General features: G+C 40.2%; 1 protein-coding gene across 8 annotated transcripts; it reads left to right on the forward strand.

Annotated features, from left to right (window-relative positions):
• Window positions 1-3,769: 3,769 nt before the first annotated feature.
• RDX (radixin) lies at window positions 3,770-56,039 on the forward strand. Of its 8 annotated transcripts, none has more exons than XR_012831792.1 (18): window positions 3,770-3,906; window positions 13,224-13,296; window positions 24,563-24,646; window positions 29,710-29,805; window positions 32,002-32,276; window positions 36,147-36,230; window positions 36,929-37,075; window positions 38,557-38,653; window positions 39,329-39,492; window positions 40,144-40,274; window positions 42,426-42,586; window positions 43,557-43,649; window positions 44,456-44,695; window positions 45,680-45,840; window positions 48,791-48,873; window positions 50,796-50,955; window positions 51,615-51,696; window positions 55,335-55,374. XR_012831792.1 is itself a non-coding variant. In XM_075724176.1 (16 exons), the coding sequence occupies exons 2-15, from the start codon at window positions 13,285-13,287 to the stop codon at window positions 48,825-48,827; spliced, it is 1,782 nt and encodes a 593-aa protein (XP_075580291.1). In that variant the 5' UTR covers window positions 3,770-3,906; window positions 13,224-13,284; the 3' UTR covers window positions 48,828-48,873; window positions 55,335-55,348. The 8 variants fall into 8 exon arrangements, 5 of the variants coding, with proteins under 5 accessions (XP_075580291.1, XP_075580283.1, XP_075580298.1 ...); XR_012831793.1 differs by lacking the exon at window positions 3,770-3,906 and adding an exon at window positions 4,704-4,742; XR_012831794.1 differs by lacking the exon at window positions 3,770-3,906 and adding an exon at window positions 9,164-9,249.
• The last annotated feature ends 11,525 nt before the right edge of the window (window positions 56,040-67,564 follow it).

The following is a 67,564-nucleotide window of genomic DNA, read 5'->3' on the forward strand; positions in this document are numbered from 1 at the left end:
TTTGTGCGCAAAAATTAAATTAGCAAATTATTACCACAGAGACGCAAATACTGATTCACTTAGAATGAGTTGTTAAGATCCATATTTGACACTGCTAAATAAACACACTGCTCTACAAGTGATTTTACTACTTCCAGCCTTGAGCAGAAAAGGTATTAAAATTTGGCCCTGAGACAGGCTGACACCACCGTGGTATCTTTGCCGTAGTACCAGAGACTAAATACCTAAGAGAAAAACAAAGACACGTCATCGGAAGAGGTCATCATGCGTGAGAGACAGTCAGCAGTAAAGCCTTTGGGGCTTCTCACTCACCCAGGCCCTAGCCAGTGTAACGTGTCTGCTTCCAGTGAAAACAGTCATCAAGAGAAGCAATGTTCTCCTTGAGCCTCTCACCAGCAAGAGTTCACTGGGCTGCAGGACAGAACTTTTGCAAACAACCTTATGGATTTTCAACAGTAAAGGTGAGTGCTGGCCAGGCAAGTGTCAATGGTAGAGGCTTAGCCTCTTCAGCTAGGTTATTAAAACAAAAGGTAGAACGGCCTGACACCAAGCCAGCTGCCAACACAGCAGTTCCTTCATAGATTATCCTGACTGTTGTTTTTCAGGTGTTTTGATCAGGCTTTCGGGTGCTGGTTTATCCTTTCTGTTTCCTGCGTGTCCCTGAAGAGGAGGGGGTGTCCCCCTTCCATATAGCTTTTTGCACGTTGGGGCTGTCCTCCCTCATCTCAACACTGGTGCAGGGGAATATCCAGCTGAAGAGTCCTGGACCTGGACTCCCTGACGTCTTCCCCGAGCTGAGGTTTGTGGAGGCGCTGCCAATTGCAGGATCATGGCCTTGAAGGACACCTACGTGAGCTCCACACAGCTGTGGTATTTCAGAAAGGAAAAGGACAAACCCTTCCAGAGTCATACCACATTTTGCCTTTTGAACTTGATCAAAGCTCAGACTATATATATATGCACGCAATAAAGGCAACTTGGAATGCTCAGTGTTGCTACTGGAACCCTTATATTTTTATTGAAATCTGGTATTTTAATAATGCATGAAAAATACTTCTTGGAACTAGATCCATTTAATTCTAAATGACAGACAAATTTAACAACAGACATAAAAACTATTACTTCGGACATTTACTGTAATTTCACCAAATATTTAAAATATCTGTGAATTGGATTCATCTAATGACCACAAAATTCTTTCAATTCCGCTTGTTTCTAGCAAAGACTTTAAAAGGCAATCTAACATACTTGTTGGAAAAAGAAATACAATTAATGTCCACTAAGGTAACATATCCTATTATTGTTATTCAAATACTAACAAAAGCATAAACAATTTTGTTTCAGACCATACAATTAGTAATAGTAAAATTACCCTGCAATAGACTATGTAAGGTCTGCTTCTGTAAACATATTAATAGATGAGTACATTCGTGTGTGTTGAGTCATATGCATAAATATTCCCAGACAGAGTGGCTACCTTCCAGGCTTGTACACTAAGCCCATGTATAACTCTTCATGTTAGGGGCACAGTATGGGCAGAACTACACTTCTATCCTAGCTGATGGCATATATCTTAACTGAATTAGAGGATAAAGCAAAGGTGTGTTGCATACCATTTAACATGTGAAAAAATTCAGAAATCCCTCAATGTGGGGTTTTTTTTTTTTTTTAGTTCTCCTTTCCAAAATGCCTTGTCCAGTAAATGCCCCTTGGATTGTACATTTAGCTTTAATACAAGTAGATTCTAACACACAACTGGGTCTTCACCGACTAATGCTTTATGCCTCTGCAGGTGCATTGAAAAAGAAGAGAAGCATTGGCCCAGAAATCTTTACTTATCATTAACTTTATCTTTATAACCTACCTCTTAAAGAACTGTGCAATTTAAGTTGATGTGGGTATCTGAAAGCTCTTTATTGACTGCAGTTCTTTCTGTAGTTTCAGTTTCACGGCTAAAAAGAATACGATCTCTAACTACACTTTTGTTTTTACTGCCCTGTTTTATCAGACAAACTGCAATTTTACACCTTGTTAAGGAAGCAAGGTGAGAAGAAAACCACATTATACTGTTGACAAGGAAGATAAGACTATTATTTACCTTGACATTTTTGAGCAATAATATTCTTCGTGTAACAGGATAAGAGATAAAGCATATCCTACGGTGATAACGCGCATATTGAAAGGAACTTTCTACCACATGCTATCGACACTAGTAAAGATGCCCTAGTGCAATAACCCTATACTTGAGCCAGTTCACAATGGACTATTTTGGAAGAAGAACACGCTTCTAATTCAGTGAACCGAAGTAAACACGTTTTATCTGTGCACTGCACTGAATCACAGACAATTTCTTTAGGTGACTGAATGAAATAGGGTTTGGTTTTCCACATTTTTTTTCCCCTTGGATCTTACTCCTGCAGGAGAAGGCCATCTGAACAGGGAAGAGAATGCTGCGTACTAATAGCGGCTGGTCAGTGGAACTGTGTATCTGCAGAGGCTGCAAGACACTTCAGAAGTTTCATGTACTGCAAAATATTCTGTTTCAAGCCAGGATGTTCTTCACGATGAGCAACAAACAGCGAGGAGGAGGAATTAGCCACTGTCACTTCTTCCTTGGAGCAAAATGGCATGAACAAAGCTGGAATTGACATTTTAGCCCATGGGAGGAAATTGGACGTACCTTTAATAGACCGAGATGTTCAGGTTCTGTGGTGATGACTCTGAGAGAAATGCCTGTTTCAAATATACAATAAAATGCATAAAATCACCACAGATTAAACTAATTAAATGCCTCTAGAAGAAGCAATTAAACTCAAGCTTCTATAATTCAATTTAATTTCATCATAGTTTGTATTATGTAGTCATCTAGTTTATCAGAATGTTCTTTAAATTTTGTCCAAACAAATTAAAAAAAATTTAGTCAGTGAGGTTCCCACAGATTCTCTGGGAGATTATTCCATGTTGTTTGCCAGGCTGCTCTCCTCTTCTTCCCTTTCTCCCCACCTCCGATTCATCCTAAAATGTTATTATTCTTTTTGAAGCAGCTTTAATTGAAAATTCCTCTTAGTTCTTCCCCCAACCTTTCTTTATCAGACAGCCAGAGGGCGAGGTGTATTAATAGCAGCTGCGTGACTCAGAGTTGGTAGCTCAAGTGGATCCCTTTGCACTGAGCTTTGCTGTTTGGCCTCCCTGGCTATGTTGCCACTGAGAGAGCACCTTCACTTTCTTGCAGACAAAAATAAACAGCAAAAGCACAGAGGAGGCTGGCACTGCCTCAACCTCTCTGTCCTTCAGGAGGATTCTTCTTACTGATGTTTTCTTCTCCATCCCCACTGGGATTGTATGTGAAAAAAAGAAAATATGTATATGAAAAACAAAAAAAAAGCGTGATTCCATCCCCCAGTGGGGGATTTTTCCCCCATCTGAGTGATGAAAAAGGAGCCATGGTCCCACTGCTACGATGAGATGGAAGAGGGGAACAGGGGCAGCGCTCTCCACTCAAACTGCATTCTGCGCTCTTGCTCCGAGGGCTTCCCTTTTCTCAAGGGCCACCACGGCTTGAGCCTTCCCAGCCCGCCACACCCCGAGCCCCGCTCCTGCCCGCTGCTCCCCGCCGGCTGGTGCCGCCGCCAGCCCCGTGCCACCCTATCTGCCCGAGCAGCCGGGCTCCCGCCGCGCCCCAGCCGCGCCTATCGCACCCACGCCCGCAGGGCCCCCGAAACACGCCTGCCGCTTTCTCCCCAGCCAAAACGGCGGGCACGGTATTTCCTCGCAGGGCTTTGAATGGAAAACATCCACGCTACCAGCTCCCCCCTCCCTGGCTCAGGCTTTACTGACATTTTCTTTCCCCGGCTGCCCAGCTGTGCTGACGGAAGAGCTCTTTCTCCTCATCTTCTCCTCACTTCTGTGAGTTTTTCGAGGACAGCTTTACCGCTGAGCGGCTACTGCAAGCAAACACGCGCGGCCAGAGCTGGGCTGGGGTGATTTCCGCGGGGCACTCGCGTCTCCCAGCACCGGCTCAGCCCCAGCGGGCAGGCCGCTGCCAAGCTCCCAGCAGCGGGGCCGCAGCGCGGTGCGGGCTCCGGCGGGGCTCGGGGTCGTCGTGCCCCGGCCGCCGCCTCACAGGGTGGGCGCTCGCCGCCGTCCCCTCACGGGAGCTCCGTCTCTCACCCTCGCTGTCCCCCCAGGCGAGCCGGTCCCTCCCCGGCCGCGTCCCCCGAGGGGAGCCCCGGCCGCCACCCCCTCAGGGCCGCGACATTGGTGCCGCCTCACCGCGGCCGCGCACGGCTCCTTCCGCGCGCCGCCAGCCCCCGCGCGCACCCAGCCCCCGCGCCCCTCCACCAGCGCCGGCACTACGGGCAGCGGCTTCGCGCCGCCCGACGCGCATGCCCGGCGGCGCCGCGCATGCCCAGTGCGGGCGCAGGAGCAACATCTGATAGGGGGGGAAAATCTGAACGGCGGCGGCCGCCGCCATATTGCGGAGCTGTCAGCGGCCGCCGCGCTTGGCGCCTCGTCCCCGGCGGCGCCGCGAGCAGCGCGGGGCGGCCCCACAGCGGCCGCCAGCCCCGCTGCCAGGGGGGAGCTGCGCGGCGGGGGCGGGGGGCACCGCCCTGCCCTGCCCCGCCCCGCCCCAGCAGCAGCGGAGAGCGCCGCGCCCAGCACCCTGCCCCGCGGTCTCGTCCCCCCCGCTCCGCCCGGCGCCGCGGAGCGCCCGCCCCGCTCGCGGGGGAGCGGAGCCCCAGGTGAGGTGGGGGCGCCGGCAGCGGCCGCGCCGCCGCGCTGGCCCCGCGGGGCGCTGAGGCGAGGGGAGCGCGGGCGGCTGTCAGCGGCCGCGGGGGCGGGGTCTCGGCTGCCGCGGCGGCCCGGAGCGCAGCGCGGGGGCGGAGGGCCGGGGCCGCGGGGGCCCGCTCCCCCGCCGCGCTGGCGGCGGCCGGGGGCGGGAGGCCGCCCGCGGCCCTCGGGGGGCGGGGGAGGGCAGCGGCCCGCAGCGGGGCGACTTGCTGCGGCGGCGGCGCGGCGTGGCGGCGCCCCGCTCGTGTCCGGGGCGCGGCGGGGAGGGGGGCCCGGGGCGGCGACCCCGGCGGCGGGCAGGGGGCCCGGGGCGGCGGGCGGGCGGGCGCTTTGTTGGGGAAGGGCCGGGAGCGCGCCCGCGGCGTGCCCGCGCCGCGCAGCCCCCTCTGCATTATTCATGTCCCCGAGCGTGGCGGCTCTTGAGGTTACGGCAGACATGTGGCAGTCGGGTCGGCCAGCTGACTGTGGCGGCGTGGAAGAATAATAAGGAATTACTTCATAAACAAGTTCTGCGAAGCATCTGTTGCTGTCTATTGTTTTCAACAAATGCACGTTTTTAGAGTCCTTAAATACTGACCGACGTAACGGGCACCGGGGCCCTGAATGAGCCTTTGTGCATTGTTTTTTTTTTTGAATGGATGAGTGCTTTGTACAAGTCGTGGGCATTTGTAATTAACCTTGCCGCTTAAAGTCGAGGGCAGATAAGGGGTTTTAGATTTAACTTTGTGGAATTCGTTTCTCTTTTGTCCGTTTCCTTAATTCGAACGTGAAAAAAATAACTCTTTGGACTCCGTGCCAACACAACTAATCACATCAGTTGTAAGGTGCTGTTAAGCTGTCTTTTCCAGTCTATGTAACACCCTAGACGAGTATTTCATGTTCCTCTTTCTGGTGCCGGCTTTTAAAAAGATTCCACTTTTTTTACCTGAGTTACGGGCGTTGCATTTCTGAGTTTTAATTAATTCTGTCTTTGTGACTGGTTTGTGTCAGGCCTCAGACGTGTCCCTGCATCTTACTCTGTTTTGTTTTCATCAGAGATGCTTGTGATCGTGTTTATGTCACAGAAGCGTTTTGAGGATGCATCTGCTTGCACAGCACTTCGCATATTCAGGAGACCGTAGAAATACCATTGTTGCTGTCAGCTCTTATATAGTGCATTGGCACAGTGCTGCTGGGCAACGTGTGTTGCGAGGGAAGGCGTGGAATTGGTATACAGTAACGTTATGGCTACTGTGATGAGGTAGTTTTGTGATCGTTAAAGATAGAGACAAGCAGTAACCTTTTATTGAATTATAAGGCTTGCCTCTATTGATCTATTGATTTAGCATAAGAGGGGCTGTCAGAAAAATAAACTGCAAGTCAGTGCAATGTTCCCAGATAAGCAACCTCCCAGCAAATGGCAATTGCAAGGCAGTGGTGTATTTCCAAGCTTTGTGCCGAAGTGACACAGCTCTTCTATCAGGTTGGGAGACTAGAGAGCAAAAGTACAACAAACAGCTTTAGAAAACACACAGAAAATGATACGGTGTGACATGTCAGGAGCTGTCCAGAGACTTTTCATTGCATGCTGACTGAAAGAAATGGTGTAAAAGTGTTTGCAGAGATGACAAAAGGAGTTCTGGTCTGACTGTTTCTGCCGTTGCAGTAGAGAGCATTGCAGGGCTTGATGATAATAGAGCTGCCAGAAAAAAAAAGGGTGGTTCACAGAAAATTAGGTAAAGCCATAAAGAGAGTGAGAATGTGGATCCATCTACAAGATGCAAAATTAGGGGGGTAAGAAGTGTAGAAGTTATGGTATTAGAAGGCAGTTCCTGGTAAAGAAGGTTACTTTAGCCGCTGCCAGGATAGGTATATGGCCTTCTTCAACAGTCTTGCTCAGGTTTTTGAGAAGGGATACCTCTGTTGGCAGAGGTGAAGAGGGAAGTTGTTCAAGGAATTACTTCTTTCTGTTGGATGTGTTAAATAGATCTAAAGCTGTCCTGTCACTTTGTGTTGCATTAGGAGTCTGTGGGAGTAGAGGAAAGGGAGGATTTTCAAGTCTGTAAATGTAAACAAAGCTTTATACAAACTTCTGAAGAAAGTCCTGATTGTTGAAAGATACTGCTCCATTAAAGCAGCACTCAGTGTATCTTGCATGCTCAGCAAGTTTACTCCAGAGCTGAAGGGGCCTGGGTAAACTCTTTCCTTTCAACATTGAAGGGCTGCATCTGTGGGCTAACTTTACCAGTAGGCTAATTTTTAGCTGTGCTTTGAATTTAAAACCTTTTTTTCCTTTCTGCTTTAGATGTTTATTAATCACTCTGTGAAACGAAACCTTCAAGTCATTGTAGTACAAGGAAAAACAAATATTACATTGGCCCCAGAAGAGAGTTAATAATCTTTACACTAGAACATCTCGATTTAAGAACTCTAGCTAGTGTATATGGAGACTGATGTGAGTGGCCAGTTCATGTTCCTAAGTATTCTTTATTTTATGGAACTAGTTCTAAGAGACTTAACAGCATTATTCAGAAGATACAATACCTGGTTTTGAGATGGGATATACCCAGGATTTCAGTTGTGTCATAATTCTTTGCTGACTGTGTTTTTAGATAAAGGTTTATTTCACCTTGAAATAACAGAGTACCTGCATCAGTCACGCTTCTTAGTTTCCATTTTTGCTTGTATATCAGATGTACATGGAAAGATTTGCCATCCTGTCACTGTAGGACTCTTCAAAATCTTAGAGTTACTTCAAATAGTGCAGTTGTGGGTACTCTGAAGCTAAAATTTGAAGTAAGGTTACTAAAATTAATAAATGTAAACTGTATGTAAATGGTATAGCACATCTATAGCATACCAGTTTATTAACTAGTAAAACTGCAAGTATTGCACGAATATTCTTTGGTTGGTCTGTGTTGCTTTTTGTTTAACTACTGTGTTGGCAACTGCCAAGTTTTTGTTTGTACTTCTGAAGTTCTCAGGAACTCCAGTTTGGAAGAAACACTTCACTCTTCAAAATACATTTAACTAAAAATACATTGAATGTATAACAATTGTACGGGTTATATTGCAATTATTTTTCAGAGAGACAGCAAGCATATCTCGAGTATTTCAGGGAAGGGAGGATTGGGGGAAATGGTGGTTTAAAGAAGGTAAAGATACAACACTAAAAAAAAGTTGGTGTGTAATACTCTGCATGTGATATCTAGCACTGGTCAAATCTCAATTATTATGTGTTAGTTATTGAATTCAGCTCTTTATTTTTCTTTTGTTCCTTTTTTTGTGAGATAGATTGCTTGTTTTGGTTCCCCCTTTGGCTTGCTTACATCGCAGACAATTATGTAGACGACCTTTCTGTCTGTCTGAAAAAGATGTATGCAGAAGTCTGTGGCAAATGAACTTCTTTATTGGACGGCAGCAAGTGTGCCATTAGGGAGCTGTTAGTGTAAAAGATGATTGCCCTGCAGGCATTCACAGGCTGCTTTGGAGTAGAGAGGCGGGTTTTTTTGTAGAAAGCTGAGACCAGTTAGTCGGGTACAGTGGCCCTAAGTTGCCTATTGCTGCCTCCCCAAAGATGTAAAACTTCTAGGTATCTCAGAGAATGGAATGGTATAAGACTTTGAAACGAAAAAGTATGTTAATTTTAAATAAGTTCCTGTAAATGAATGAGTTAGTTGTATTGCTGTGGCTAAAGCTCTGTGGTCCCTGCCGTCTCTATGTAGGAAAATAGATGATGAACCTGTTGTGAGAGCTTAGGAGGCAGGCACGCTGCTGAAGAGACTGCTTCTGAGAGAAGGTCCTAAGCTGTCAGGTAGGGATGCCACTTTTGAGGGTTGGGTCTCTGCCAGCCAGGCGTCCTGCTCAAGCCTTCTGCCTCCTACCCTTAGACCCGTGGCTGTGTGTATGAATGTTTCTTTTGAAAACAGCTGTTGCATAAATTATTTGACGGAATTTGGGCATCAAGCATTTTATGCACCATCATTTCCCGAAGAAAGCTTTCTTTGTCATCTTTCAACAATTGATTTATTTGTTGGCTTCTGTGGCATAACTGGAAACATGGATGGTACTGATTTAAAAATCCTAACTGGCTTGTAGTGAAATGAATGGAAATCACAGTTCTTCATTTCAAGAGAATTCTTGAAGTTCTGGATGATTTTTTTGGTTTGTTTGTGATGTGGAGCCTGCTGATATTTTGGTGGTTTGGTCTGGGGTCCAGATAGCTGCATGTGCTGTGAAGCTCTCGAGGGCTGGAGTGTTGTAGCAGTAGGAACTCTGCAAAATTACAACCCTGCTCATCATGACTTGGAAGAGGCACCTGTGGGAATTGAAATGCCAAAGCGATGAGCCTTTATGTCTAGTAGGTCACAAGCTGGTTTCAGAATGCAGGAAGCGACGGGGATATGATTCCTGATCCCAGCTGGCTGTTTTTTTTCCTCTCTATTTGCAATGCCATTTCACATGAGTGTTAAGATAAAAGTAAGTATAAGTAATAAAAATAATTATAATTAATAAAAGTAAGTATAAGTAATTAATTGTTTCAAAGATAAAAATTTAGTAAAGCTGATATGGTTGCATCCGCTAAATATCAATTTATTGGAAATAATACTCCCACTCCAGTAATAATAGTGGAGATGCACAGTATTTTGCCTGGCAGTGATTTTCTTGTTTCTTCTGGCCAAATATCTTTCTTATGTTTGTTTTGGTTTTACTGTTAGCTGGTGCCAATAATTGGGAAAGATAGAGTGTTATTTTTCTATTCAGTGCTTAATTGATTTCAAATTTTGCACAATTTTAAGATCTGTGAACTTCTTGAACTTTATATACCTATGGTACTTAGTTGCAATGCTTTTGTGTGAATCTGCTGTTTTGAAATTGCATAACATTGTGAGTATGAAAGCATACAGACACAGGCTGTTTTTTGCATTATATATAAAATGGAAACAATGGTCCATGAGCTTAAGTTGTAGACCCTATCAGCTGAGTTTTGTGGTGGTTTTTTTTTTTATTCCTTATAATTTTGCACAAGGTCTTATGATCTGAAATAGAAACAAGTTCAGCATAGTTGGGTCTAAATTTATTAAATTTCTTTCTTTTTTAAAGAAATGGTACTTTTTTGCTTAATTCTAATAAAAGGTATTAAAAGGTATTACAGCAAACACTTCAACAAAAAATACCTGGGCTATTATTTGTTTTGCATAGATTTTTTTCTGCTGCTTGTGTACTGTGATAATTTATCAGGCCCATGAGATCTGTGGGGCTGACAGCAAGACTTCATTTTTATTGAGTTTTGCACAAGAGAATTCTTACTTTTTAGCTGATAGCTTTGTTTTATTGCGTGTGAAATAATAAATGTTAATTCTGTAAACTTATTTAAATTACATGTCTACTAGTTGTGATTTGATGACAGAGAATTAGCCAATAAAACTTTGTAGTCACGTTTCTGATTTTTAAAATTACCTTAAGGTTTTAAAATATGTTTTCAAATAAGTAATTTAGGGTTGGTGGCAGCAGTTTAACAAAATGTTGGGGTAAAACCCAAAGCAAAAAGTTGGGTCATATTTATGAAAGAAGTTGCAATGATAAAATGTATGAGGGTATGACAGTCATTTTAGAAAGTGATAGACATGGTCTCTCTTAGAAAGACGGCAGAAAGTAATCAGTTGATAACACAAATCTTGGCCTTGTGCCGCATGCTCTCATTTGTCTCCTGGAGACTGGACTTACTTACTGGTCATCCTACCATACCCCTTCTTTTCCATGCTAATATAACTATAAGCACATAAAAATGGTTTCGTTACTTTCTATTCCTTTTAGTACTGTTGAGTTGGCATGCTTATGAAATGGTGGATGAGAATCTAATTTAGCTTTTGCATTGTTAATTAACTGAGTTTAACTCTAGGGCTTCAATCTGCCTTCAGTTTTGCAAGCAATGAGCCTTTACTGGCAAAAAGGTGAACGCAGGGATTACAACAGCTCGGAATCCTGCTTACTGTTAGCAGATGTTAGAGCCAAGCGTGTTTTGCTTTTTACTACTCTTTTGAATTTTCTGAGGAGTACATTAGGGAAAGGAGGGGAGAAGAGGGGGCAATCTCTTCTGTGAACTGGAAATGTGCTATTGAATTTTATCAAAAGCCAGTGTTGCAAGGACTCAAACCTTGGGGGGTTTTTTTGGTGGTGGTTTTTTTTTTTTTTTCCTATTTTTTTCTTTTTCTCTTCCCCCTGAAAGCTTTTTTGGTTTAAAAGAAAAGGAGGAGGGGGATTGTGGAAAAGTGTATTCATATTCTTCAAGAATATATCGAATGACACCTGACAATAGTAAAGTAGTCTTACTGATACTGTCCAATACTTTAGAATATGTTCTGTAATTAAAAAATAATCTACTGGAATGTAATTGTCTTTATGCTAGGCAAACGTTGTATTATACCTTTATAGTTGTGCTACCTTAATTATGTCATAATGAATATAAGTTAAAGATACTGTTTTAATTTTTTCAGGCTGATTTTTCATTAAATTTGCTCCTGTCGTGGTTTAACCCCAGTCAGCAAGTAAGCACCCCACAGCCGCTCGCTTACCCTCCCTGCTCCCCGGTGGGATCGGGAGAGAATCAGGGGAAGGAAAAAAAAAAAAAAAAAAAAAAGTAAAGTGCTTGGGTTGAGATAAAGGCAGTTTAATAGGACAGCAGAGGAAGAGAAAGTAATAATAATAATAATGATAAAAGAATATACAAAACAAGTGATGCACAATGCAATTGCTCACCACACACTGACCCAGTCAGTCCCTGAGCAGCGATCGCTCTGCCCCCCAACCAACCCCCCCCAGTTTATATACTGAGCATGATGCCATATGGTATGGAATAGCCCTTTGGGCAGTTTGGATCAACTGTTCTGGCTGTGCCCCCTCCCAGTTTCTTGTGCGCCTGGCAGAGCATGGGAAGCTGAAAAGTCCTTGACTAGCATAAGCAGTACTCAGCAACAACTAAAAACATCAGCGTGTTATCAACATTCTTCTCCTACTAAATTCAGAACACAGCTACTATGCCAGGAGGAAAATTAACTTTATCCCAGTAAAAACCAGGACAGCTCCTTATCTGCATTATACCATTAGATCTCTCTTTCTGTAATCTTTGGTCTTAACATTCATTTTTCTTTACCAGCCAGCAACATTGATGCTTCTTAAAGTCTGTTTTCATCCTTTATCTCTTTTTTCCATTCCTTCTTTTCAAACATATCTCTGCAGATAAGAAGAAGAAATAAAACCAAAATGCTAATGCACCCTAGGTTGCTGTGCAAATGTTTCTGATACTTACTGTATTTTTTTTATTGCCAAGCAACAAGGAAAAATAACTTATTTTATAAATATATATAATGGTACTTTATATTTGCATTTTTCATTATGAATGAGAAATCATTTATACAAAAGTTTGCTTTTGATTCTCTAAACATTTTGGTTTTCTCCTTATATATATTTTTTATATATATATTTAAACACTTCTGAAAATTTTACCCATCTGATGCAGTCATGGAGTTATAATACTGGAATCTTGGATTATTCAGAATAGTATGTCGCTTTCAGTTTTCTTAGTATAACTGTAATTCCAGTTAATACTATTTTTGAAGGTAATGCCGCCTTTGGTACTCTTTGGAGACCAGCAGCAGGACTGATTCATGGAAGTCATTACTTTAGAAGTGTGCTTATTCTTTCTGAGTTAGAATGAATGGAAGAGGAGGCAGGATGCTAACTACCAATAACATTTTCAAGGCATAAAAACTTTTCTGGAACAGAACAAAATAGTGAATACTTTCATTACCATGTAGACATAACTTACAGCCTTTCTGCTTTTTTTTTAAAAAAAAGAAAAGCTCTATTTCAAGCAAAGCAGATTTTCTGCTTTTTTTTTTATTGTGATGGTGTACTTGCATTTTTCTTCATTTGGGAAAAAAGACCTTATCATTCTTTCACTGAGACAAATGGATGCTTTTATAGACACAAAATACAATTTTGATGCTTTAAAATCATGTTAGTTTTTTTCTTTGTTTTCATGATGTTTCAAGTTTGACTAGAGTTGACAGATTAAATTGCAGCTTTGGAGTTCCTTGTACAAATTTTACTTCCTCGCAAATAATGTTAAAGTTTTTTTAATACTAAAAGATGTCTGATATCAAAAGTTTTTAAAAGAATTTGTAGCACTTCGGGAACTGTTGTCTCTTTATTCTAACATAAATGGATTATTATTCTACAAAAGCTAGAAGGGATATTACTACTTAGAGACCTGTAGATTCTGGTACTGGCTAACTTAGTTGCTTTTTATTTGTTATCTAGTGAAAAGTGTATTTTGTATATATAGAGCACTTGTTTACCTGCTTTGGAATTCATACTATTTGCTGTGATGTACATGAACTCTGTTATGATTAATTTAAAAACAACAACCCTTTAAATTTTGTTTTTGACAGAAAGGGACAAAGAGTTTGTAGAAGACTTAAGTGGACAAGAGACTAAAGAAAACAAGAAAAAATGCCGAAACCAGTAAGTAGCTGTTCTCATCTTACTTTAGATGAGCTTACTCATCTAAAATCTGGCAGGGTTTTCACGTTTTAGAGTGGTGATCTTATAACAGCTCTAGTGGTTTTGACTCTGCCCTTCCTAGATTTTGTAAGGTCTAATAATGTACTACAACTGGAGTTGACATAGTTTAATACCAACATGTGAAAAAAGATTAAGCAAGCTCAGTACTGCAAGCTGCATGGAGCACACTTGGAGATGGGGGCAGTGCTTGTAAACCACAATGAACTTAGAGCCCATTTGGCTGGCAGGACGAATGACTTTTCAGGAATTGTTGACTTTGAGATGAGATGACATACAGTGGTTAATGGAGGCATAATTTGAGCCTGACTCCATGTCTCTGAGAATCAGTGGAAGGATTTGCTGCAGGGTTTGGCAGGGGAAGACAGAACATGTGTAAAATGTCTGTGATAGCAACAGGCGCTAAGTTGGGTGGTAGTTTTACCGCGGTAGTTTTACCATGGTAGAGGGTATAACCTAGAAGGTTAGTGTTGAAGGGAGGAAATAAGCAATGTTTGTGGTCCCCTATTCATCTGACTTCAGCTGAAATAAGGGTTTATCCACTTTCTATCCAGGGGAAAAATAAAATATCCAACTTTTGTTTTGATAATAGTTCTAGAATTCTCTGAAGAGATACTTATTCAGCAGCTTGATTCTTTTGCTGTTGGTGTAATATTGGTTGCTTAGGATTTCATCTGCCATGTGTTAAATTACTTTTGATTGTTTCTTCCTCTTGTATCTAGTGAGCAAAGCATTCGGAAAGGGAACCAAGTTGTCAGGGGAGATTATTTCTATTCAACTCAATTGGTTTATGTAGTAGCCTTCAGGCTTTCTTTGTTTACTGATGTTTCATTGAGGTAGTAGATTAGGAGCAGGGCAGATCTATTACTAAGAATAAATATGTCTGTGTGCATGTGTGTACACATATACATACCTATACATAGATGTCGAAAAGGTTTTTTCTGTTAATCAGAAGTTACCAGCATAAACAGTCTGTATGGCACACCAGTATTTGGAACTGGTACAGCTTAGTGAATAATGTGATCATGGGACTGTTCAAGGGCTAGAAGTTCTGTTCTGAGCTTTGCTGTTGGTCTAATGACCAACTGGCCATATCAGATTGCTTCTGTAATTTCTTCTTCCCCCGCCCCCCCCCCCGCCCCGGTGGATCAGGGGCAATATCTTAGCACTTTCTGAAGCTGGAACTCGTTATTTGTATCCTGCCCCCTTCTTACAGAAAGCTGCACTGTTAAGGGCAGGAAAAGGAATTAGCAGCATACCGTTTTCTGACCTTTTTGAGTCCTGGCTGATAATTGAGTAGTGCCTTTGATAGAGCTTCTCAACTGGAAAACTGTATTTTATGAATAAGGCAAAAGGTCACTGTGAGCCCATGTGGTTCCTGAGGCCCTCGATTTCATGCAGCTACAGAGCAATGAAGTCACAGAAGTGATGACTAGAAAAAAAGACAGCCTGAGTGAGGTTACTTCTTTTTAAAATCTGGGATTGGAACCATGAAATTTAGGCAGGCAGGGTTCCCCCTGTTTTAAGGACCTGAGAAAATCATAGGAAATACAGTTTTAGGGTTGTTCACAAGAAGAGCAATATCCTTAGAACTGAGATTGCAGAGGTGTTGGAAAAGCTCACATCCACCCTAGGAATGGAAATTAGCTACCAGATCTTAGGAAAGAAGCTGGACTCATGCCAAAGATGAGATAATTTTTTTTTTTTTTCCTTTTATGAGGGGCTTTATATAAAAAGTTCTCATATGTTGGGATGTTCTCGTATGTCTCCTGACCATGTAGGCGTGTGTGAGATCTTAGAAAGAAGCCAAGTGAAAGGAGCCATTAAAAAATGAAATTAAATTGATTACATTTCCCAAAAAATGTCATATGGATTTCTTCCTGTGAACTACAGGTTGCTGTAATTATAATTGGTAATCAGTGAATGAAGAAGTAACACACATGCCAAAGATAAAGTAATTTTCCCTATAAAAATCAAACCTCAGATTTTGCTCTGGCTGCTTCTTAAATGGTAGATCACTTTGGAACTTCTCCCTGCCCCCTCCGCCCCCCTGCCCCGCTCCTTTTTTTCTCCCCCCCTCTTTGGAGACTAAACAGCCTAGTCGTTGGTTATGTTTAATGAATCCCACATTGTTCTTTGAAGAGTCTTGCTGTTCTGCTAGGGTTTGATAGTACTGGACTTTAGAAGGTCTTTTGCTCTGGACATACACTGTAGCTCTTACCAGTTGTCTTTAAAGACAATCCACAATAACCAAATGTACTTGTAGTCCAGAAACTATTTGTGCTTCGACTCCTTGTTCTTTATTTTTGACAGCTGTTGCAATAAGACTGTCAGTGTTCTGTAGTTTTATTACTGGAGGTCTTTTAACCTGAAAACTAATGAAATAATCATGGATAAGAACTAAAGAAACCCAGTTAATCTAAGTGGTGAGAATTATGACTGTTATTTTATAGCTCCCTTCTTTGTATTACTGTGACCTATTTAGGTATATATTTTTTTTCCAGATTCTGCTGTAATGATCCAATTGCCAGTTTTCAGAAAATCTGGTCATCTTGTAAATATGTGAACCTGTGCAGTACAACTATAAGTAAATTCTCTCCACGTTTTTGGAATGATTTTTTTTTTTCTTATGTGTAACAAATAATTAAACTGTAGGTTGGTTTAAATGAAATCAGTAAACACTAAATCACAGAAAAAACAGTGGTATAGATTTCGGTTTCACTTTCTTGCTTTCATTTTGAAAAGTTATGTGGTATTCCAGACAAAATTACGTAAATTAAGACCAGTAAAGGGTCTTGGCATAGCTGAATTTCAAAGCAAAGATCTTTCGTTTTTCCTGGAAGTCTGAGTCTGAAGTAAGGTTCATGCCACTGTGAATGATCTTATACATGGTAGTAAAAGGTCATTGTTCTTCTGTGTTTGGAATTTTTCTCTCTTAGAGGCTACTAGGTTAAATAGCTTGGGTGAAAAGGCTGTTTTGAAAGGGTAAAAGTGACTTTAATATATTGTCCTATTGTCCTGAGGTAATATGTGTCTGAAAAATATATATTATTGAAACATTTTCTTGTTTGATTGCTTCAGTAGAAAAGTCTGTTTGTTCACTTTGGCTGTGTTTATAACAAAGTGGCTTTCCATTCTTTCAAGCAGTTCGCTCAGCATCTCCTCTACTTTTAGAACAAAATAGTTCTGAGACTTAATATTCTCAGTTGTGCCTAGCAGTGCAAAATTAACTTTCACTTAGCTTCTGTTGTGATCCATCTAAAAAAAATTGGTGACTGTTTAATTAGGTCTTTGCTGCTGTAATCAAAATTGGAGTTGTTAATAGGGCTGTTTTCAGTGTGCTCTAGTGAAGAATAGAATATTTGTTGAATCTTATTTTCAGTGCTTTCTTCCTAAAAGAACAGATACAAAATGTTTCTCAGCTGTATGCCATTCTCCCAGATCTTCACCAAAAATAGAAACATAGAAACTAAAATTAGGCATCATTAGTTACATAACTGTTAATCATTTCATAGGCTAAGAAGATTAGGTCTAATTGACTGAAATATTAGTCGCATTTATGGGGTGTAAGAGGAGTTAAAATTATCAGCTGGTTTTGGTAGTTTGCAGCATTTTTCTACAAGACTGCAAGGCGTGAAAGAGAAAGCATTATGCTGGGTAGTAACAGGTAGATGTCAAAGCTTAAGATTAAAAAAGAATTCTTTTTCTAGACTTCCAACATTTTATGATATTGTGTATTCAGAAGGAGTAGATATCAGATTTGGGAATAATATGGATATTTAAAATTTGAATTAATATTTACAAGATCAAGTTAATTTCTGTAAAGTGGTTGAATTGAAATAGTGTATAAATTAATTTTTGACTAGAGTGTTGTTTTACAGGAAAATCTTTGAGGTATGTAGTGCAGTATTTGAATTATGGTTTGAATGTATGATTTATTTCTGCAGCATGAATAGACAACTGATGTCAGTTTGGAGGACTGCTTTCTTCTGATTTGTCTATTAGTAAAATCTATTTATCATTATTCTATAGCCTTCTGTTCCTGATGCTGTTTAATCCTTAACTTTTTACCTTTTTTTTCATTAATTTTTCTCTTGCATCTCTTCCTATATCTGCTTTGAGGTTGATGAGGAGAGTGTGCTGTGTATATTGGTACACTGTGTAAAGCAGTGGTACCAATATACTTCTATTCCTTAACACAAATAATTTAATGTGCAAACTTGATAATAGTATTCAGCTGAACTAGTATGAAGAAACTCTTAGAAGAAACTTTTTTTGCTATATGCAATTTTCTTACAAGAATTGGACTGGTTTCTGTGGCTTTTACATGTGATTAATTCATATTGCATTTACTAAAACAAAGCAAAACCACTGGAAATCTTTTTCATGTAATTTTAAATGGTTTTCTTATTAAGTATTGGTACCTACTCAGTTTTGGGCTTCCTGATGAAAGCTGAAGTGCCACAACTAATATCTGCAAATGATGGCTGAAGTAGAGTAATAGGAAGTATTAGACTATTAAGCTAACAGTCAGTTTTTGTACATATTCTATGGAGTGTATCTACGTTTGAGGAGAGGTCCAAGGGTTAATGTGGTGACTGTGTAATATCCCATTAAATTGTGGAGAGTTGAAGTTAGATACTACAAGGAAGTGTAGCAATATTTTTTTCACGTCCTGAAAGCAGTGAAAGAATACAACAAAAATGGAATTCCCGTATGAAATGCGTGCTTTTAATATGTGCACATGGATGTTTATTGTTCCAGGTATGTTAATTGTATTGGTTTGGATACGTTCTTTCATGAATAAATTGCTTAGGTTGTTTTTTATAAATACTACTTTGTGAGCTGTGGCAAATGTCCTCATAACCCATTAGCAACATTTGTTATCAAAACATCAGTTGCTCCCTTCTCAAAGAATAATCAACATGTAAGTATGTGTTCTTCCCTTTCCCTTGACTGAGTTTAATCATTCTGAAGCAAGTCAATTTCTTCACTGTGAGGGTGGTGAGGCACTGGAACAGGTTGCCCAGAGAAGTTGTGGATGCTGCATCCCTGGAAGCATTCAAGGCCAGGTTGGATGTGGCTTTGAGCAACCTGGTTTAGTGGAAAGTATCCCTGCCCATGGCAGCGGCGGTTGGAACTGATGAGCTTCAATGTCCCTTCCAACCCAAGCCTTTCTATGAAGTCTGGTAAAATACAGATAAACTGAGGCTGCTAGTTCTGATGCCAAGGACCTGGACAAGCTTGAGAAGTGGGCCCATGTGAACTTCATGAGGTTCAACGAGGCCAAGTGCAAGGTCCTGCACCTAGGTCAGGGCAACCCCTGGTATCAATACAGGCTGGGGGATGAAGGGATTGAGAGCAGCCCTGCGGAGAAGGGCTTGGGGGTACTGGTGGATGAGAAGCTGGACATGAGCCGGCAATGTGCGCTCGCAGCTCAAAAGGCCAACCATATCCTGGGCTGCACCACAACAAGCGTGGCCAGCAGGTCAAGGGAGGTGATTCTGCCCTTCTACTCTGGTGAGAGCTCATGTGGAGTACCCCGTCCAGCTCTGGGGCCCTCAGTACAGGAAAGACATGGACCTGTTGGAGTGGGTCCAGAGGAGGGCCACAAAAATGATCAGCAGGATGGAGCAGCTCTTCTTTAAAGAAAGGCTGAGAGAGTTGGGGTTGTTCAGCCTGGAGAAGAGAAGGCTGCAAGGAGACCTTCTTGCGGCCTTTCAGTACTTAAAGGGGGCTTATGAGAGAGATGTGGACAAACTTTTTAGCAGGGCCTGTAGCACTAGGACAAGGGGTAATGGTTTTAAACTAAAAGAGGGTAGATTCAGACTAGATAGAAGACATTTTTTACACTGAGGGTGGTGAAACACTGGAACAGGTTGCCCGGAAAGGTGGTAGATGCCCAATCCCTGGCAACATTCAAGGTGAGGTTGGACGGGGCTCTGAGCAACCTGATCTGGTTAAAGCTGTCCCTGCTCACTGCAGGGGGGTTGGGCTAGGTGACCTCTAAAGGTACCTTCCAACCCAAACCATTCTACGATTCTATAAGGTGAAGATGATAACTGTCACAATGCAAGGGTTTAAAGCATTATTATTTGGGAAAAGTTTATTACAAATAGACTAAAAAAATATGTATATGTACCCAGATATTGGGACAAAGCACTTTTGTCAGAAATAAGGAAAAACTTTTTGTAACGATTTTTTCCAAATGTTTGGTGATCCTTTTATGGTGAAAGGTTTCTGTCTCTGGCCACTTGTTTATTTTGCTCAGTATAGGCAAATGAGCCAAGCTAAATAATCACTTTAAAAGCTGTGAGGTAGGTGTTGGTATTCTAAACAGATTTGGTGGTCTAAAATAGAGCTTTGCAGTAGCATTTTCCTAAATGTCCAGCAGACTTTTTTCTATGTTATGCTAAACTTCACTGTGTTCTCTATTCCTTCTTACAGCAGCTTTGTTTATAAAATGCACCCTTAAAGGGAGCCAGCTGAAGGAAACTTTGTGCTAAGCATTTTCTTCCTCTTGGAATTTTTTTTAAAAAAATAAAATAACTTGTTAACCTGCCCTTTGATTTTTTTTTTCCATTATGGCCTTTTAAATACAGCCTGTGCTTGTCTAGGTGCTTGGCTTATGTAATTTAATGTATAGTTGCATAAAGGCAATATATTCAGGATGAAATGATGCCAGAAAGAGGCAAACGCTAAAGGTGTTAACATTTTGCCTATGGGTTGTGGGGTTTTTTTTGAATGCCACCTTCTTCCCAGCACAAGAGTGTACTTTCTGTCCTGGCTTTACTGAACGAACATCACTAATAGTCATATATCTAAAGTGGGAGCTGAGAAGCTGTCTTATATCGTCCGCATTAAAGCCATATATAGCTCTGTGGGTTGGGTGTTGGAAGCATTGGAGTTTTTTGATTGTCTGTTGGGTTTTTTTGTTTACCATGTATGTCACGGTGGCCTAAGTCAGTGATTTCTGGCGCTGGATGTAAGAGGGCTGGTCTAGGGGTGCTGTATTGCCAGGTGGCAATTCTGTCTGTCATCGCAGAGCTGCCATTTGGGTATGACATTGCCTGATCCGTGGAGGAGGAGGGGAGGATCTCTTGCCACATGGACCTTGCCAGAAGATTCACAAAGTCTAAGTTACCCAGTTACTAAGCCTATAATAGCATTTTTAAATATTTCCCGGACATGGTCAGCATGATATTTTAGTATTTAATATTTGCAGAGAGATCTCTAGGTCAGTAGTAAGTGATATAAATTGTGACACCAAAAATAATGTTTGCGTATAGCCACCTTCTAACCTTTTAAAAAAAAAAAAAAAAAAGATGTTTGCTCAGGCATACTCCTATGAAATGCAGAACCACCTAGAGAGTTTCTTGATTAGTTTACCAGAGTAGGATCCTTACAAGGCATATCTACTTAGAGTTCAGTCAAAATTATACCTTGACTGCAACATGAGGCTTGTTGCAGCTCTTACCCTGAGCCCATGTACAGCAGAACGGGATTTGTCTCACAACTGAGCAGCTGAAGTAATTGGCTAAGTCTTGTCTAGTGCTTTGTCATGGTTTCTGAATTTTGAAGGAAGGTGTGTAATCGTGGTGAGAGCAAGATTGAAAAGCAGGCATTACATGGGTCTTGTGGTATGAGTAGTGGTAGCCTTCCAACACTTGCTGCAGGAAACCTTTGTACATTTCTCGTCACCATTGCAAGAGCTCCTTCCTGTTTCTGTATTCATGTGGTAAAGTTGGTTCAGAGTAATTATGTTCAGATTAGTGTCTGTCTTCATAATTTGTGGTTCAGATAATTTCCCCCTGTCACCAGTGTCACATTAGGAGTGTTGCTTCAAAGTAGCTGGATACTCAACAGCAGATTATGAGTGACAGTCCATTGCTGAATTTACTGGGCTTTCTTTCTCTGCTTACATTTTCTCAATTCCCTGCCTTATTTATAATGTGGAAACTTCCCCCGTGACTCTTCTTAATGTTGTTGGTTAGCTTTATTTTACAGACAACACAGCTGACACCAGAGGTTTGATTTTGTTGAGATCATGCTGTGTGATCAAGGTTTGGAGTAAATAAGTAAACCTTCTGGGCTCAGTCTCAGGTTTTGCCAAAAGTAACCTTCTTACTTTTCCTTGCCCAGAAATAACTGAAGCTGTGAAACAATGTTATAAGGTTGTAAAAGCTCAGTATTTGTATGCCAAAAATCTCAGTTAGTCCAAATGTCTTCAGAAGGAAAATAATCAAGTGTAGTGTTGCCTTTGTAAATCTCTTCTTAAATAACTCATATCATAGAAGGTAACACTTTAAAATTGCTATCATTTAATTTGTGACTTTCTTAGTAGAACTGAAAGTGTAAATATTAATTAGCAGTTGGGCAATCTGTTAATCCAAAGTTCAAAGAAAAAGAAAATTGCTGAAGACTTAAACAGGTACTGTAATGCATGTAAGTGACCAGGTACTCCTAATGTGTGTTTGTATCTATTGCAGATGTAGCAGTTGTGTACTCATAGCATTCTACTTTTATTTGAGGCAGTAACACCCAGAAGTAAACAGAATCTACAGGCTGTGTTGAGTTTGCCTCTGCATTACATCTTTTATTTTACTATTTGAGTGTTTTAGTTCTTGTGGGGGATATAGATTTTCAGCTAGTAATTCTTGCATTTGTAGGAGATTACATTTGTTACAAGGATATTTATGTAAAAAGCTTCTGCTGCAACTCTAAAAGGTCAACTGCAATTAGTTGAACTTGCTGTGCTTTGTAGATCTTCTGTGATACATCTTGTTTTGGCAATGCTGCTGTTACATAACAGAGTGCTTTGGCATTTAATAAAGTTACATTTTAGCCTTATCCCTTGTAACTTGCTTACTTGTAGCTGCCTTGAAGCAGGCTTCATTTTTATAATTGAAAAACTGCTTAAAAAAATTAACTTCTTGTAGTTAAGGTGCAACCCCCCACACTTAAACCAGTGCAACTGGCAGTTGGATAGACCTACCATTTAAAACAGGTCATTCTGTTAGAGAATAAGCAGGTTTTTTTGCGTTCGAAATGGGCAGAATGAGTCTACAGAAAACACCTCTTTTCCCTCCTACTGACACACACCCTCTAATTTTCTTTTTGCAATAAAAGTTTACCATCTTTTACTCCAAAGCCTTCAACTCCTGTTCTTTGTCCACGTTTGCACACAAAAAAAGTTTGCTAACCCCCTGCTATCTTCCTTGTTTGCAGGTCTATAACCTAGAGGTCCTCAGACTCTCGCTACTCTTGTCTTGTGTATCCAGCTCATGCCCAAAGTTGTTTACCTTGACACTAAATGTGTCCTTGCAGCCAAGAAGGCCAGTGGTATCCTGGGGTGCATTAGGAAGAGTGTGGCCAGCAGGTCGAGGCAGGTTATCCTCCCCCTCTACTCTGCCCTGGTGAGGCCACATCTGGAGTGCTGTGTCCAGTTCTGGGCTCCCCAGTTCAAGAAAGACAAGGAACTACTGGAAAGAATCCAGTGGAGGGCTATGAAGATGGTTAGGGGACTGGAGCACCTCTTTTATGAGGAAAGGCTGAGAGAGCTGGGTCTGTTTAGCCTGGAGGAGACTGAGAGAGGATCTTATAAATGCTTACAAATATCTTAAGGGTGGGTGTCAGGAAGATGGGGCCAGACTCCTTTCAGTGGCGCCCAGCGACAGGACAAGGGGCAACGGGCACAAACTGAAACACAGGAAGTTCCATCTGAATATGAGGAAAAACTTCTTTACTTTGAGGGTGACAGAGCATTGGAACAGGCTGCTCACAGAGGCTGTAGAGTCTCCTTCTCTGGAGATACTCAGAACCCAGCTGGATGCAATCCTGTGCAACCTGCTCTAGGTGAATCTGCTTTAGCAGGGGTAGGCGTTGGACCAGATGATCTCCAGAGGTCCCTTCCACCCCCAACCATTCTGTGATTCTGTAAAGAAAGGAGTGAACAAGCTTAATCTGTTGCACGGGAACTAACTTCTATCCGGTCTTCTTTTTTGCACCTTAGATCTCCCTTCTGCGTTCTGTCTTGTGGAGACTTTTCCAGACTCTCACTTCTCAAAGTATTCCACCTGGTGGCAAAATTAGGGAAATAGTTAATGGAAATGGTTTACACAGGCATAGATCGAGTAGTGTAAGAACCTGTAATACAAGTCCTAATTTATTCTTTTTCCATATTTTATAGTAGAGAGAGAAATTAGAATATATCTGTGTGCCTTAAATAAGTTTAATGTTTCTGGTTTTTGCATTTATAGCAAAGTAGATTTGACCTTTAACACTTTATATTCCTATTCACTGAAGATAAATACAGTGTGATACCCTGGCAGTAGGAATGAGGGATCATTTTAATAGTGAGAAGACAGTACTGTGCATTTAGTACTTTGTTTCATGAAAATTCTCACTTCTGTGTGTACCAGTTGAAGAGAAATTGGAACAGGCTGTTGTACTTCCAAATAAGGTAGGCATCCAGATATCTCCTGGAATATTTGACTGCTTGTTTTAGAACAAATAAGAATGGTGACTGTCAGGAGTCATCTGGAAAATGGTCCTCTATTTCAGGAGAAAGAAGTTTTTCATTGAATAGTGGTGGGTTTTCAGTCTTGCAGTAAGGAAATTGAATGGGATCAGTATTAAGGGGAGCTAACTTCTATAGTTCCTCCTTCTATTGATGAAAAAATCTGCTATTAATCTGTCCTAAGGTCTACAAGCTCTAGTCTTATATACTTTAAGACCGCTGAACCTCTTAATTTTAGAAATGGCAGGGCAGGGGGCTGCTTGTCTCTTTATGTTGCCAAGTATGAATACCTTAAAATGATAATGTGTATGACTAGGAACTTTTCCTTTTGCACACATTTGGGAAGCCTGCTGAAAGATAGTGCCCAATAGCTGAATGTCCCAGTGTTCTCTGAGTATTCAGGAGTTACGCCAGCTATCCCATTAAATTGATTTTGAACTTTGTTCCCTCGTTTGACCTTCAAACCTAGTGTTAAATATTATCCTAAATATGCTTTTATACTAAATAAAAGATGAGATTTTTTTGCTGATTCAAATTTTCCAGTTTTATATCTGCTGTGTTCTGTGTGTATACAAGACTATTAAAATTGTTGAATTTACTTACCATATATTGTTTCTTACAGGCTAATCACAGTATATAGAAGCATTACACTGTTACAGTATGATTTAAATATTTCTTTATTTTCTGTAGATCAATGTCAGGGTAACCACAATGGATGCAGAGTTGGAATTTGCCATCCAGCCCAATACAACAGGCAAGCAGCTCTTTGATCAGGTAACTTATGTGTGTCTCTGTGTATGTATGTGTACGAACACATAAAACTATTGTGGGTATTAAAGCATAGTTTGAGAAAGTAGAAGTGTTCTCATGTATAGATTACATTTTTCCTTACATTATCTAAGCTATGCTCTCAGTTAGTTTGAACTTCTTCATTACTTCTCATGGAATGTATTAAATTCAAAGACAGCTCCGTGTAAATAGGTTAACAGTGAGGCTTCAGCTGAATCATGCGTATAGAACTGCTTTGAAATTAATGGTACTTTTTGTGTCTAATCACATTATAATTGCAACTGCAATGTAATTGTTAGAATCACATGTATGAGAAATTTATATAGCCTTCATTATTTAATAATGAATGTAACAATAAAAGTTCATTAAGGAATGCTAACATCTTTTATTTTTTTTCCAAGAATGGAAGCTGTGACACTTTTTCACTTCCCTGAATGTTAGAAAAGTAATGTTGTCCTATGATCCAGTTTGAAATTTAAGTTATTAAAAAAAAAAAAAGACTAAGTGGGAAAAGTGAAAATGATGGCTTTAATGTGCTTATGGATTGCAGACCCATCAGAACTACACATTCTTACTTGATAGTGTGTCTCGTACACCAGTCAAACGGGCTAAAAGAATGATTTCTTAAAAAGGGTTGTTCTCTCATTCATTTCATGGGATGTTAGCCATCAGAATCTTGAAACAATTTTTTGATCTAGGTTGTGGAGTGTTCTAGAAAATGTTTAGAAGCTTGTCAACGTGTCATTTTGTTTCTCCTCAAGAAACCAATAAATACGTATTTATTTGCCAACTTCTGCTATCTTCTGCCATGCAGTATTGGGTGGGGTGACATTCTGCTGTGTAATGTCTTGTGCCCAGGTAATCAGGTTCATCCAAATTGAGGCATTCACAAACAGAGAACAAAGATACAGCTCTGAATTCTTTTTCATGTTCTCTTCAACTTTGTTCCTCAATTCACTGTGTGGCTTTTGACATCTCACCAGCTCTTACAATCAACTTCTGGAATTTTAAATTGAAAAATTGTTAGGTCATGCAAAATCAACCAGCACAGTTGTGTGTGAGGAGAGAAGCATTTTCAGTCTGATCTTAAATTCATGTGAGTTCCACAGAGTAACATCAAGAACTGAACTGTATTGCAAAACCAGCATGAAATTTTCAGACAAAAGTTATGCTATTTCTCTACAGAAAGATACTTGAACAGCTGTGTCATGGCTTAACCCCAGCTGGCAACTAAGCCCCACACACCACTCGCTCACTCCCTGCCCCAATCAGAAGGGTGAAAGTGTGAAAACTCATGGGTTGAGATAAAGGCGGTTTAATAGGTGAAGCAAAAGCCACACGTGCAAGCAAAGCAAAACAAGGAATGCATTCACTACTTGCCATTGGCAGGCAGGTGTTCAGCCGCCTCCAGGAAAGCAGGGCTCCATCACACGTAACGGTTACTTGGGAAGACAAACGCCATCACTCCAAATGACCCCCCTCTTCCTTCTTCCCCCAGCTTTATATGCTGAGCATGATGTCATATGGTATGGAATATCCCTTTGGTCAGTTGGGGTCAGCTGTCCCAGCTGTGTTCCCTCCCATCTTCTTGTGCACCTCCAGCCTACTTGCTGGTGGGGTGGTGTGAGAAGCAGAAAAGGCCTTGCCTCTGTGTAAGCACTGCTCAGCAATAACTAAAACATCCCTCTGTTATCAACACTGTTTCCAGCACAAATCCAAAACATAGCCCCATACTAGCTACTATGAAGCAGTATCCCAGGCAAAACCAGCACGCACTGTTATTGAGAGTGTTGGTCTTCAAGGTTTATGCAGAAATGGTGGATGTGACAGCAGACTTGTTGGTTATTGCTTGCAGAAAAGAACCTCTCCATGAATTTAGCTGTTGTCTAGTGCTCCTCTACGTTTTTGGCAAACAACTTGTCCTTTTTTTTCAGTCAGTGGTTCTTTTAAGCTTTTAATTGGTGTTTTCTGGAGTTGTTGATTTGTTTCCCGTTCCATGTGTGTGTTTTCATCATCTTCATCTGCTAGCACACAAGAATTCAGGATTTGACATCTGTGGCTTTCTCTTTTTCTCTTCCATTGTGAAACTCAGTATAGTTCTTATTTATTGCACCCCCCCCCCTTTTTTTTTTTAAATCACTCATATTTCAGAAGGTGTCTTAACATACTTATTGTCAGTTCTTCTGTCTATCCTATCAGTTGTCAGAATGGGCAAGAGTGGATATGTCCTCCTTTAGTGAACCAATTTAGTATCTATAACTTTCCTAGCAGAGGAAGAACCCTGTGGTTTACACACACTGGTGGTAATGGTGGAGGTTGTTTTGTTCTGTTGTTTTCAGTAAGGTGTTAGCACTGAGCATCAGTACCTCTGGTTTATTGTAGTTGCCATTCAGAAAGAATGGGAGGGTTGTCTCCTTTGTTTCAAGTTACACCTCACTGTCCTTTCCAGATGTCTCAGAAGCATCCCTTACTATCTTTCAGAAGCTGACTCAAATTCTTGCTAGGTTGTCTTTATGTGTATGTTTTGATTTGCTAAAACATGTGTATGGCTCTGATTGCTTTTCTTCTCCAAGAAGTTTTTATTGCCTATTAGTAGTCAAGCTGTAGGATGTGGTGGTGGATAAATCTATTTTCAGATGTGATGAAGACTTGCCTGAAGCCACATGATGAATCTTTTGAGCCAGAATCAAACTCCTATGTTTCTCATTCTGTACTTATTTTACATATCATGCTACTGCAGTGCATAAGTGCTTATATTACCTTGGTACAAAGTTTCAGAATTTTTTTTTTTCCTCTTTCCTTTGAGCTGAGAGGCAGTGATAGATGATGCTCATTCCTTATTTGTGGAGTGAAGTAAAACAGGCTAATGTGTAAGCTGGTTTTAGTGTTGATTTGCAAGCATGTGTAACTGTGGTAGACAAGTTGTCTGTATTTAAATAACGTGCAATGTGCTTCTGTTGAAGGGCTGTAGTTAGCAGGTGAGAGCAAAATGTTTTGGCGTGAGCATAGGCGCTTGTCTCCTTATGCCTTATGGGCTAGCTGTTGAGCATCTGCAGTTTTTACTGGCTTTTGCAGCTCAGAGAGCTGATCAGGTACAGAGGCTCAACTTGGACAGCTGCAAAGTGAAGAGCATTCTCGGAGTCATCTCATAAAGCCATAAGTAATTTGGTCAGCATCGTGTAGGAGATCTGTGCCAACAGAAGCAGTAGGTCTGAAATGTCTGTGTTGGGACACCAAATTTAATGTTACTCGGGACCATACTAGTAATGTAAACTTGTTCTTAACATTTCTTATGTTCTAAAGTAAATGATGTAGGAATTCTAGAGAAAACAACTGCTCACTAAAGGAATCAGGTTGGATCCATGAATGTTGTCCGTTCTGTGCTTTGGAGCTTGAACGTGAAAGGGTAGAAGAGGAAAAAGGGTGCAGTTGAATGATTGTTAAGTAATAATGCAAATATGCAAGGCATCAGAAGTAAATTTGCACAGCTATCTTGTGACACTTTCTAATTTTCAAAATCTTAATTTTGCAACCCGATAGTACTACTTTAAAATGGAGGAGGATCTATGTGTAAAATTCTATTTACTTCACATGCATCTGAATACTTCCATAAAACAGCCTTCAGTAAACCAGCTTGCCAGCATGGTCCAACCTGAGAACATACGTAAGTACTGCCATACTGGATCTTTTGGAGCCAGAGTTTACAGTTATTTAATAATCTTTGCTGGACCTTTCTGATTAATTGCTTATTGAATCCATGTGTACTTTTACTATGCTAAAGACTTGCAAGATAGTTCCACAGTTTCATTACACACTGTGTAGTAAAAGTGCTTCTTTTTGTTTGCTTTGAACCTGCTATCTAATGATTTCTGTTGATTCTCTTAATTCTTACGTCATGAGAAATAATGAATAATCATTCTCTATTTTCCTTCTACGTGCCATGCAAGTTTTATAGACGTATATCATATTTTTCCTTTCCTCATTTCTCTCAGTAGCGTTAGTTATCATCTTAGCTATGCAGAAAATGTTCCATGTCACTGATCATTCTTTTCAACATTTCTGAAACATTTCCAGTGCTGCAGCATCGTTTTTTAAGTTGATGAGACCAGTCCAGATGTGGTATTAGAGATTTGGGAATACCATAGATGTGTATAGTAATATAACACATTTGTTGCTTTTTTCCTTTATGAGAACTTTGTTTGCATAATTCAAATTGTTGTCTTTTACGTATAGTATTTTATTTTTATTAAATATAATTTTTTATTGAGGTTCATCTTCCTTTTAACTGTTCATTCACAGATCTTTATGGAAGGTTTTCTACAGCATATTTTGTCACATCAGTTTAATCCTTTTTTGCAGATCAAATATGAAGTCCTTGGGGACTTCCCTGGTGGTTACACTACAAGTCTGTTGTGAGAACAGTTTGGGGTTTGGTTTTTTTTTTTCTCTTTCTTTTTAACTAGTATATCCATAAAAAGATCTTCCCTCTATTCAAGGACAGTTTTGTTTCTTTAGTAGCCTTTGGTGACAGACCTGATCAGAAATCTTACAGGAAATTCATGTATGGTTTATCAGTTAGATCATCCTTATCCCTTTTATCATTAATTCTTAGAAGAGCTCAAAAATATTTGAAGGAGGTGATTTATCCTCATTACCTCATATTTGTCCACAAGTATTATTCTTTATTACAGTTTCACCAGTTGTCTTCTGTTGAAGTGGAAGTACTTGTCTGTAGGTCTGCAGTTCTCTTCCCAGACATGCTTTTAAATACCAGGGTCCTGTTTGCTACCTTGTATTCCTCAGGTGCTGAGTTTGATGTATGCAGTAAGCCACACACTCCAGTTGGCAGTTTGGCAACATGGTGTTTGAGTTTATTTAGAACTCTGAGGTGAATGCTTCCCTGAACCTGATGTTTTGCCACTATTTAAATATTTTTGTTCTTTTAAAACTTGATTATATTTCAGTTTGAGATGGTTTCTGTAGCTTAATTACCATTAAAAAAATCCTGTTGTAGTGATTACTCATGATTACTGATCATTTATCTTTAGGTGGTGAAAACTGTTGGTCTTCGTGAAGTCTGGTTTTTTGGGCTACAGTATGTGGACAGCAAAGGCTACTCAACTTGGCTGAAGCTAAATAAAAAGGTAACAATTCCCTAATTTAGGCAAGTGTACGATTTGAAATATACATTTATAAGGCTTGCTGCTTTAATGTTGTAGGTGAGATAGCTGGCTTCAAATTTAGTTGAAAAGTTGCTTTTCATTTGCTTTAAATGACAAAATACAGTGTTGAGTTTGGTTAATTATAAAAGAATATGCAAAGCTACATCAACATTTAATTTGAGAAGGAGATACCATTTCCTGTATTTCCAGTACCAATGTGATGCATGCGTTAGGAAAACTTAAAATCACATGATTGTCCTCTTCTCATGTAGCAAAATATAATAGAATAAATGTTTTCCAGCTGGGGGTGTGTGTGTGAAGTATTTGAGCTTCAGGAATTTGCAGGTATACAGCTATAGATCTTTAAACAAGGCACCAATACTAGGCTCCTAAACTTCTGTTAAGGTATCTAATAGGTAGATTATAGGATAATTTTTGTTTTGTTTTTCCCCAACAGCACTGAGCACCTTGTATCTCCCAGTTATTGGGAACCAGGTCATTTTACTTTTTAATTCTATTTATGAGTTTGAATGGTCACTTTTTATTTTAATATTGGCTGTCAGGTTATTAATGGTACTGTCTAGAATAAAGAAATTTTTTTTTAAGTTCAACTTAATCAAGAATACCTTTCTTATCTTCAGTATTAGGAGGTAAATAGGGAGGTTAAAAACCTAAAGTCCCACCGTCTGCATTTATATAATCTTTCCTTCTCCTCTGTGGTAAATCCAGTGAGTTAAACCTGCTAACCACCAAAGCTATCTCCTAGAATTTCATATGCCTTGTTTCATATGCAATAAACGTTGTAGTGCTACAGATATTTTGTCAGCCCTAATGGCTTGCCTCCAGTGGTTGGAGACTACAGGATTTGGTGCATCATTTGCAAAAAATACAGAGGAAATTGCTTGATGAAAGTCTTCAGCTAGTTAAGTTGTTGGTGCAGTTCAGGAGCAGCAAGGGTATGCTAATTTAACTTTGACTAAGGCAGGTTTGGGTTTTTTTTAAGCTTGTAACATTTGATTCTTAAATGCATCATCATTAACTGGCTCTGACTTGTAAGTTACTATTTAAATATTTGTGGTAAATACAGATAAAATCTGATAAATCACAGAATAGATGTGCAAATAAGGTTTTATTATGGCAAGAGCATAACTAATCGTTCACTGGTGAGTTTAAAGTGAAATACTGTGTACGGAAGTCAGAAGGAGATGGACAATAATGAAAAGCAAGCAAAACTTTTTAAATTGGCATCTGAAATGTTGAATATAGTACTTATGCTGCCATGTGTACGTGATTAAATGGTTGCATTATATTTACAGTTTTTGATACTTCCTACAAGTCAAGCACACAGATGCATCATTTAATGCATAGTGAAGAAGTTCTAGAGGGACTACTAGTGCACATAAAATTAAATCTGTAAGAAAGTGCTTAAGGAATTGCGATGTATGAGATTTATTTTATTATGAATATACCTTTCAACAATCACTGTATTTGATGTTAAAATTAATTTAATTTTGAATGTTTTTGCTTTAGTCATAATCAGTGCTGAAAGCTGAGCCCAAATGAAATGGAAAATTCTACATAAAAATGAGTTTTTGTTGAAACTTGAAGTAGACACTTCTTAAAACTTAAGATGACCCATGTGATCTCTTCACAGAAACCATGATTATAAGGCTTATTCATTCTAGAAAAATAATATGATGAATGGAATTACATGTTTTGCACAGGAGCAAAGCACATGTATTTAGTTCAATAGTTCAAAGACTTTTAAAAGAATCGAACTTTACACTCAGAAGAAATGTGCTGTAGTTCTTGCTAAAGAAACCTTGTTAGACCCTAATTTGCCACTTCCTGCAATTCATCCTCAGATATAGTTTTAATTTTTTTTTTAATATGTATTACGACTTTTTTTTCCAGATCTTTATTGTCATAAATACAAATTCACACAACCCTAAAAAAACCTCTTCAACAACCTTTGAGTAGTATTTCAAAATTGTCTGATTTATCCAAACTGGTGTACTTGATTCAGTGCAATGTGAACCTTTAGTGAGTTCCGCAGTAGACTTGTCAGGAAGCACGGGATTTCAGTGTAAGAGGAGCTAAAGAGTTCATTACTATTGGGTTAATTATATTTAATATACCATTTAGTGCTCTATTTTTTTCTTTATTTATCTCCTTCAGGTAACACAGCAAGATGTAAGGAAAGAGAATCCTTTGCAGTTTAAGTTCAGGGCCAAGTTTTTTCCAGAGGATGTATCTGAAGAATTAATTCAGGAAATAACTCAGAGACTTTTCTTCCTGCAAGTCAAAGAAGCGATCTTAAATGATGAAATATATTGCCCACCAGAAACTGCAGTTCTTCTGGCTTCTTATGCTGTCCAGTCCAAGTACGGAGATTACAGTAAGGAGATACATAAACTTGGCTACCTAGCCAATGACAGACTTCTCCCTCAGCGGTGAGTGATACTGGTTTTGCATCATCTGCTGCATATGAACTTGATTACAGCATATTTTTTAATAATTAAAATATTACGTGATAATGTGCCATTTAATGGTAGCTTTCTTAAGAGTGCATGTTTTGGTAGTAAAATTTAGACATCCTAATTTAGACTCTAAATAACAAAGAAGCATCAGGAACACAGGTTTCTTGAGACCTGTTTCCTGTCCTGTCCACAACCATCTGCACCGATTTAGTTGAACAAATTTCCAAAGTACTCCAAAATGATCTAATGTTCCTGGAAGCTTGCTTCTGCTAAATTAAAATCGAAATACTCTAATATAGAAGTCACTAAGATTCATTTGACACTCAGTCCTTTTCTTCAGTTCTTGATGTTTTTATACACTTAAATGATAATAATTTCCTGAAAATAATTATGAAGTGTATTGCAAATAAAATATATTGCAGAAAAATCCTAGCCTGGATGAAAATGTAGAAACTAAATTCTTACCATTGCTGTTGAGTATAAACTCTTTTGTATCAGTCACTCATCTAAGTGGTTAGGAAAAGTAAGCACCAAGATTACAGTTTGGCTTCTTTATGCAACTGAAACCATGCTCCTGGCATGTCTTGGCAGCAAGAGCAGCATTACAACACAAATGGACAAAGTTAGACAATTTTGTTTGTGTAGATGAATCCATAGTGATGTATCATGGGCAAATGTGTGCTTACTAAGTATGTAACATTAATGCATCTTCAAAAAAGTGAGAGCCATGGAATAAACTGAGGTTTCTTTAAAAGTCATATGCTTTGTCTCTCTGGTTTGAAAACTAAAAGTGGAAACTCACTTATTAGTGTAACTAAGCTTGAGAATTTTCTAGCAAGCAAAAATGTGTTTCAAAGGATTGTGGTGAAATATTGAAAGAAATATTTCTGAAAATGTTTCAGATTTTAAAAATACTGGCTAAGAGTTTGGCTTTGGCTGTTTACATCCTTCTTGTGACAGTGAGGTTGATACCTCTTTCTAAAAAATACCATTTGTTAGGAAGGAAGGGAGATGTAGAACCAGTAAAACTGTCATTACTGAATATGTTAGTTCACAAATCTTGGGTTTTGCTCAGTTATGATGACAGCCTGTGAACACTGGAGTGCTTGTGTGCGACAAACTCAAATATTTAAGATGCTCCTTTTCAGTAGACAAGTGTTCAGACGATTTCCCAGCATATGCTTTCAACAGTCATGTGCCAGTCTGTACTGAGCGAGCACATAGCTTTTGTATTAATTCTAACACAGTTATTCCTATTTTGTCTCCTGTCACCAGGAGATTTAACAAGTACATCATAAAAATACTCAGAACCGTATACAATGTGATGTCAAAAATACTTACTTGTTTCCCAAAGTAGACTAGCTTTGCAAAATTTTACTGAAAAAGGAGAGAAAAGATTTGCAGGTCCTGTTCATTATAGAGTCTTAATGTTCACCTGTCAAAACTACTGCACATTTGTTGGCTCAAAAGTATGAGCTGAGTAGGAACAACGGTGGAGTCCTTGCTGAGTTACTCTGTTGCAACAGTCCTTGCATATCTGCTAGTGATGTTACATCAGTAGCTTGTGAAGAGAGAATGGAGAGGACTAAATGGTGAGATGGCTATCGACAAAGACATTGCCAGCTTTGAGGATATCATAAACACAGAATCATTTGAAGTTGGAAGGGGAGCTCTGAAGATCATCTAGTCCAGTCCCCCTACTTAAAGTAGAGTTGTCTAGAGAGGTGGTTGACGCCCCATGCCGGTCAGTGTTTAAGAGTCATTTGGACAATGCCCTTAATAACATGCTATAACTTTTCGTCAGCCCTGAAGTGGTCAGGAAGTTGGACTAGATGATCATTGTAGGTAGCTTCCAACTGAAATATTATATTCTAATTACAGCAGGTTGCTCAAGGCCTTTTCCAGTTGCATTTTGAATACTTCCAAGGATGGACACTCTGCAGCCTCTCTGGGCAACTTGTTCTAGTGTTTGACCACCTTTTCAGTAAAGAAATAAAATAAAAAATTGTGTTCAAGTGTATTTCACTTGTGCCCGTTGCCTCATGTCTTTCAATTCAAATTCAATTCAAAAAGAGGAAAGTGCAAAGAATTTGTGTAGAAGTAGAAATTTAACTTCATTTGGAAAGCCCTGGAAAGCCCAAGAAAGCACAAGTCACCATGAGGGCGATGGAGTGCTGGCACAGGTTGCCTGGAGAGCCTGTGAAGTCTCCCTTCTTAGAGACACTCAACAGCTGTCTAGGCATGGTCCTGGGCAACTGGCTGTAGGTGACCCTGCTTGAGCAGAGGGGTGGACAAGATGACCTTCAGAGGTCCCTTGCAACCTCAACCGTTCTGTGAATCTGTGAAGAAGAGCTTGGGAGCAGGGCTTTTATTTTCAGATGGGCACTTGTGTGACATAATCCTGGGATCATGTATTTTGCAATACCCTGTTTTGTCCCTTATTTTTTTGATTGTTAGCTTTATGTTATACTGCTATGAATATCTGCTGGAGGAATAGAAGAAATAATAGTGGAAAGCAGCTCACAATGTAAATATCACAATGTAAAAATCAGGCCTGATTTAATTACAGAACTTCTTTAATAAATTAACATTGTCCTAGAAGACGTGGAATTAATTTTTTTATGTAATAGAAACTTATAAATGATTGCCAGGATGCTTTTTGATTATTACAGCCAAAGTAGGCTGTTCTACTTTGTGTGTTCTGTAGGAGGCTTCTGTAAATATTATATTTAAGGCTTATATTTATATTCAAGGCTAAATATAAAGAAACAAACAAAGAAAAAGGATGTCTCATCATTGCATGTTCTTGTATCATTTAGCTGTGAACACATCAGCTTTGTGCAGGTGCAAAAACTAAAACCTCTGCCTTGGTTTTGAGGAGGAAAGCCTGTTGATTGGGATGCACACTAAGCAAATCAAAATGCGATATGGCTCCCACTGAAAAGTGTGCTTCACTAGATACGGAGCAGAGTAGCAAATCAAGTGACAGAGAGATCCTGTAACAGAAGAAACAGTGCATTAGTATCTTCTGCATCACTCAGTCTATTCCTTATTGTACTTTGCTAAAAATGTAGGGAAAAGTAGTAAATCCTTACTTTCACGAGTAAAGAGAAAGGAAGGAAAACAACTGTTCTGACTTCTTTAGCAAGATTATTTTTCAGTCTTTTTTTTTTTAATTGCCCTTTAAAATAATTTCTCTAGGAATGCTTGAAATGCTAGGTGCATGGGATAAAAGCATAATAAAGTTATCATATGCATTTGATTTCTTACTGCAGTACTACATTGAAAGATCTAGTAGTCAAAACATAATTCCATCATTGCAGCTTGCTGTAGATAAACCTCAAATAGTTTTCTGAAACTGCTTCACTACTGATTTTATTTATAATAAAAAAAAAAACCAAACCCAACAAACTAGTCTTAATTTGTTACTTTTTCTTTCAAATCACAGCAGAATGAAAGCTTGAGTGTATCTGTGCATACCTAGAGATTAATTTGCGGCGTTGTTGTATGACAGTTTTATAGTTCTGCATTTTCAGGTGTTCCAAACATTACATTTTATGACTTTACTGAAAGTTGAGATGTGCCATGGTGTGACTTATATTACAAGAAGTATAGAATACCATGAAAAAAGGAGTAATTTCACACTATTTTAAAAGTGTATTTGTTGAAATACAAAGTTTCTGTGTCTATTTGGGTTAAAAAGATGAGCAGTGTATAGGAAGTCATGTTTAAGTTTATTCTATTAAAGCATATGTTATGCTCTGTAACCAAACTTATTTTTATAACTTTAAGAGATTAAATTGGTTGTCAGTGTCATTTAATAGCAACAACTTCTATTCACAGTGTATTAGAACAGCACAAACTGACAAAAGAACAGTGGGAAGAAAGAATACAGAACTGGCATGAAGAGCACAGGGGAATGTTAAGGTAATTACGTAGAAAACGTTCCAAGACCTTTAAGGGGTTTTTTATTATTAGGATGTATTTTGGGAGTCGTTATATTTCTTTGGAAACCGCTTTATTTTATTCCAACCAGGGTAGGCAGTTATCAAAAACTTCCATGAAAGATCTGGTGAGGGTTGAGTTTCCAGTTAAGTTACCTATATGGTTTCTGGTAAGGTTGTCAACTGCCTTGTCCACCACAGTTGCCTGCCTCTAAAATATGCTTATTTCCTTAGCTCATAGGGTGAAAAGACAAAGAGCGGTGATTAAACTATACTTGGGTATTAGGTTGTAGAGCTCTCTTAAGTATCTGAATCAATGTACATATGAATTTCAAAGAGGAGAGATTTAATTTAGACTGGATATAAGGAAAAACATTTTTACAATGAGGGTGGTAAAGCCCTGGAACAGGTTGCCCAGAGAGGTAGTGGAGGCCCCATCCCTGGCAACATTCAAGGTGAGGTTGGATGGGGCTCTGAGCAACCTGATCTGGTTAAAGCTGTCCCTGCTCACTGCAGGGGGGTTGGGCTAGGTGATCTCTAAAGCTCCCTTCCAACCCAAAGCATTCTATGATTCTAATTCCTAACTAAATTTTACACTAATTACTTATTCTGCAGTTCCCTTATTCTTACAATATATCTTTGATTTGTCTACACTCTGCCATTTTTTTCTTCTTTCATCAGGGAAGATTCTATGATGGAATACCTTAAGATAGCACAAGACTTGGAAATGTATGGAGTCAACTATTTTGAAATAAAGAATAAAAAAGGAACCGAATTGTGGCTAGGAGTTGATGCTTTGGGTCTGAATATTTATGAGCATGATGATAAGTAAGTGGCTAATACTCATTTTGCGGTTCTGTCCTAGGAGATCCTATCTGAGATTGTACAAAACCCACCTTATTGTGTGTTCAGTAACATCTAGCAAAAGAGGTTCTCAAAGACATTCTAATCTATGTAAAAGATAGAAAAAGAGAGAGAGACGTTAACTGCCAGAATATTTGAATTTTAAAGATTAAATAGGGATGCAAAAGAAGGGAAAGGAGGAGCAGTTCTGTGTAAACTTAAATTTACGTTGCTTAATATGGATGTGTGATAGCTAGACCATCTTTACATGGGTTTTTTCTGTACTTTTCACTCCCTCAAGACTTCCTTTTCAGTCAGGGTGAAAACAATATTGAGAAGCTGACCAACATACTCAATGAGAAACATTTGTAAAAGCAGTGACTAGGATTATAGCTGTTAGAGCATGAAGAACTTTGGTATCTAAAAGTAAAACCTTTTCGACATCAAAGAAAATAGATGAATTTGATGTCTCCTGATAAAGAGATCAAATATTCTGTCCTACTTGAAGAACAGTAGAGCTGAAATATACAAAATTTGAAGAATCTGAAAACAGGAGAACAGACTTACAGTTTTGTTTCTTTCCAAACACTTGTTGGTAGTGTCTGATGTCAACAGTCCTTTCACAGTGATTTGGAGTTAAATGTGATGTGTCAAACACCAGATAACAGCTGTCAACTGAACTGAAAATGGTCTTCGATGTATATGCTCTGTAACAGAATTCTGTAAGCCTTAATTGCCATTAGATGGCAATATAACTCCTGAAAGATGGAAATATTGAGAAAATGTTCAGATCAGGCTGAACGGTCAAGGAATTTTTGGTATTCTTTAACTCCCAATAGTTAGAAGTCAAATACTTAAACATTTTCTAATGCTTGTAATTAAGATAATATACATTGAAAAAACTTTCTGTGGTCATGGAGAAAAATATTTACAGTTATGCAGTTGGTGCATAACATTGTAACAGTTTCTGAACTGAATTTATTTTACTTAAGATGCAAGGGAAATAAATTTAACTTGAACTGTATGCATAGGAACGCATGTCTTGCGTCTGAGTTAAACTGAAGTACAACATTGCTGAAGGCTGATTTAATTTCAGCCTTTGGAATGTCAGACTTCTCAAATGTAAATACTTATTCTTTTCACTGAAAATAAAATTATCAACAGTTTATAAAGAATCAGTACATGATTGTGATATTTAGCATCTGTTTAATGATAGTAGAATAATTCACAAATTGAATTTTCTAAATTCCTTCTGTCACAGTGCTATGTAATTTACTCATTATGTAATTTATTCATTTGATGGAATAATGTGTAAAAAATTGTCTACCAAAATGTGCTTGAACTGTTGTTACGTTTTGTAAATGTAATTAAGTGTGATAGTGAAAATGGTACCGAGTTAAGACTTAGTGGACATAAATAAAATGTGCATCTTTGCTGCTTCTAATGAGAACTTCTTCTCTTTGAAGGCTGACACCCAAGATTGGCTTTCCTTGGAGTGAAATAAGAAACATCTCTTTTAATGACAAAAAATTTGTTATAAAGCCAATTGACAAAAAGGCCCCTGTAAGTAATGTGTAGAGTAGTATGCCTTTGTATAGGAAGAGATTTAAGCCTGCAGGGACTTGCTCTGGCATTATGGCATGAGTAAATATTTTGTGACATTTATTATTCTTATTGGTAGAATAGTAAGTAATCAAAAGGAAATTTTGATTTTGAAGTATGGTATGTTTATTTTCTCTCTTTCCATTCTGGTTGATATACTTAAGATATCCTCTCCCCTCCACCCCCCCTTATTTTAAGTCAAATAATATTTTGTGATGTGTTAAAAAGCCACAGTGTAAGATGCTAAATTCTCTGGCCCCCCACCTCTGGGTTTTTTGTTTTGGTTGGTTTTTAATATTACAGCAGCACATTTCATGAGACTTTCTAGGTCAAAACTGTTCCGTTAACTAACTTACTGAAATAGAGTAGAGAATCGTGTCACTTTTTTAGAAATTTAAGTAATCTTGTGGAAAATAGCTAACCTCTACATGAAGGAATCCAGGTGTAATTTTGAATTTATCTTGCGAGTTCCTTACAGTGACTAGATTTATAGATTATGATGTGGGATTGCTCAGAGGATGAATGTCAAAATATTTGTAAGTTTAAATTTAACAAATGCAAGCATGCAGTAATGCTTTGGGTCTTGTCACAACTGTATTTTTAGATTAATGGATATGCTACAATTATTTTTGCTAGGATTTTGTTTTTTATGCACCCCGTCTGAGAATTAACAAGCGAATTTTGGCACTGTGTATGGGAAATCATGAATTGTACATGAGGAGGAGGAAACCTGATACAATTGAAGTGCAACAGATGAAGGCCCAAGCTAGAGAGGAGAAACATCAGAAACAATTGGAAAGGTAATTAACAAACTTCCATGAAACAGAAAAAAATTCTTCTACCCTTTTAAGAAAACTAAGTCATAGAATATCAGACATCTTAGCATTCTAGAAGAAAGAGCTGCTTTTCTTTCTGTAATGTGTAAGCAGGTTTGTGGATTGGTATGGCTCACTTATCTTAATAGAAAGCTGTATCTTTTTGAGCTTTCAGCATAGTAATAGTAGCTGTACAGTTGTTTCACATTATGTTTTTGTGAAACGGTCTTAACTCTCTGTTGCTTGATTCTCAGGGACTTTTGTACTCTACAGGTGAACCTTTAAAGCAAGTTCACTGAAGAATGTCATGACTTACCTTTTGTATATTTAAAAAATACCATTGCCATTTCTAGCCCAGGTGAAATAGCAGCCATGTCTAAAATGCAGTATAATTGTGGATTTACCTGGTTGAACCACAACCAAGGCTGCTAATCAGTTTGGTTCATAAATTGTTTTTCTGTACAGTATTTTGAAACAGAAACTTGGTGGTTCTTGCATTGTAAACTGAACTTGAAACATTTAAAATTATGTGCTTCTTTACTAGCTGAGTAAACTGAAAAATAGGCTTGCAGTATCCTTAGAGTAGAACTTAACGTGTTTGAGGTTAAAAAAACCTTTTACTTTTTTTTTTTTTAGGGCACAATTAGAAAATGAGAAGAAGAAAAGGGAGATAGCAGAAAAGGAAAAGGAAAGAATAGAGCGTGAAAAGGAAGAATTAATGGAACGCTTAAGGCAGATTGAGGAACAAACAATGAAAGCTCAGAAAGGTGAGATCTTACTGGTCCTAGATTTCTTATATCTGATGACAATGTTTAGTTCAGTTGGATAGTTCAGTTCCACAATTCTCTTGGTATGTGTGTTTTTTGGGTTTTTTAAATTTATTTTATTAATAATAACAAGTATTCAGTGATGTATTAGTTAATTTAAGAAAAGAGATTCTTTTTCAATGTTAAGAATTAAAAGATGGTGTGTGTATGTGTATATTTGTAATATAAAACCAATTCCTAATATAGCAAAAGTTTTTCAGTTTTCTTTAATAAAAAGGAAATTAATGCGTACACAGTTCAACTCAGCATTATGTAATGTTTAAAGTGCTGAAAACCTGGAATTGGAGGGAGCAGGGAAATTAGAGAGGATGATTCAAAGTACTTCCTCTAGGATTCTGTTGCATTTAGCTTATCGTTTGGAAATTTCTTGTTCTTTCATTTTCCTATTCCCTTGTAAGATTTGAGAATTCTAAAATTAAAATCTTGTCAGATTTTAGTGAATAAACAAAGTTTTACCAATAACAGTTCTTTGTGTTGAACCACCCTGTAGAGTCCCTGCTTCACTACTTCCCAGTCCCTCTTCTCCATGTTCTTTTTTTTGCTTCAGGTTTGGTTCACATTCATAAAAGTTCTGTTCTTCTCTTCTGTTCGTAACTGTTGGCTTCAGGCACGATGGTTAGAATCACTGACTAAATCTATGCAAATGAATTACATATGCCTGGCACTGTTCTCTAGCTCTACCCCTGTATTTTTCAGTCTTTCAATGCAGAACAGGTTGGACACATTCAGACAGGTAACACATGAACTGTGCCTTGGAATTGGTGAAGGGAGAGCTATTTAGCCCAGGACAAACAGTGTCAGGGTGATTTTAAAGGTTTAACAATGTACATTTTCTTGTAACTTTTGTAAACAATATAGCCTGACTTCTGATGTAATACATAATGTTCATGTGTTGCTGGTCTTTTTAGCCTTCTGTTGACATATGGAAGTGTTTATATAAATGGTGTCTGCGTTCTGTAGTTGACTTGGTAGTTAAGTGTTCCCCATCTTCATGGGAAGATTTTGTTTGAGTAGTGTATTTAAATATTTATGCATTTTATTTAATTTTCTAAGTACTGCATTTGTACGACTCCACATACTTTTAATGCTGTTCATTTCCTTTTATAACTGAAGCAGTAGGCCTGGGAAACCAACTGAAGAATATTGATTGCATGAGGCCTACTTCAGACTACAAGTGCAAAGATTAAGCATGTGTCAGCATACCTGGGGAGATGCTTTTTTAGTATTAAAGCATATGGTGAAGGGCAAATGGATTGTTCCAATAACTGAGCAGTTGTTTAGGTTTTCTGGTGAAGTAATCTATGGCAGCTATGCCTAGACAAAAACATAGTGGAAAATTTATCATTAGAATCAGCAAGGAGCTTCAGAAAGACTTTTTTCATAGTCACTTCATTTTGCACATCAGAGGAGTGTATTTTGCCTGTGCAAATCTTATCTTGCAGTACTGGTAGATCGTTACTTCTTCCTATTTCACTCAGAGTTCTGCCCTTTAGATAGCGATATTTTGCTAACCAGGCAGCTAGATGACTCTTATCCCTCCCTTGATTTAAAATTTTCCTGTTAGCACCTCTTTGGCTCTGTTCTATGGCAATTTTTCTGACCCTTTCAATGGGTCTTAGGTCATTTTGCTGAAGGCACATGCCTAAATTGTCTGTTGCAATTAAGGAATCTTTGTCAGGCATTTCAGTAGAGTAGAAGAGGGTTTTTTTTCTTTTTTACTGTAAGAGAGTATGATTTAATGTATATAAAATCTCCTCAGTGGTAAGAGTGAGGGTGTATGTGCATGTATATGTACATATATTTGAGTGTTTAATCAGTGGGGTGATAATTTTCTGAAACACTGGGCTGTCAGAACTGTCAGGTGAGATGAAGTATATCCAAAGTATGTCTTAAAGAGGGGGAAAAATAATCAGACATGGAGCATAGCTTCGGGTAACATGCTCAACAGCTCTTCTTAGCTTGAGGTAGCCTTGTAAATCTTTGTCAGTTTTCTAGGTTACTTTATTTTGACCATGATGCAGCTGTTACCTGTGTTACATATGAGGACGAGCTAGGTAGTGATATCTTGTCTGCAAACTTTCCTTTTGGCAGAGCTAGAGGAACAGACTAGAAGAGCTCTAGAACTGGATCAAGAACGAAAGCGTGCAAAAGAGGAAGCAGAGCGCCTGGAAAAAGAGCGTCGAGCAGCTGAAGAAGCTAAAGCTGCTCTAGCCAAGCAGGCAGCAGATCAAATGAAGAACCAGGAGCAACTAGTAAGAAGCTGTAACCCTATTTTGAAACAGATTTAAAAAGATAGTTGAAAATTTAGCCTTTATTCTTGGTTATATCCATCTTGTCAAGTGGACAAGTATGTTGAAACAGATAAAAATACCTTTACAGATTGCTGTGGGAACGTTTTTAGAAACTGCATTAGATTTGCCACTACTTGCAAGAAAAAAAACCTCTGGGGCTGTAGGAAATTAAATGAAGTAGACATTTCAGACTGACAGCACCCACTACATTCTCTTTCTAATAGTGTCAGGCTTATGCAGCTGAGAACAAGAGTAGCTTCTTTCTGCAGTCCACTGGGAAGCCTGTTCTCTGAAGCAGGTCTGTTCTGAAGCTTGATGGTGGTGGTGGGGAGTTGGTGACACTGTGGGGGTTTTTTTTGTTGTTTAGTTGGGTTTTTTGTTGCATTTTTCCCCTCTGTTTCCAACATTTACAGTATCTTCTCACGTTCTGTGCTAGACTACTTCTGATTCAAGATTTGTGCATAATCACTGAGAAAGGCATGAAAAGAGTAGAAGAAATGATTTCGCAACTGTAAAACAGCTTTGATCTTCTGTAACATTAGCACACAATTCTGAAGGCAAGATTTAGCTTAATAGTACTGAGATTATGATCCAGAATCATAACCTTATTGGTGGAACCATTAAAGTTGTATTAAACTGAAACAGCCTCAAATGCTGATTTGTAACTACAGCTCGCTCTTTCCCAGCAAGCTTTGGAAGTGCAGAAGAGAAATATTTTTTTTCTGGACTTATTTCCATCAGGCAAGCATACTGATTCATTCCCTCTGTCATGTATGCTTAAAATTTCTATTTTTAGCAGAGAAGCGATGAATGGTAACTAACTCTTCAAGTCAGATCAGCTGTCAGAACAGCAAAGGTTCTGCTTTCTTCCACTGCAGACCCAAAATGATACCAAATTAAAACTTCCACTTCATTTTTTTGTTTGTTTCAGGCAGCAGAACTTGCTGAATTCACTGCCAAGATTGCGCTTCTAGAGGAGGCCAAGAAAAAGAAAGAAGAGGAAGCCTCAGAATGGCAGCACAAAGTAATGAGCTCATGCTGTGTGAAGTCATAACTTCAAAGAAACTAAGGGAGATGAGTGCATAAATCCCACTGGAAGTCCATGGGATTGAATGTCTCTCCCTTAGGCTTCAGAGAAGCCTTTCTTAAAGGTTTTTGTTCTCCAGTCTACTGAAGCCAGCCTATACTTAATATTAAATAGTCATGAAGGGGGGGAAATTCTCATCACAAAGGTATGGTCAAAGATTTGAAATGGATTCCTTACATATGGTGATGAAGTAGATTGGAGCTTTGCTGGAAAAGAAAACATCTCAGGAGAGATGTATAAAATCATGAGTGGTGTTGAAAAGTTGAACCAGAACAATAACAAAGGCACATCAAATGCAACTGGATAATAGTTCAAAGCAAAACAGTATTTCTTCACAAAATCTGTAATTAGCTATGGGATGTGAATACTAAAAAGTGATTGAACAAATTCTTGTAAGTTCTGGTTGAATATGAAATTTGAAGACATCACCTTTGATTTAGGAAGTCCCTGAGCCTCCAATTTCAGGAGGCTAGGAAAGTTGGAAAGCAATCAGTATGACTGCCCTATTCTCTCACTCTTCTGTTGCCTAGTGCTGGAAATAGCTGGACTCCGGTACAGCTGGTATTGAGTCATATCTTTTTTACCCTGTATTCCTATCTGACAATTTTCAGTGCGTAAGCTAGTCGTGTCATTTATAAAGGACAGTTTCCACATGTCTGAAAACATCTCCAGTGTTTATTTTAATTTTTCTGACTATTCATAAATCATTTTAAAAGCTGCTAAGTACTGTTTACTATATTTAGGCTTTTGCAGCCCAAGAGGACTTGGAAAAGACCAAAGAAGAACTGAAATCTGTGATGTCTGCTCCTCCACCTCCTCCCCCACCAGTTATTCCTCCAACAGAGAACGAACACGATGAACATGATGAGAACAATGCTGAAGCCAGTGCAGAACTGTCTTCTGATGGTGTCGTGAATCACAGGAGTGAGGAAGAACGGGTAACAGAAACACAGAAAAATGAACGTGTTAAGAAACAGCTCCAGGTAATGAAGATTCATAGTTGTATCAACATAATTCAGGCTTTGGGTTTTCATTCTTTATTTGTCAAAAATCTCATTGAAATTACGGTGTGCCAAGGAAGCACTTTTTATCCTTTACTAGGTTTATTACTAATTTACTAACCAATATCATTCATAGTGTTCTAGAAGTGGAACAGATAGAAACATTGGATGTAAGATTGTGCTTATAGCTTAAAAGTATTAGTATGTTGCCACCTTGGCCAGTAAACATTTGTAATGATTACATTAAGTCCAGGACACTGAATCTTAAAACGTGATGCTTTCATTTCTCAATACTGAAATTCATTAAGCAGTATGAACAGATGCTTGCTTAATAGTATTTGTGTTTATTTGCAGTCATTCACAGACATTGTGAATATAAAACCTGAATTATGCCTGTTTTGGCTTAATCTTATTTCCCTGAAATGGAGCATTTCCTCCGAGACTAGTCTTACTCGCCATAGTATAATAATCTATGTTAGTGGTAACCTTTTGCCTTGTTACGAAATCTCTATTTGGGAAGGAAATAAAAGAAATGGAATGCGGCTTCTTTTTCTGGTAGCAGTATCTTAGTAGCATGTATGTGTAATATCCTTTCTGCTTGGCCAATCGCTGAACAGGATCAAGGAAATAAACAAGAGCTGTCTTTAGTCAAGCAGAAATTGAAAAATAAGGTCATTCTCCTGCTTTATCCTGATGGTCCCTTTCTTCTTGGCTGTTATGGTATGAGGCTTTTTTTTTTAGTTTGATGTCCACACTTATGTAAGGAAAGAATCCTATGCACTTCTCTTTCCCTCTGCAGTCTTTCTGATAGACCTTACAACCTGAGTTACTGAACAGCACAACACGCGTTTCATAGGTTGGCATTCAAGAAATCCTTATCCAAGTTGCAGAATAGTTGTTATCAGAAATTCCAGAATCATTAAAAGATTAGTCAAAGCACTTAAATGCAAATATTTTATTCAACAGGCTTTAAGTTCTGAGTTGGCTCAAGCCAGAGATGAAACCAAGAAAACACAAAATGATGTCCTTCATGCTGAGAATGTTAAAGCAGGCCGTGATAAGTACAAGACTCTTCGACAAATCCGACAAGGCAATACAAAGCAGCGTATTGATGAGTTTGAAGCAATGTGAGCTGTTATTTTGCATATATGTTCCTCGTAAAGCTGAACCACCAACAGAGAAAAAAGCAGGCCTTTGCAGATTTGATGGATTGCACCCCACTTTGCCAAAGCACTTAATACCAGTTTGACTACAGTGGCTAGAAGACAAATTTAGGGGAAGCTACTCAACAGTAAGGCAGTCTGTCATCCTTAGCTTTTTGGGGGGAGGGTGTGGAGAATTGTAGCAGTTTTTTTCCCTATAACGTTTTCAGTTTCATATTTTTTTTCTTTGGAAACTGATGTGAAGTATATAATGACTGACAAGTGTATGTATTGCTTAAACATTAAGAAATAGAAAGAAGAATGGAACTGAACCTAAACTGGACAGGTACTATTTCAGTATGAAGTTTGAAATCACATTTTTCAATGTAGCTAGACCATTAGGAGTTTGATATTGCTGACTTTCAGTTTTTTCTTCCAAGTGAAATTCTTTGGTGTTTCATGTCCTGTCATCATTGATGGTTTTCTTTGCCTACCTGTTCACAAAGGTCTGGATGGCAGGTGGTAGTTCCAGGAAATATTTTTAAATGGAACGCTACCTGTGGGCAGCACGTGGCTGCTGGTAGGCTTGAACAAGTATTGCTTTTCCTAGGTGATTCTTTTAGATGCGCAAAATGTTCTAATGCAGCAAAGGAAAAAAAAAAATACAAAGCTTCATGTGCTATTTGCTTGTAATTATTTTATTTGCAGTAGGGAGACCTGGACCTTTCTGGCAAGGGAGCATATGAAAACATCAGTCCCAGGGAGGGGACAGTATCCTACCTCACTACTATATACATGATGACTGGTCCTTCAAACACCATGAAAAAAACTGTTTAAATTGACTATCACTACACAGTGATTTTATAGAATGCTAGGAGCCCTTACTCCTAGGATTTTGTTTTCCTTTAAGATGGATTTATAGTGCTAAATACTGTCTAACTGCCTTTTGTTGAGTTTAAATTGTAAAAGCATCTTGTGTGTTTTAAAGCTGTAACCTGTCACTGGTATACTATCTCCTGGGAGGGGTGTAGAATGTGCATGTGAGTTAGTTTGGTTTTGGGTTTCTAAATACAAAATGAAAGTTCCCAGAATTTGAGTAAAAGCGTTCGTAGCTTCAGTTTTCAGTGAAGCTAGTATTGTAATTGTCATATCTGATGTCAGATCATTGTTATTAAGTCCTTTCCCTCTTGAAAAGGTGACCTGTTTTTTTGAGAAATTTGCTTAGAAATTGAACTTTAGAAATAACTTTACAGTTAATGTGGACTGCAGTTATTGCTTCTGTTATAGTACTAGTAAATATCTACAGTGAAAGAACCCTGCTTTCTCTGAGGATGGTTCAGCTCTTTTCTGTTTGATATTATGCACTCATAAATTTACACTTATCTATTAAAATTTGCCATTTTATTAAACATTTTTTCATGCACAATAGGTTTAAATTTCTTATGAACAGTCCAACTAAGTTTGTTTTTTTTAATTATTATTTTGCGGACTTAAAGGTTGGCTATGTGGGGTGACATCATGAAAATAAAATAAAGATACATTAATATATTTTTGGTTTGTGGGGCTAAACATATCTGGTTGACCATGAAGACTGATGTGCAGATGATGTGCACATGCTTCAAAATGCTGCTTGGTGGAAGTTGGTGTTTCTACTTGCAGTGCATTGTAAGAACAGTTTTTGTTTCACAGGCTTCATACAGTGAAGCTTAAGCAAATTTCTGAAGTATTCGAACAGATTGCCATAGCAGGTGAAATACTGTGCTTCCAGTGAGTTTTGATTTTTCCCTGGAAAGTGTACACTAACACTGATAAATCAGTTTCAGTGTTGGCAAAAAATACCAGTAAAGTTTGCTGTTCATAAATCTACAATATATAGAGTAGGGCTAAATGGATTAGATCCATTTATAAAGCTGTGTGATTTTTTTTTTTTTTTTTCCCTAAACAACTAGGAACAAACATTTGTAATATGGATTTTCACAATGAACAAAGTGATAATAGCTGCTGTCATCAGCAGTTGGGAACACTTACTGGTGCAAAAATACTAAGAATACATTTAATGATTACTTGGTGAAGAAATTTTCCACATGCTTTTTCCTTTAGCATCATGTTTTGTGTTGTACAATTAAGCTACAATTACATCTACTATTTTGGATAACATTCATTGGTTAACAATAAAGAGATACAGTTAATTTCTCTGAGGTCCATTGTTGTTATTTAACGTACTTTTTTCTGACAGCTTTGCCAAATGCACTGTAATAGCCTTTTTCCAGAGCAGCGTACAAATTTTGATCATCTTTTGTTTCACACTCTGGTCAAAATTAAATTTTAAAGAAAATATTTTCAAATTGTATCCCTAGAGAATGGTATTCTGCTTAAGAAATTACCACATATAGCTGGGAGGAAGCACTGGTGACTGTCAATTCAAAACAGGATGTGAATCATCAGAGTAAATTGGCTTTCTTGAGAACAGAGGGTAATTTGGCCACATAAGAGCTCTATGGGTAATGTAAGAACTTTCAATCACTGCCTACATATTGCTTAGCCCCAGGTTAAGTGAGATTTAGTTTAACAGGTCAATGTCTTAAGCACTGAGAAACCTTGATACGGTTTTTTGATACTGCACATTATAGTGGACAGTGCTGTCAAATATATGCATGGCCATATGCTTTAGATAATGGCAAGTTTATGGGCTTTTTCACCGAATACACTTGGAGACAGCAGGAACAGTCCCATATAAATAGGTATACAAATTAATCTGCTAAGCAGCTCTCACATAAATTAGACCTCCTCTCAGGTGACATTCAGTTCTATCTTGTATTTGTTTGGCCTTGCACTCAATACAAGCACGTGACCCTTTTTGTTACTCCATATGGCAGAATTGCTATGATGAATTAAAACGTGTGTACTTGGTACATTTTACCATGCATATTTCTAGTTGTACACGTCTGTCTTCTTGGAGCCCCTCCTCCTGAAGCATTAGATTTGATGCTTCTCATTTGTTAGAGAGCTTCTGCATGGGTATGTAACTACAGAATATTGTGCCTTAAAGGGGAGGTAAGTACTTTGAAAGGCGTTTGGGTTTTGGTATTTTGGTTGGTGTTTTGTTTTTTTTTTTTTTGGTTGGTTGGGTTTTTTTAAATATGCTCTTGAGGTGGAGAGAAAAGGATACAAAATAGTGCCACTATTTTCAGGCCAGACTAATACAGTCACCCAGAATGCCTCGATGTGAAAGAAGATATTCTATCTTCTGGAAGTTAGTCCCCTCTGCACATCAAAACCTACATTTTCTGTTGGTTATACTCTTCGAGTACATGTTTCTTGTATGCTCTGTTTATTTTGTCCAAAATGGAACTTTTGAATGGAACGGCCTTTTTAAACCTACTTTGGAAAGCATTATTGTGCTTTTGCCTCTTTCTTAAAACATGTTCTCTAGAGCTGGTCGAGTAACCTGCTTAAGCACCTCTGAGGAAAAAGGAGCTTTGTTCTAAATGAAATAGTTTAATCTTCTGAGGAGAAAGGACCTGAAATATATTTTCTTAATTTTTTAAAAGGAAGAATAGAGATTAAAATTAGTTAAAACCTTTTGCTTTCAAAAAGGAATTTTTATGCAAGTGTTTTCCATGTCTGTTCACATGTGGATTATCTAAAAAGTCTTGTTCTCCCCAAGGCATCAGATTAGTTTCGAGAATGGGGGATTTTAACAAAGATGATGTATCCCAGTGGGATGAGGTTGTTGATGCTAGTGTTCATAAACATACTTTCTGGGTAAAAATATCAACATAAGAAAGTTGAAACCTTTACGAGAGAGCAAAGTTCACTTATTAATAGACATTGTCTCATACACATAACGTAATGTGTCTTGGCTGGGTGATAAGATTTTCCTGGAAAATACAAGAAGTGTCAATGGATCAGCATACAAACTGTGGTAATTTCTTTGACCCCCTCAGACCATATTCTGATGTTTGTGCTTAGAGATGGCAAGTACCTGTCTCGCAGCCGAAATGCCGTGCTGGCTGGTCAGCTGGGTGGGTGGCTAGGAGATGGTTTTGGCTGGCCATCATGGGCACCGACCAGGCGGCATGTCCCTCTGCTCCGCTCCCAAGCAGGCCACGCAGCGTCTCTTTCCTCCCCAACCAATTGGTCTGCAAGCATGTGTGGTTTACACAACTGGCCCTTTTCCCAGTTTTGGGGACCCAGGCAGCAGCAAGGAGCAGCTTGGGGTTGGCAGGGATCTCCTAACAGTGAAGAGTAATGGTAGAGGACTATTAGGAAAAAAAAAAAACCCACAACCCCAAAACCTTGTGGTGAGCTAGGATCCTTAACTGGCCCATTTATTCACTTGTGATGAGGACTCCTTTTCAGTGTACTGCTGCAGCATCCCTAAATTCAGTGTGTGTGACCAATAACTTGTTTAGCAAATTCAACAGCCAACTTGGTGGAGGGAGCTGCGCTTTTTGTTTCACAGAGCTGAGCCCAGATCTATAGGCATAGGCCAGTTACCTGATTTTGTTTTGATTCATGGAGTCTATGACTTTACTGTTTGCAGATTCTGGGTTGATAAGTTGCTCCTTTGGAGTACAGTTAGGTAGACTTTGACTTGTTTTGGTTTTTCTCCCTTCACTGTGCAAAGACTGCTGACATATCAAATGTATATGTTTCATTTAATGTGAATAAAGTGGACTCACCAAAGCCCAAAAAACCTCCCCCCAAAACTCCAATCCCAAACAATCAAATTTCTTCACAAGAAGAGACAACAGTATTTGCAGCAGTGCCTGCAACATTCTAGATACTCAGGGAAAGATAGATTATGCCCACATAGCTCATATTTTAGGGAAAGACAAAGTTAGCAAAGGGAAGTAGAGCATTTGGAATTGCTGGGATTCCATTAGGTGTTTATATTGGCTTTTGTAAATAATGTGTCGGCGTGTTTCTGTTCACAGCAGTAGGCTTTAGGCAGCAGAAGAAACGAGGGGAGATGGAAATGCACATCAAAGGAGGCGGCCTGGTTGGTGCAAATATTCCTAATGCACGTGTGCGTAAGAATTAATGTTCCCTGTGCTCTGGATAAGTGGATCAGGTGAAAAGAGATCATGCTCAGAGGTAGGACAATTGCATTGCTGCTTTTTGCTTGTTTAAGGTTTTCTTTGCTTTTAAACTACCATAGTTAGACAAGAGGAGTTGCCATTATCTGAATATTTAACTGAAGACTTTTAGAAAGCCTGCTGCCCAGCACTAAAAGGTCTTGGAGTTCTTAAGGCCATGTGTACCCTGACTGGCCTCTATTACAGCTTGTTAATTTCAGCAGAAGACATCTTCTGTGGTCTGATAATTTTGCCTTAGAGCATTTCTGCCTTGCCAAGACGAGAGTTGTGTACGTGCATGGTTCCAGCTGCCCCATTGCTTGTTCCAGCAATGTGAAGCCCATGTGTCCCCATATGAAACAGTAATCGCGTGACAGGCTCCATGAGCACATATGCTGAACTCCGCGGGATCTCATATCAAGGCTACAGCTCCCTGTGGCCTCAGCTTTCACGCTTCTTAATCACCCTTGATTTCTTCATTAAACTTGACTTCTTTATTTAACTTCTTAATCTATAACTTCTATAATGGTCGACTAAACTGAGCTTCCAGTAAATGGTTGATGTGGCAAATGTTTTCCTAAAATACATTATACTGATGAGTTGAAATAGTCTAGCTTTACTTTTATTTAAACATCACTTCTGATTAATTAATAATCTCTATGAATATGGTAATTGCAGTCATATTGCCAGAGAGAGATTCATTTCCATCGGGGCTGAAGCTGAAAACTTTTCTGCCAAGTGCACTTCAATCTTCAACAAAGTAAGTTGAGAATGCGTAGGTAACATCCAGAATACACAGACCAGTCTATCCTGCTGCTGTCTTTATTACTGGGAGCAAATTCATTTATGTTTGAGTGAGCAGATTCACTGTTTAGGGATTTGGGACAGGACAGCAAGCTTGTTCACACATCAGAAAAATTTCTAAAAATGATAAGAAATCTTCATATCACTAATGTGCACTTCTGCTCTGTTTCCTGTAATTGATAGATTTTCTTCAGTCTAATTCACACGTTGAATTCTTGGATCTCTTCTCTTGCGAACGGTGTTTCAGGCATCTATCTCTCTGCTCAGTGCCAGTTGTCGTACTTCTCTGTACCATTTGAAAACACAGCTCTTCCTCTTTCTTTTGCATTTGGGATCTTATAGTGTTGTTTTCAACGAAGCCAGCTAACTCATCATATTTAAATTTAGAACTGTTACTGCTACTCTTGGAACAATCTCTGGATTAATTTTGGCTACATGTTCTCCCATCAGGCATGCATGGTATATACCACCTTATAGAAGAAGTAACTTTACTGACTAGTTAATTGCTAGTAGCATTCTGGAGAACAGAAGATGTCAGACAACAAGTATGTTAATGTATGCAGAAAACCAGGGAAGATCTGAATCACAGTGTTTATACCCACGAGGTTCAACTTTGAGCCTAGCCCTAGTCACGCGCACAAGGGAGTGTGTGGGAGAGAAATTCTGTGCTTTCGTTGTGTAGCTTATCTGTCTGGCGGGACTATGCAAGAGAAAGTGCTGGACCAGGATGGTTATGCCCGCTCAAACAGCAGAGCACTCGGGCACAATTGCATGGTGCTGTGGCTTTGCTTTTCTGCACAACAGTTGTCCTGGATGTAGAAATACTAAAAAAAAAAAAAAAAAAAACCCAAGTAGTTGACTTTTTCCTGTGGATCCTTATTTAGAAGAGTTATGGTTATATTCCTGCCTGGCTTCAAACCTTGTCTGCAGGTCACCCTGGTAAAAGCCGAAGTCCTCTATAGCATAAGCGCAGATATCTTTGAGGAGTTATCCATCCACCTGCGCCGACTTTAAGAAGCAGTGGCAGGTGTTGGGGGGGAAGGCTCTCTTCCCTGTCTCTCTTCATTTTAATATGGGGCTATGAAAATAAATTCTGGAGAACCTTCTTTCTAAGAAGGTGGCCCTTTTCATACGTGTTTCTCCCAGCCTTTGAACTGGTTCTTACTTCTCACCTTGCTTTACTGCTGTTGTGGGTTTTGGTTTTGTTTGTTTTTGTTTTTTTTTTTTCTTTTGGTCCTTGCTAGTATGTCATGCCATTTATTTAATCTGAAGAATAGATTTCAGTTTAGATCATTGAGAGACTTAGTGCAATTAAATAACTTTGTTTCAGTATGAGAATGCAAATTAAGACAGGGAAGGAAGATGTTGCATAATTATTAGTTTAAAAATGTTGTGGGGGAAAGAAGTTTAAGCCCTAAGATTACTGAAAGAAATTAATTGCATTAGCCGACTACTCAGACTACAGGGTGAAAACAAGAGGCAGGCAGCTATGTATGGCAAGGTAGACTTTTTCTCAAACTAAATTTATGGTAGCAAAGTACTTTGGTAAAATTCACCAGGCTTTTTATTTATTTATTTATTGACATTTGCTGGATTCTTTAGAGAGCACTGGAGAAGAGAATACCATATATTTCTTTCTTCAGTCATATTTCCTTTAATTACTTCTGTTGTGGCTTATTCTATCAATTTAAGAGTAAAAGTGCCTTTTTCCTCCCCAGTGATTTTGTAAAATTGTGTTTTGCCTATGGCACTGCAACTAGCTTTGCAGTCTGGAGCTTAATGGATGAAACTATTTTCTGAGGGAAAGTTGTATAATTAGCTTTGCATTTAACTGAGCTTGATAATTTATACATATACACACACACACACACGTATGTATACATAGCATGTTTAAACTGGAGATTTGTAATACAGTGTGTGGCATCAGGCCTCGTAATGGCTGCATTAAAGTGAAATGCACAAGTTGCTACTTATATAAACTTTGATCTTGAATAGTTTTAGAAGTCAAGCTTTTTAAAGCTAACTGTGTTTAAGAAATTATTTTAAAAATATTACAGCATGCAGAGTGCGTTATGATTCGGTTCTGTCCTTGATATCAAGATCAGATCTATTTAACTGCATGTTTGTTTTTATCCTCCTGCAAAAGCCAGTGGTTTCTGGGGATCCCTTAGTACCAGGGAGCATTTCACTGGTTTCAGTGGTACCTTCCCAGTTCTACGGTTTCACTCGCTGCCAGAAGCCTGTTTCTCCTCTCTTTCACCTCTGGCCAGGAATTGCTGTCAGACTTTTAAAACACCAGAGTGGTTTTAGTACTTCTAAATCTTAACCGCACGTCTTACTTGCTTATGCTCAAACCCTGGAAGTTCCCACTGCCTTTCTGTGCCAGAAAATGATTTGTGTGGGAAACAGGCTGTGGTATAAAATTTGGCATGATGTTCCTACGTGTTACGTGCTGTAGCTGCACTCGTAAACGTAAAAAAGTGCCATTGAGGGCTTCTTACTTTTGAATAGCAGCTCATTCCCTGTGCTTACTGAATGACAAAGAGAATGTGGTGATTAAGTCTTTTTCCTGATTCCTTTTGAATAAAATTCTGATTTATTAATACTTACAGCTGAAGTGTTTCTTTAAAACAATCGGAATGAGAGGTTCGCACTATAGGAAGGCTGAATTTAAAATACTGGTTATTCTTTGCCTATTCACAATATAATATATTTAAGGAAGTCATTTTCTAAAAGGTAAACATTTTTCAAGCCACTTCAACAATGAATTTTCATAAAAATCAACATGGAAAATATACATTTTTGAAATGTATCTTCAGTCAAGTAAATTTGACATGTAAAGATTTCCACCAGAGAACTTTAAACTTTAGGAGAGAAATAAATTTGAGAGATATTCTTTATGCTGTCCTCACCTCTTCTCCAAAAGGCTTGTGCAAGGCAACAAACTGAATAAACTAAACCCCAGAGCTCATACAGCAAACGACATGTGCTGTGCTAAGAAGAGGAGATGTCTGAAATCATATTGGCTGTGATTGAACGTTCTACAAATATGTCCTATATTTGGTGTATTTATGCACAAGGCATCTTAATTCGGCCACCTTTGGGAACAGTTTTAACACAGTCTTACCTACGTCGTACCCAGCGCTGGTTTGCGTCATCTGCATTAGCAAATTAGTCCTTTAGAAGTACTTCCTGGGTGGATTTTAGGTTAGGTTCTTTATAATGCTAAAATTTGCCTTCAAAACTGTACTGGTATGTGCAAGAATTTGACTCTGGCATAGAAGAGTCATTAAAGAGAATTGGACCTGCTCTTCAAGCTGAAAGTCAATGAAGATGGGTTCTGGGTGTCCTTGGGGGACCTTGGCCACAAGAACCACATGTTTCTTAAATCATTCTTTTCTGGTGCTCCCTCATTCTGCTGGCATCTTGAACAAAACTCAGTTGGAAATTAAATTCAGGAATTGGATACTTTTCAGAATAGTTACAGGGAGTAAAGTATGGCTCTTGTGATGTTGCTGCATAATTCTATTTATTGTTTTTGTTTAGTATCCTTTTGCTAAATCTCCTTGATCTCTCTGTGTCTTTTTTGTGCAGGTTACAAAAGTACGATCTCTTGCAGTCCTTAGGATAGGAACAAGGTAAAGATCAGCAGAAGACCTGGGGTCTGCCAAGGCCTGCCATTGTGCTTCTGTAAATCTGGACAGTATACAGCGCTTTAATCAGGTGCTGCCTGGTCCATGAAGAGTTTTCTGGAAGGACCAGGAAGTGCTGTTACGACATTTTGTTAATGTTTGGTTCTTTCATGGTCTCTCTAAATCTTTCCTTTGTTGTCTTTTCCCGGGAGAAAATTAGCTTTTTGAAGTACTTAAGCTGTCGTTTTTCCCAGAAAAACAGGAAATAATACTAATACGTTAATCTTTAACATGTAATGGGACGTGTTAGAGTGAACAGTGATGTGACCCTTCAAAGTGCTCGCAGATCTTGTAGGCTTTGCCCACAAAATGATGTAGCGTGGGAAGCATGACTCTATATCCAGCCTGGATCAAGTGAAGTAAGAGTAGATACTTTCCAAGTTTTATTGGTTTTCTACACAATTTCTAATAGCCTTGATGATACATGAATAGCGTCAAATAATTTTCTAATGTAAAACTCCCAATTTAATATGTCTGTACATACATTTCCGGTGTAAGCACCCGTTGCTACCTGCCTTTTTGTACGCTATTAGAATGTGCATACTGTGTATACGTAACCGCATTGAATTGTGCACCCTGCACAAAAGCCTGAATAAATGGGTTTTAATGTTAATCCAAAGAATCACTATTCATTTGATAATCGGTGTTGTTTATTGCTAGACTATACCTTTTTTTTCTTTTTTTTCCATTTCTCTGAGAAGTTTAATTCATTTTGTGACACCAATCCAAAGTGGAGTTTCCAGGTATACATCTTGTCCTGTGATCAGATAAGCCACGGGAGGCTGGATTTGCAAAGAATGGATTGTTCTTGGAGGAAAAGATGGGAGCTGGTAATTAAGGCAGCTGGTAATTGAGTAGATGGATGCCTGAATTACTGCCGAATTCAGCTAGCATCCCCTGGGAATACACCAAACCTTGGAAACTTTTCTGCTCCTCACGGTGCCTTCCTGCGCAATGGCCTCCTGCATTGGGAACTGTGCAGGTAGATCCGTCGGAGGACTTTGACGGCCACTGTTTCGGATTGAAGCCTTGCAGCACGGGTCCAAAATCATTAGCTGATAACTGCCCAACGAGGGAACCGCCTCGGTGCTCTGCAAGGCTCCTGCTGAAGCAGGATGCTTGGTGCTCGCTGCTGTGCCTCCCGCCGGCGGGAGCAGCCCTCCGACTTGGCCGACGGCGGTGGGGCTGTGTGCAGGGGGCTCTCCATCCTTGGCGGGGTTTGGGGTGACATCCCCCACCCCTCGGGGACTGCGGGTGGGCAGGGCGGGCTGTGGGTCATTGCCAGCCTCCTGCTGAAACCCTGCGGAGCTGGGGGGCTGCGCAGAAGGAAGCCTCCCCCCACCTCTAACTGGTGGTGGGTGACACCAGGGCACCATCAGTTGAAGAAAGACCCTGGCTCAGCTCTTCGTGGGCAAGGTTTGGGTTCAGGACCCCAAGAGGAACACAAAATCCAGAGCTGTGGGATTTCAGGGGCTGCTTTGCACATCTAGACCAGCTCCGGTGCCTTGGGACCGGCTTGCTCAGCACTCAGATGATTCTTTTTAAAACTGTTTCTGCAGCCTGCCTCTCTCTCTCTGTGTGACCCGTGGGGGGGGTTAGAGATGTTCCTGGAGCTCAGGGGAACCGAGGCATGGTGGCCTCCATGAATTTTATCTCTAGCCAGGTTTTACAGTGTTTCTGCAATAACTGCAACTTGAAGCAGCCTTTTCCAAGACTGTTTACTTTGGGTTTCTAACTGTAAAACGTAGTAAGACCCTTTCATGCAGATACATCTTCAGGACAACTGCAAAATGTTCCCAAGGTTTTTATTTATCCTTGTGCTGCCTTTGCTGACGTCTGCCTACGATGCTTTTTGGCTTCTGCCGTCAGAGTTGAAGTTCTCTGGTGGATGCCCTGCAGAGAGGGAATTGTGCGAGACGAAGGGTGATGCACCTTAGCAGCCAGATTTAAAATACAAACCTGAACAAAAGTGATTTTGATGTAACAAAAGCTTTGGGCTCTTTTTCTCTGCTGGTCATAGCTTTGTTCAAAATGTAGCTGCTCGGACACAGCCGTAACAGGTCAGATCGGCTGCTCCTCAGCTGGAGCGTGGAGGTTCACCCCCACTGCCGGTGGCTGGCAGGAGCTGGTGTGGGGAGGGGTGGCAGCTGGTGGACCCAGCCTGGGGACATCGCCGCCTCCGCTGCAGCAGCCGCTTTGTGTAAGCCTTGATGGCTGAAAATTGGCACCGTCTTCCGTGCGGGGTGACAGTCGTGCCTATGGGAAGACCACAGGAGGTTTCTCAGTCACCCCGGGGGGGGACAGGATTTTGCCCTGGTGAGGAGGTTGTTGTTGAAATAGCAGATTGGTATTTACCTGTAGGTAAAGATCTGTCTGAAGTACTGTTGTAGCAGAATTGTATGATGAAAGATGCTGTCCTGCAGGGAGGGGAAGTGTGAATTCAATCATGCCTGTGAATACCCAGCATGAAAGAGCAGCGCCTGGTCTGTAAAGCAGAAAGCGACTTGATCACCACGCGAAGTGGTGTTTTCCTTCCTTGTCCGCTCACCTCTCGCCTCCGCGCTATTTCCACTTGGTGGCTGGCCAGCAGCTTTGCTGGTCCTTGCAGGAGTTCATCGTGGGTCTTTCCTCTGATTTCACAAGGGGTCTTTGCATTTGTGGCCGCAGCAGGGTCTGGATTTGAACGCAGCTGGGCTACAGCCGGCCAGGGCCAGGCGGGCACGGGGTGGCTGGGGAGCAGACACCTTGCGTCTCGGGGCTCGGCTGCCCCAACTGCAGAGGGCAATATCATAAACTTATGTACATTTGGGGTTTTTTTCCTCCCAGTTCTGCTGCTGCTTTGCTTTCCATAGTTGATGTGCGCTGGCAAGTTAGCCAATGAAAGCCTGCATGCCTCCCCAGCCCCAGCAGCCTCCTATGGCAGCACTTGCTGGCCCTCAGCAGGGGTGGGGTGGGGTGGGTGTGGCAGTAGCCCACTAAATTAGTTTTAAATGTCAAAAGAATAGGGTGGGGTGAACAAGTTAAATTTCATTAAAATTCTGATCCTGGTTTTTTGCCCCCTTTCCTGGCAGCACGTGGCACACGAACGCTTTCCTTTTTTATCATGCTGACATTTTCCTTTCTCTGAAATAATTCTCTAGACGTAGCCCGTGCAATCACAAGCAGCTCTGCAGCGTCCTGTGCGCATGGAGTTTCAGCATTAATTAAATCACTTCATCACAGAAGGAGCCAAGGGAAACTCATTTCTTCTTGTATAAAATAAATCAATAAACAAACACATCATCATCCCTCTCTGCAGTTCCTGGGGCATGCATCTGCCTCCGTGGCCATGGTGACCATGATGAGACCAGGGCAGAGCCTCAACCCCCGAATGCTGGGGACAAGTTAGGGCTGAGGGCTGCTGTGGTCTGCAACCCGCCCCCCCTCCAAGCCCAGTTAACTGGGCTGAGCCCCAGCAGGTCCGTGGTTACAGCCAGTCTGCAAATATGTGGCTCATCCCGGAGTCACCGGCAACTGCTGGAGCAGCAAGAGGTGCTGCTGTGGTCTGTGAGATGGCTGCAGCAGGGGAGCAGGTAGGAAAATGCACCGAGAAGGGGAGTTTTGCTACTGAATTCAGTTCTGTTTTTTCCCCCCGAGGAGGAAAAAAACCACATTTCTATTTCTGAAATTGGCAAAATATAAATTAAAATCCAGGTTTGTGCGTGCCTGAAAACTTTGTATAGGTGGACGAAAAGCAAATTCCTTTCTCCCTGCCCCCCAAGCACCCCTGGCAAGACCCCAGTGCAGTTTTCCCCTTCTCAGGCCACTTCCCCAGGGGTGGAGTGTCAGGTCACCCCGGCCACCACCCCAGCTCCAGTTCCAGGGCACAATCGGGGATCTCTGTAAGGCGAGCCCAGCCAACGTAAGGGACCTGCCTGGCAAATGGCTATTGCCAGCTCCTTATCCCCCACTCTCCTCTTGCTTACACCTCACCTGCCTCATGTAAATGGATAGTGGTGTTTAATTTCTGTTGTACCTACCTGCTGCTCTTGGCAAGTTCAGCTGTGAGGGGGAAGAAGGAGAAAAAAGCCCAGCCCTTTCTCTGGAGGCCATTAAACAGAGAGACAGCAGGAGCGCCTTCTGCACACCTACCACGGGGGGCTCCCATGTGTGTCCCAGCACCTGGCTGTTGGCCATGGTGGGAGAAGGGCAGCCCTGCTCCTCAACCCACCCCCTGGTCCTGCACTGCAGGGCTCCAGTCTCCTATGAGCTGGTTTTAGGCAGGCCTTCCTCAGCCTGGAGCTTTTCCCAGGCTCTCCTTGGAGAGGCTTATGGGGCTGCATACATCCCCAGGGAGGGGCAGAGAAACGCAGGGCAGCAGCTCCTTCCTGGTGGTGGCTGTAGGACCCCGGGAACCTGCCATGCAATTGGGAACGTACAGTGAAACAGGGTGTGCAACAAACCTGATCGGTGGAGGATATTTCAACAATATTCAACAGGTTGCTGCTTCTGCCATGCTAGGGGTCTCAGGAGTGGGTCCTGGGGCTACTGAACACAGTCCTCTGTCATTACACTGAAGGGCAGGATGAGGGTGGCATTTAATGCATGCACTCCTAACATGCCCAGTTCCTTGCCAGCTTTTCTCTACAGTCACAGCAAACTTTTGCAGCAAAGGGGACAGTTTGTGCGCTGCAGCAGAAAATCTCACATACGTTTCTTCAGCGCAGAATGAGCTCAAAGAGCCTGCGAGGCTAGAGGACACTGTCCAGAGCACCCAAAGTGATGCTTTCTCCTGCTTGGAAATGGTCTCACAAGGAGCATCCCTGTGCGGCTGTACAACAGCCTCCCTTGTAGCTCCTCTGGGCAAGGTCATGCTGGTTGTCTAGTTCAGGTTTCTGCTCCAGGATGGCTGACAGAGCACCTTCATCTCCAATGTAATAACACTTCAACCTGCATCAGGAGCCACTGTGATGCCTGTCAAGATCACATGGGCTCTCGCTCAAGCCATCACAAGAGAAATTTGTAACCTGGTAACACGTTCTCCAAGCCTGCATTGCGTGATGCAGGCAAGCAGAGCCTTCTGGGACTTAAAGACTTGACTGAATTGGAGACACTCACTTTCCTTGATCAGCCCAAGGGAGAAATCAGAGCTATGGAGAAGAGGCCTTGGGCAGTGGTATGACCACCATTCAAAGAGACCAAACCAGATTAAACAAGCACCAGCAGCTCAGGGTCTTGAGGAAAAAAAAAAAAAAAAAAGGCTGGATTTGGTGTTCTTGAAGCAATTTCATAAAATGAAATCCAGTCTGTGCCAGCAAGCCACCTATGAAGAAAAAAGCATGTCAGGGACATGCCGAATCATGCAGCTTTGCAACTCCTCTGAATTATCCAGTGTATCGGTTTCCTCAAAAAATGAGCATGGCTCTGGTAGTGGTTGTGAGGGCTTGCTGAAGAGAAGAGTTACATCTGGGAATACTGATGTTTAAAGCAATCCCTCGGTCAAGATCAGCTGCAGCATGTCTACTGCACTTCCCTCGGTGTTTTACCACTGATGAGCATACTGTATGGAACAGAGTGGGGGGATCTTTGCTTCCACGTGCTGCAGTGGGCTGAATCCAGCATCACAACCATAAACTTAAGCAATGAGTTCAGTAATTAAGCAATTTTTAGGGCACTTGTGGCTGAAAGCTGGCTGGAAGCTGCGCTCTGGGGGTGCTTGGCCCCCTCACAGGTGAGACCACCATGGTGCTCACCCAGCACCCCTTGCCAGGTACCAACCCCCAGCTCAAGAGCTGGAGCATCCTGTGGTCAAGAGTCAAACAGGGAAGTGAGCAGTGCAACCAGGGAAGCAGCAACTATCTTTCAGAAAATAAACAAACTTCAGTGTGCTAAACAACTAAGTAACAAAGAAGTTATAACCTGTTCCATTAGATCTTGTACTGGGCTTATGACCTAAGCCTGGTGACATCTCAGGCCCCGTTATCTCTTGCTCTTTGTGGGGCCAACAAGCTGATGGTTACAGTCAGGCTGCGGGCACCTGCCCAACCCTACCTTTTGCTCCTCAGCTCTCTGGATTTACAGCTCTCAGCTTTGGAGCAGCTCAGCTTCAATACATAGAATCATAGAATCATAGAATTGTTTAGGTTGGAAAGGACCTTTAAGATCATCCAGTCCAACCATTAACCTACACTATCAAGCCCACCTAAACCAATCAAGGGTAGACTAGACTAAACCATATCCCGAAGTGCCACATCTACCCATTTTTTGAACACTTCCAGGGATGGGGACTCCACCACCTCTCTGGGCAGCCTGTTCCAATGCTTGACCACCCTTTCCGTAAAGAAATTTTTCCTAATTTCCAGCCTAAACCTCCCCTTGCACAGTTTGAGCCCATTTCCTCTCGTACTATCGCTAGCTACTTGGGAGAAGAGCCCAACACCCACCTCACTACCCCCTCCTTTCAGGTACTTGTAGAGAGCGATAAGGTCTCCCCTCAGCCTCCTCTTCTCCAGGCTAAACAACCTCAGTTCCCTCAGCCGTTCCTCATAAGACTTGTTCTCCAGACCCTTCACCAGCCTTGTTGCCCTTCTCTGGACACGCTCCAGCACCTCAATGTCTTTCTTGTAGTGAGGGGCCCAAAACTGGACATCTCCCACCTGCAGTTTGCTTCTGCATCTGAAATGTGTGAAATGTTTGGGTTTTTTTTTTTTTTCCTCCTCCGTTATCCTTAAGCAATGCCTTTGAGGGCAGAATGACTTGCAGGAAAAGCAACCCATCTTCTCCTTAACCCATCTGGGTGGAGGCTGCAGGTCAAGCAGAGTGGGACAAGGCCCTGAGACATGTGTGGGGGTCTTCAGACACCTCTGTTCAGTCTGATAAATACAGTAGAAGTGATTTGCAGCTCTGAGGCCATAAAGTTGTGCTTTGGGGGATGGAGCCCTCCAAAATTGCATTTTCTCGCCAGGTGAATAATATGGTACTATTCTAAAAAGCATAAGGGAAAGTGTGCAGAGGATGCTATTTAATTTCCTCATCTACTGCAAACAGAAGATTTCTGGATCTATCATGCAGAGCCACACTGCAAATGCTTTAGGGAGACTTCAAGCAGCTGGCCAAAGAAACCGACTGCGCTGCGCAGATCAGCAGTCAAGGAAACCTCACCTCAGGCCATCGATCCATCTCTTCTCGCTCGAGATGTGATCATCCACCCCGAGCCCTCTCTCTGTTTATATACGCGCTCTTTGCTCAAGCTCCAAGCATCAATTTACTGAAAAGTGGCTATGACAATTCAAACAGCACTTTAGAAAAAATGGCATATTTGCACGCGGCGAGTGTGAAGGCTCAACTGAACTGAAGGCGATGGGAGTGTCTGGGCCAGCAGTGCCCCAGCGTACCGCAGCTTGACTTCTGACAAGGCAACAGAGGTGCTCAGAGTCCAGCAGCAGATTGGAAAAATACAATGCAAGCACAAACTACGCTAGAAACCAAGCAACCTCACACTAGGGCTTGCAAAGGAAGCAGAACCTGAAGCCCAGCAGCATATCAGCAGTGGCACGGGCAGCACAGGTTGTTCCTGGAATGGGACCACTTCACCCTGCGAGCCGGGGAAGTGCTTCCTGCCCCTCGTATTACACACATGCAGCTTCCTATTGCCCCTCTGCTCCACTGCCAATGCGATCAGTCATGGTTCACGCACACAATGATGAGTTTTGAGACCAGCGTCCCCGGAGGTACGTCGCTGTAATATTTCCACCCAGCTGCTGAGGAGGGACCTTTACGTTTCACTCCAGCGCCTCTGTTTGCCCTGAAAGGAGGCACAGGCACATCATGCTCAGGCTGGATACAGTAAAACAGCAGATGTTCGCAGCTGTGCAAAGCATTTGCATTAAGCAAATTAGCAGTGGTCACAACTGACGAAGGGCAACACTATGCTTTTTTTTAGGCCAGCTGCTCATTCCATTTGCATTCGTACCACCCCGCTTCACTCCTTGTTGCAGGGCTGGCAGGCTGCTCCTGCGCCTGCACATTGGGCTGGAGAGGGAAGGAAAAGGGGTCCCGGCCAGTTTGGCATGCGGACCCTAGCCAGGCAACGCAATCTGGCAAAAAACCAATTCAACAGCTCCATGTATTTTGAATAGTCATTTTATCACAGCTTATAGCAGCTTCTGCTTTGTCTTTGCATTCGTCAGATAACTACTCTAAATTCTGTTCCAAATTCTATTCCATTTATCCCGCAATATTCTGAGCTAGGCCACTAATAATTATGCAATGAAAGATGAACAGATGTGTAGCAGTACTTGAAAGGAGAGCAGGTCCACTGGCACAAAGTCTCCATCCAAATTCTGCTACCGAATAACTGACATTGCTATTTAACCCCGAGTTTTAGTCTTTTCAGTAAGCAAAATGAGGGAAAAGCACCTACTAAATATGAATTAGTGAATTAAAAATGAACTGATAATCTATAATAATTTTTTATGTTTGAAATTATCTGTTTAAATTTACTCAGAGTGAGCAGTTTTGATGTGCAGGTAGGAACACAAAGCTGTCTATAACTCACTGCTACTTTCTTTGCAGCTCTCGAGAGTATTTTTTTTATGAAACAAAAACAACCCATCAATGAGGAAAATGGATCTTTATTTTTTTTTTTCTCTAAAAGCAGAATCCACATACATGGTTTTTGTATGGTTTAGAAGGTGGTTTTAAGATGTGAATAGTCACATCACAGAAATAATACAGAACAACTGGTGAAGGAACGAAAAGCCAGTTTGACAGTTGCTTTATCAAGTAGTCCGAACATTATTTTTAACTAATGTTTTTGCCGGAGCAGACTTCAGGACAATATTAAAATCTTACCTACTCAACACAGGTACAGAGATAATGAGGGGAAAAAAGAACTACAAAACACAATTATTGCTGCTGTATCTGCATTTCTGCTTCCTTGCAGGATGTTCTGTAATATGCTGGTAGAACAGTTTTTAAATATCAGTTTCATTAAGAATGTCATTCAGATAAATAAAAAGCAACCAACCAGCCAACCTAACTGGGTAAATTACACTTCATCTGAGACCAAAAGAAAAAGTTGGCTTACAAAAAGCAGAGAGGTTTTGTTTTACAAGGTGAAGAGTAGATTGTTACATCTTTGAAACACTGAGGATGGATGTGCTTAAACATCTAAGTAGATTTGGTTTGTAGGTGTTCCCAATGACCACAAAGTGCAATCCTGGACAAATGACCTGCCAGCACCAGTGAGATCTCGCCTCTTTCTGGGAGCAGGCGGTTCCCCAGCTGTGCTCCAGATGTGCCCCTCAAGGCCCCCAGTCCTCCCACACTTACACACATACCAGTTTTACTCAGGTCTTCTCTAATCCCACCAAAATCAGCCCAGGTGAGTGCTTGTGCTCAAGTTGGGCATATGTGTAAGCATTCAGGAGACTGGGCTTTCAAATGGCTATTAAGTCTAAGAGAGGGGATGAGAACTATTGCAATAATTTAGGTTAAAGGGTAGACAGAGTAATAAACACTTCAAGCACAAGTTGTGACAACCCTTCAAGACCTGAAAATGGAAGCCGGAAAATTATTTAAAGTATACTCGTAACTATGAACAACACACTGTATTTGATAGTGCCTTTATAAACATCTACTCCGTCCTTCACATGTACCAGTGTATTACCTTGTAACGCACTGCAAGGAAAACCCAGCATACAGTAGGACGATTCACATGCAAACAGACACTTCACGTGTGATTAGGTGACTAGATCACCAGTTTCTGATGAAACCTGAAGATACATGAAATGTATTCTAGAACATCTAAAGATGAAGTCTGAACGTGTCTCATGTTACCTAGCAAAACGTTAGTGGGAACAATCATTTAACACAGATGACTTTAGGATTAGTTACATGGTTAGTCTAAACAATGTGCACACACATTTAATTTGAACAAAATTCTTAAACTACGTTTCTCTAAAATTTACAAAGTATATAAAACGCATGATTTGACATTTATAAAACCTCAGCCCTTTTATAAAAAACAAAACAAGGACATAGAGTTTTGTTTTAAGTTTCAATGCACTGTTTTTTCTGCTCAGCAGTTTTAGTTCCTATGATAAATAAAAAACATAAATGGCACTCCACCATGGCCTTATAATGCAAGGAATAAATTAGCAAAAGTCACACTGTAAATCAAAATAAATAATTTCTAGATTATTTTTATTTTAAAAAATGGTCTCTTTAATTGCACAGTTTTTAAAATTTTCAGTAGCAATGAAAAGTCAGTTGGGTATTTTTCTAAATGCTCCAGAGAGGATGAAAGCATTGTGTCTCATTTTTCAAGCTTTACACATCAAAAATACCTTGGGCAAACCATCAACTGATAAAACTGATAACTGTTTTGGTAGTCTCTTACTGCAGCAAGATACTGCGGTATCTCTCAGACAAGGCATTTAGTCCTCCGGCGCTCACCTTGCTGGGGCAAACGCCCCGAGCTTTCCGTTCCAAGTGAGGTACTCTGGTTTACACCGATAGCTTTGATATTTTTGGAAAAGTGCTCACCATTAGCTACGACTTTCACAGCAGAAGATCCCCTTCAAGGGCTTCACCCGACTGGCACACCTTCTTTTTGGGGTGTCACACAAACACATCAGGCTTTTGGCACTCCCCAGAGCTATTTTGCAGTGGAGGACCAAGCCACAATTCAGACATACCAAAGAAAATAGGACACCTGAAAAGATATGATCTTACCTCAGACTATTAGCAGTAGTCTTAAGGCCACTTGCCAAGTATACGTGAGTGTGTATATACACATATATATATGCGCGCCCCCCCCCCCCCCCCACCATTTAAAAAAGAAAAAAGAACAAAGCGATGAATACTGTCATAGCCTGGGCATAGTTAGCTCAAAGTTAGGTAACCATGGGACATAATTAAAAACTCTAAATATTGGCAACACATTGTTGTATACAAAACAGTTGTGGGCAGATGCCTAATGTAAATGTGCATTCGAAATACTGTGTATCTATATACTATTACTGATGTAGCTACAATAGCTTGGGACTGTATCTAAAAATACGCAGTTTCTGCTAAGTATCAAAAAAACTCTCAAGCACTGAAGACAAGGGAAAGTCTTGCCCTCTTCTTAGTGGTGGGACAGGCCTAACTTGAAGGTACTTAATCCTTCACTGCAATTCTAGCACTCAGCTGGTGCAAAGACAGTATCGCTGAACTACCTTTACTGTTTAAGTAACACGGGATGTTACAGTTCAGTTATTTACATCAATGTAATTACATTGACAAATGTAGTATTTGACCAGTATGATTGCGTTCATGTTTATTACTGGTGTCCTCTCTACAGGGTGTTAAACATACAGACAGATCTCTTCATTGTGGAGGAGTTCACACGCAACTCCTCATTCTCTCTATTAGCACAGCAAAAACAAAGGAAATATCAAGGCCAATATTTTATCCACAGTAAGTTTGCTTTACCCAAGATAAGAGAGTCTAAGGGGAGCTAGCACATCATTGCACAACATTAAAAACCACCAAATTACTCCCGTTCTTATACTTTTAAAGCATTTTCAGTGCTTGAGTACAAAGCACAGAACCTATTACAAGAAGTCTCTAGCAATCAACACACTTTCAGGGATTCAATACTGCATTAAACGTACACAGAAGCAATCAATACTGATAACCCAGGTCTGGGCGCTGCAGCACGCAGTCCCATGCATTTCCTCACACCGTTTTAACAATGTGGCTAAGCCTGCTGATCCAATACTCCAGGCCAGACTGCTACATGTAGGTAGTAGGAAGCATTCTGATGCTCATGTGATAGGGAAAAAGATGAAACACATACACATTTCTGTTCATGCTTAAAGGAATTCAACTTTTGGCAGAAGTAAATTCCTACATAAAAAATAAATGTAGAAACCCATTAAAAACACAAATATAATAATTGCATTATTAAAACAGCTGCATCTACACTATGGTGTAGTACTTAAGTGTAATTCAATTTAAAAAAATCTTAGCGTACAACTAAGATGAGACCCATTTCCCAGTCCAAACCTCAGCGTCAGCGCTGCATCGATCTCTACATTAAAACATGCTCTACGGATGGCGACCAACCAAATCCAGGGAAAAACTGTTGCCACAGGTGAAGAGCTC

The sequence above is a fragment of the Pelecanus crispus genome, chromosome 1 (assembly GCF_030463565.1).
Source record: "Pelecanus crispus isolate bPelCri1 chromosome 1, bPelCri1.pri, whole genome shotgun sequence".
NCBI classification, from domain to species: domain Eukaryota; kingdom Metazoa; phylum Chordata; class Aves; order Pelecaniformes; family Pelecanidae; genus Pelecanus; species Pelecanus crispus.

Coding starts and splice junctions, on each gene's coding strand:
- RDX (XM_075724183.1), top strand. Junction 24,647..29,709: donor GCAAGCAGCTCTTTGATCAG/GTAACTTATGTG, acceptor ATTTATCTTTAG/GTGGTGAAAACTGTTGGTCT. Junction 38,654..39,328: donor CAATTGACAAAAAGGCCCCT/GTAAGTAATGTG, acceptor TATTTTTGCTAG/GATTTTGTTTTTTATGCACC.